Consider the following 72,089-nt stretch of genomic DNA (forward strand, 5'->3'; position numbering starts at 1 on the left):
ACCCAAAATTTTCCACAAATTTTACCCAAAAATCATCATTACACCCTAAAATTTACCCATATTTGCTATATTATTATTAATTTAATCAATTTAATTAATTTAAATTGATTATTTTAATACTCTCATTTTGGCTATAAATAGGGAATTTTCATGACCATTTGGGTGTGATTATTTTTAGGAGAGGTTACACAACAATTTCTACACTTTCAAGACCCTCAATTCTCTTCATCTTTTTCTTCTTTTTAGTTATTTTTTCTATGAGTTTCTAGAGGAAAATTTTGGTGGTTTTCCTCCAAATTTTATTAGTTATGTTTGTAATTTTTTTGTTTGTATTTTCTATGCTAGTTATGAGTTTCTAATCTTTTTAAGATTATTGAGGTGATGATGAAACAATATGTAACTAGATATTGTTTATTTTGTATGTTGATTTCTCATTTTGTGCAATAAAGTTTATCGATTTTCTTCTTCAAATATTTTCTTTCATTTTAAATATCTTGTATTTTTTATTGTTAGAACATATTTACACTGTGTTTTTCATTAGTGCAAAATCATAATATTCTTTGATTATGGTGTGCCATTAAATTATGGACATCAAATGCTTAGAACAAAAATATTATGTTTTGCCTTATAAATAATATTCATTGATTTATTTGTTATTTCATTAGATTGATTTACATCAAATACTTTGAAATTATAATTTTAAAAGAGAAGATAAATCCTATATTTTTATAAAAACTTGTGCTTAAATAGAATATCTAATTTAAATAAGTGATGGTGCTAAAACTTGTAAATCAATGTACTTATAAATATTATTGAACTTATATTTTGTGGATTCTATTATCTTAATAATATTTCTTCTACCATTTTGTTTACAATTATTAATTTAAGTATATATTGTCTTTAATATCTTTATTATTATCTTTTATTTTATTTTCTTGAAACAAAAATCTCATCAATTTTTGGAGCTAGGTTAGAATTTATTAATTTTGGTTTAAAATAGTTTCTTTTTTATTTTAGAATACTCCTTTGGGTTCGATCTCGTGCTTACACGAACACTATATTTCATATACGATTCGTGCACCTGTGAGTTATAAATTTTTAAAACATACCCGTTTTGGGTCCATCAAGTTTTTGGCGTCGTTGCCGGGGAGTTGCAAGAAAGGAAATGAAATTTATCTCAAGGTTAGTGAATTCTTCTACTAGTTATTTAATTTTTGTGCCTTAAAAAAACTATATATACAAAAATATAAGCAATATATATTCATATAAAACTAAAAAAAAAGATAAAAAGAAAATTTGGGACGGTTTTACCACCCATAAAAAAATTTACTTATATTTTTATATTTATTGTTTTTTATTTAGTTGACGGCACTTGTACCTCTTATCTATCATTTTAATTTTTATAGTTGATGACACTTATGCCTCCTAACTTTGTTATAATTTTATTTCATTTATATCTTTGTTAGTTGACGGCACTTGTGCCTCCTAGCTTTTGTGTTATTATTATTTTTATTATTATTATTGTTATTTTGTAATAATTGATGTCATTTGTGCCTCCTAACCTTTTATTTTATTATATTGTTATTAGGTGATGGCACTTATGCCTCCTAAATTTTGTTTAATATCTTAACATTGTTTTTGTTCTCTTAATTTTATTTTATTTTTCTTTTTACCCTAATTATCATTTTTAAAAAATTGCCTATCATTTAGTTTTTACCATATGAATCATTTTAATTATAGTTGGAATTATGAGTACAACTATTATGCACAATCAAATTTAAATTATGGAGAAACTAATGATATGCATGAATCCTTTGATATCCCATTTGCCCCTGCCCATCATCCAAATTTTTCATGGAGTCATACCCAGTCTCCAATAGGGCATGAATTCAACATGCATAATCAAAGTCATGCCCAATCTGACCTATTATATCCCATTCAACGAGAAACGAGCTCATCTTTAGAGGATACCCTACAACAGTTCGTGCAATCAACCTATCAAATCTTACAAGCCCAGTCTAAGTCAATCTCAAAAATTGAGACAATAGTAGGACATCTTGCAACTGTTATAGAGTCGGAAAAACAAGTTTATCCCAACCAACCCATTCCCAATCCAAATAGTCAAATTGAAAATGAAAAGGAGAATGAAGTTATTAAAGAACTTGTAATATGCATCCAACCCCCTAAAGAAACAAAAGAGTTGAATGAAATAATTCTCGAGACTCATGAGGAAAATGAAAAATATATATTTATATCTCAAGAGCCCATAAATGAACAAATTTGTGTATTCACTCAAAATGAAAATGAGTCTAATATAGATATGCAATTTTCTTATTTTATTGATATTCCATTAAAATTGCATATTTCTAGTTTTCTTGTAGGTGTGATGTTATCTATCATTATTTATGGCATTTGCATCAAAGTCATAGCTCACCCTACTAATTAAATTTTACACCATCGATTGGGTGTAGGTTGAAAGAAAAAAAAGAATTATAGTCGAGCTAAAGACTATAAACTAAAGCGCTTTGTGGGAGGCAACCCATACTTTCATGTTTCATTTTATATTTCACTTTTGTTGTGTGTTATGTTTCATGTTTTTCAAATTTCAAAAGCTTGAAGGAAACTTCTTTCCCAAAAAGAAAAGAAGAGAAGAAAACAAATGAGCCAAATCAAGGAAGCATACATCCAAGGGAGTAGTTCTTAACTTTTTCTATTTTATTACTCATTGAGGACAATGTTTCATTTAAGTTTGGGGGTAGTGTGTATGTATTTTTCTTGGTGTTGATGTGTGTTTTCTTTGTGTTTTTGCATGTTTTTCATTTGTTGTAAAATTAAAAAAATATATATATTTTCTTTGTTTTGTTTGAAAAAAAAAAATTGGTGATTTTCATTTTCTGATGATAAAAATTATGATTGAAATTTTCCTTAGTTCTTAGAAAAGTATAAATAAATCTTAAACTTTGTTTTTAATTTTTGAGTTAGTTTTGTTTAATTATAGATTTTTATTATTATTATTATTTTTCTTTATTTCATTATATGACACTGTTCTTTCTAAAAAAAAAGTCACGTTGAAAAAATGGAGGGAGATAAGAAAAGTAAGCTTATGCGATTTATATATAAAAGAAAAACGTGTTTCTTGAGATTTAATCTATTTTTGTTTGCATAAGCTTGTCTAATGTTCACATGAAGATTTGATGTTTGTGTGTTTGCATGTTGAATATTTATTTTGAAAACAATTTTAACTTTTTAATTAATTACATAATCTTTACTTTTATTTGTGATTTTCTTTGAACTATTTCCATTATGTAATTTTTGACGAAAACATTTGACATCACCAATTAAAAAAAATGTGTGTGTTTTTTATTTTTATTTTGCTCGAGGACTAGCAAAATATTAAGTTTGGGGGTGTGATAACTCTACAATATAGAGTTATTTTACCATATTTTATATGCTAATTATTGCTTAGTTCTTGAGTTTTTAAGTAACTTATTAAGTTTTTAAGTCTTATTATAATTTTTAGATTTTTATATATTTTTATAGATATTTTATTGTTTTATGTTGTAATTTAAATATTTAAAATTAGTGTTGTTAGTTTGAATGCTAAAAATCTAGTTTTATTGAACTTAAATGCTAAATTAAATTAAGTTATAATTAATATTTTTAAAGAATTAATATAATTTATTTTATACTTAAAAATATTTGATTATGACTTAATTTATGTTTATTTTGTAGGAAATTGTTGTATTGTTGGTGCTTGAAAAGCAAAGAAAAATGAAGGAGAAATTGACATTTTCAAAGAAAAAAATGAAGAAATTGACATTGTTAAAAAGCTTTGGAAAAGCCTCCACACCAAAGCCAGCCCGTATGCCACTCCCACCTCCAGCCGAAGCTGCCCAGCACTCCTTTGGACCCAGCTCCTTCAACCAAATGCCTGGCCCAGCCCGTTTCTTCTTTAGCCTCCCAGCAGCAAGCCTCCATGCCACCAGCCGTCAGCTCTAGCCCACGGTCCCACCTGGCCCAACCCGCCTCTGCCCAAGCCCGAAGCCCCTACTGCTTCCCTTCCTCCAGCAAGCCCACTCGCCTCGGCCTTCCTCAACGCCTCAGCCTCCCACATGGCCCATCCGAGCCCAACAGCAGCCACAGGCCCACGCCTGGGCCTGCCTCCACCCCAACTGCCTGTCCCAGCCACCACTAGCCCCCTTTGTAATTTTTGTTGAGCCCAACAAAAGCATCATTTTGCCCTTGTCCCCAATGCCCAAAAATGCCAACTTTTTACCCAAACTTTTCTACAAATTTTACCCCAAAATCATCATTACACCCTAAAATTTACCCATATTTTCCATATTATTATTAATTTAATTAATTTAAATTGATTATTTTAATACTCTCATTTTGGCTATAAATAGGGAATTTTCAAGACCATTTGGGTGTGATTATTTTTAGGAGAGGTTACACTACAGTTTCTACACTTTCAAGACCCTCAATTCTCTTCATCTTTTTCTTCTTTTTGGTCATTTTTTCTATGAGTTTTTAGAGGAAAAATTTGGTGGTTTTCCTCCAAATTTTCCTAGTTATGTTTGTAATTTTTTTGTTTGTATTTTCTATGCTAGTTATGAGTTTCTAATATTTTTAAGATTATTAAGGTGATGATGAAACAATATGTAGCTAGATAGTGTTTATTTTGTATGTTGATTTCTTATTTTGTGCAATAAAGTTTATGGATTTTCTTCTTCAAATATTTTCTTTCATATTAAATATCTTGTATTTTTTATTGTTAGAACATATTTATACTTTGTTCTTCATTAGTGCAAAATCATAATATTCTTTTATTAAGGTGTGCCATTAAATTGTGCACATCAAATGCTTAGAACAAAAATATTATGTTTTGCCTTATAAATAATATTCATTAATTTATTTGTTATTTCATTAGATTGATTTACATTAAATACTTTGAAATTATAATTTTAAAAGTGAAGATAAATTCTATATTTTTATAAAAACTTGTGCTTAAATAGAATATCTAATTTGAATAAGTGATGGTTTGATTAATTTCTACTATTACTAAAACTTGGAAATCAATGTACTTATAAATATTATTGAACTTATATTTTGTAGATTCTATTATCTTAATAATCTTTCTTCTACCATCTTGTTTACAATTATTAATTTAAGTATATATTGTCTTTAATATCTTTATTATTATCTTTTATTTTATTTTATTTTCTTGATACAAAAATCTCATCAATCTTTGGAGCTAGGTTAGAATTTATTAATTTTGGTTTAAAATAGTTTTCTTTTTTATTTTAGACAACTCCTTTGGGTTCGATCTCGTGCTTACACGAACACTATATTTCATATACGATTCGTGCGCTTGCGAGTTATAAATTTTTAAAACATACCCATTTTGGGTCCATCAAGTGCCAAAAATAGGGTCCAAATAATCTATTACATGCACGCCTATATGTAACACCCTACTACTCAGGGACCGTTACACTATGTATTTTAAATAATGTTAAACTCGCTAAATGAGTCATTTGGCCATAACCGTGCAACTAAATGTAATTAACGATTTAGGGTTAAAGAATTTGGTCAAATGTACCTTGTTTCATCAAAATGTTTACCTCACACATGAGATCCCAAAATACATTTAAAAGGTTAATTACAATGGAAAAGTTACAACCAGCTAACCTAAGTGGCAAAATAGGGTTTGACTCTAGTTCCTCTTTAAACCCTCGGCCGTGGTGGTTGAGCAGCCACATATGTACACATTGTCACCTAAGCCCTCCAACTCAAGAATGGTCCAACTTTCTTTTCCCTTTACCTGCACCATATAGCACCCATGAGCCAAGGTTCAGCAAGAAAACTCAAACATGCTCATAAGTTGTTAATAACATATTACCAAATCATAATAAGCATGCCTAGCAATAACCCTACTCATACATACATACCATCCTTATAAATGACTACAGCGTCATATGGGCCAACAGCCCAAGATAACCATCAATGAATCATACCGGGGTCCAATGCCCAAAATACATGCTTATGGAATCATATTGGGGCTCAGCACCCAAACACATGATTAATAAATCACACTGGCTCAACGCCCAAGGATATAGGACTAACAAGTCACCCCGAGGCCCTTTTCCCTATCCTCTGTATAACCAGCCTTGGAGCTAGCCCAACATGCTTAGCGCTGAGTTGTCCCTGACCAATAGATCAGTCAAGCGTATGATGCACTCCTGGTTAGACATAACCATATCGATCAGCGTTTAGCGCGCTGTTGACGTCTTTGACTCATAAGTCAATGCTTTTCGACCAGCACTCAACGTGCTAAGGTCGTCCTTGACTAATAAGTCAATGCCTTACGACCAACACTCAACTTGCTAAGGTCATCCTTGACTAATAAGTCAATGCTTTACAACCAGCACTCAATGTGCTAAGGTCATCCTTGACTAATAAGTCAATGTTGGGGTCCAGTCCTAGGATATGGGACTAATAAGTCACCCCAGGGCCCATAGCTCTATCCTCTATATAACCAGCCTTGGAGCTGGCCCAGCGTACCTGGCGCTGGGTTTTCCATGACCAATAGGTCGGTTAAGCGTATAATGCCCTCCTGGTTCTACATAACCATAATGACCAATGCTCAACGCGCTATTGTCGTCCTTGACTCATAAGTCAATGTTTTTTTACCAGCGCTCGGTGCTATTGTCAACCTTAACTAATAAGTCAATGCTTTTCGACCAGCGCTCGGTGCTATTTTCAACCTTGACTAATAAGTCGATGCTTTTCTCAATTATATAATTCTTACAGGCATTCATCGTATATCAAATACCCAGATACAAAGCATTCAACATGCTTAATCAACAATCACAATCACAAGCATAATCATAATCATAATCATAATCATAATCATAATCATAATCATAATCATAATCATAATCATGCACAAACTCAGGCGTTCATGCCCTATTCATGTTCTTGTTCAACAATTCGAGTGAAGCCATAATCACATCTATCACATATTGGGTGCAGTTTTCTTACCTTTGGTCCAAGTACATGTTACCAATGAACAACCCTTGAGCACGATCCTGGTTTTGAGCCCCTAGCGATAACCTAGTCGCAACCATAATATAAAATCCCATCAATAACGAGTAAACACAAGCTTTTGGACTGAGTCCTAGCCTCCGGGACGTCGAATCCTACCAAACCGGGTAGTAGGATCGATCCCGAACCCTCAAGTTTAAGTTCCCATCACTAAAAACCCATTTTGGCCAAAAAATCCCCTTAAGCGCCGCGACCCCAAGCCCCTGAGCCACGACCCCCCCAAGACAGAGGCCCAACCTTTTCTATGTTCGCGCCTAGCAACGCACCTACCAGGCGCTGCGACCCTAATTTCCCAACAACCAATTCTCCTCCTTCGTCAAGCCTGGGTCGCGGCGCCCAAGAACAAGGTTGCGACCCGACCTGGAACCCAGCCATTTCCTCCATTTTCCTCATTTCAAAACCCTCCATAAACCTATTCAAACATATCCAAATCCCAAAAACAAAGTTCCCAATCAACTTCATGGCCCAAAACCATCAAAACCCAACCTCCAAACAATCCAAAAACTCATCAAAACATAAAATCCAATTAAAGCTTAAAAACTCAAAAGCTTAAAACTTAAAGCTTAGATTACCTTCAATTAAGTCGTTTCTCGGCTAAATCTTCCGGCTATCAAGCTTCTAATCTTCCCTAGAATCGTTATGACTCCAACCTTGCTTGAATCCGAGTCCTAAAACTCGAGTTTCCTTCGAAAACGCTAACGGGTGTTAAATGAACGAACGAGAGAGAGAGAGAGAGAGGGATCGAATGCTGAACGTATTTTTATTTCTGACAGGTTACTTCGAGCTTAAGTAACCTCAAGTAAAATTGAAGACTTGGAGTTAGGGTTGGGCATGGGTTGGGTTGGCCGGGTTGAGGCTGTTTGAATGAGCCAACCCAATTACATCGACCTAGAAAATTCTAACCCATTTAAAATAGTTTTAATATGTAACCCAACCCTACTAATTACATTAAGGGTCGGGTTGGGTTATAACCCATTTAAAAAATCTACCAAGTTTATCAAGATCAATAATGAGATATCAAACTAAAACCTAAAATGAAAAAAATCATGTCTTAGTAGTTATCCAAATTCCAAACACAAGTCTTAAAATTATTACACCCATCCATTATCGCAACTAGATAGTTAATTGAAATTTAAACAAAATAAAAAGCTTGAATCCATCAATCAACAATGGCAATGGGTGTCGTGATGTTCTCTTTTGTTGTTGCATTCTCCTTAAGTTTATTGTCTACAATTCAAAAACTAAATTTACACAACTTATTGAAAATTAAAATCATCAAAGAAAGAACAATATTAACAAGTCATTTTATTTACCTTCTTCAAGAAACTCATATTTTTGTATATCATCCAAATATTCCTTTGTTTGAATCATTCATGACTCCCTTTAAAATAATATGTTCATGATACGCCAAATATACACAAAATATTTAATTATCTCAGCACTAATTTATTTTAACAAACAAATTAAGCAAGTAATATTTCTATCTTTTATTTGACAGTGCCAAATTGCCTGTAAAAAAACATAAGATAAATTAGCAAATACCCATAATATAAAACTATACATATATAAATGACACGCAACCAATAATATGCGTATTCATATATATATATATATACATACAGTAAGCAAAGCAGTAACAATACCACCTGCCAACCTATGTGCTATTCGACCCACCCAGCTACAACTAAAATGAAAATAAATAAATAAATATAAATCTTATAAAATACAAACAAACAAGAATCTTTACTTACCAAATAGTACCAGCTAAAAATTTAAACGTAATACATATACAATATATTATATGAATAAAATAAAAAGAGAGAGCCTACCTCCATCGGCTGCCTGTTCTGTATCCCATGCCCTCCACCCTTGGTCGACCGCCTTGAGCAAAGACTGCGTGGAGCTTCGCCTGGAGTCGCCGAGTAGAGATCGCGTGGAGCTTCGCTTGGAGCTGAGACTCGACTGGAGCCGAGACTGCTGCAGCTTCGCCGCCTGGTCAAGACTCAAGAGTACAGAGTCAGAGAATAAGATAGCAGAGAGAGGCAGGCGCTAGGCAGCGGCACACATTTAGATTTAGGTTAGGTTAGAATTTAGAAATATATTATTATCACTTATTAGTAATGTTAAAATTTAAAAATATATTATATATGTATTTTTTTTAATATAACATTAGGGTTGATCGGGCCGGGTTGGGTAAAATGGGTTGGGATTTGTTTGGGTCGTGACCGGCCCATTCAAGTGCGGGTTGTGGCTAAAATGGCTCAATCAAATTCGGGCTGCTCAAATTTGGCCTCTTCGACCCATTTTTTGGGTTGGTTGGCCGGTTTGGTCGACCCAATAACATTAATGCCCAGCCCTACTTGGAGTCCTAAAAACACCCCCGAGGGTAAAATAGTCAAAATCTCCATAATTCCCTCCTGATCTCACTAACTCCCAATATATCATCAAATAATCATTCCCATTACCCAATAACCCAGTAATGTACTAAATACCCAATATACCCCTTGACTCACCCCGAGTCAAGTATTGGTCCTGTTGTGACTTTCCCACTAGCTTTCTCCCTAGGATCGTCTCGTGTCGAGTAACCAAAATATAACCACATAATGATGTGGTCCTGTTGATCCCAAAAGAGGGTGTTTTAATATTTAAACTCGCAAGTGCACGAATCGTTTCGGAATATAATGTTCATGTAAGTACGAGGTCGAACCCATGGGAGTTGACTAACATCAAAAGAAACTATTTCAAACAAAGCAAGAATATTCTAACCTAGTTCCAAATATTTGATGAGATTTTGTTTTAGAAAAATAAAAGACAAGTAATAAAAAGATTTAAGATTAAATAGAAAAATGGTTTTCCAATGAGATATGTAAAATAAGATTATTAAGATATTAGAATCCACAAAATGCAAGTTCAATAGTATTTATAAGTATATTGATTCCCAAATTTAGATATAGTTGAAATAAATCACACTATATTTTTTCAAAATACATTTTCTATTCAAGCACAAGTTACTTTTTCAAAAAGGTAGGATTTTTCTTCACTTATAAAAGATATAATTTCTAAGCATTAGTTGTGTTACAACCTAATGAAACTACAAAAAATCAAAGAGATTATGTTTAGGCAAAATATGATACTTATGCTCTAAGAATTAGATGTGAATAATTTAATGAAAAACATTTAATCAAAGAATATCATATTTTTGTATAATGAAGAACTAAGTGTAATATGCTTTAACAATCAACTCTAGATGAAAAATGCATATCTTTGATAGAAAAATCCATAAACAATGTTGTCCAAATGAGAAATCAACATACAACAAAAAATACTATCTAGTTACATTTTGCTTCATCATCATCTTAATAACCTTTGAAAAAGATTAGAAGCTCATAACTAGATTGAAGTAACAAAATAACATAGTTGACATGCTCTTCAAAAGATGAAAATGGTAGAGAGAAACTAGTGAAAAGAAAAGAGAAAAATATGAGTAGAAGATGTTGAAAAGATGAAGAAGAGCTCCCCAAATGGTCTTACAAGACTCTATTTATAGGCAAAATATGGAGATTAAATTAATCAAATTAAAATAAATAAATTGATTAATTTAATTGTGTTGGGAAGTGGTAGGATAAATAGAGTAAGTGTAAGAGTATTGGAAAGATGAAATGTTTGGTTGGGTAAAAGATTAGTGAAAAGCTAGGGTAAAAAAAATGAATTAGGAATGTTTACTTAGGTAAGAAAAATAGGGAAGAGTGAATTGATATTTGAGTGAAAGTAAAAAATATTGGGAAGAAAAATGTGACTTTTTGGTCTTTTTGGTGGCTGTTTGGTGCTGAAGGAGTGCTGGGCCGTGGAGCTGAATTGGGAGCATGCATGTTGGGCCTGTGTTGGGCCTTGGCTTCATGCAGCTGATGGAGCAACGCTGGGAGAAGCTTTGGACAGGGGTTGATTGCTTCACGTGAGGTGCCAGCTGGATGGAGTTGGGAGGCAGCTGATTGATGAGTTTGTTGCTGCTGGGCGTTGGGGTGAGAACTTGGGCCGTGGAAGCTTGCTGATGCTGATGGAGAGACACGGCTGGCTGGGAACTTTGGAGGCTGGCTTTGGAGACATGTGGCGGCAGGAGAGGCAACATGTGAAGGCTGGGGCAAGAGGCAAACGGGCCTTGGGCCTATTTCTGGCGAGCCCACTGTGGCTGAAATGCCATATTTTAGCTATCTCTTTCAAAATTACACATTTCTCTTCTTTGCTTTTATTAATTTTCAAGCACAAATAGACCAATTTCCTACAAAATAAATATAAAATAAATCATAATATAATATTTTCAACTATAAAATAAATCAATTTAATTATTTGAAAATATTAATTATAACTTAATTTATATTTTACATTTAAGTTCAATAATACAACATTTTTTTACCACTAACTTAACAATAATAATTCAAATAATTAACTACAACATTTTACAACAAAATACTTATAAAAACACACAAAAGTATATAAAATCATGATAAGACTACTAAATTCAAAATTACTTAAAAACTTAATAAATCAATTAAAAACTTAAGAATTAAGCAACAATTAGCACATAAGAAGTGGTAAAATAACTCTATTTTGTAGAGTTATCAGGTCCCACACATATATCATATATATGCCAAATATACTCACAATAGGCCAAATTATGAAATGGGCCCACATGCATATTTAATACACCTAAACATGCATATCAAGTCATATTATAATATAACTCACATAATCATATAATGATACACGTATATATCACATAATCATATAATATCCAAGTCCCCAAGTCTTATTAGGTAATTTGGGATGTTACACTAGTGTGTGAAACAAAAGTTTGTTTTGAACCCTATGCTCAGTACCATAAATTATTCAGAATTTCTCAAAAATTTCCAGGATATTCTAAACAACTATAATATACACAGACATTAAAAGAGATTGAAATTCTAACTATACACATGTGAAAAATGATTGTAAGCATTGTCTATAATTTTAATAAAAATTGGTTCACTATTTAAAAAAAAATATACATATAATAGAATGAATTATAGTTCTATAGTATTTATAAATATTTATATCAATAATCTTTACATATATGACATCTAACCACAACGTTGACATAGATATATATTTACATGAGTACATGACATATATATAAAATACAATAATATTTAAACAAAAATTAATAATAAAAATAAAATAAGAATAGAAAAAGTCATAGTTTAGACAATACTATATATGCATCAACTATTTTTAGTTTCTAATGTATCTCATAATGTCCTTTGGTGAATTTGATGAAGAAAAATAACTTCAATTACTTGATAAAAAATAAATTACCACACAAATTTATAAGATAAAAAAAATAATATGTACGCTTTTATTATTTTTAAATAAATATGATTTAATTATTTAAATTATCATAAAATATCTTAAAAATATTCTATTTTAATTAATTAATTAATTAATTTTTGTTTAAGTTTATATTTATGTTTGTTCTAGTTTTTGAATTTGGCAATGACAACAAAAGATTATATATTATATGTTTAATATAATATTAAGTTTAAGTTTAATTAAATTTTATTTAATTTATTAAATATATGGTTGTACGCCCTGATTTTCCCACGGGCTGATTAGTAAGCCGAGCTCCGGCCTAACCATGATTACCTCATGATCATCCCCAGGGCCGGAGCTTCTGTCGTAATGTCGTGCCTCCTTAGCTCGAGGAAGTCCCAAGAGCTCGCCATCACCGTCCAAGACCGGGGGCAGGGATTCCGAAGGCCGAAGACCGAGCTAAGTATGAAGCTCGTGGTACGAGCTGGATATGGAGGCTATGACCCTTTGTGGGGCTAACACACGCAAGTTAAACGTGCATATATCAGGCATCACGTGTCTGATATCCCCCTGACTTCTCGGACACGCAGCAGGAACATGCGTGTTCAGACACCCACGACTGGGTTGGGCCGTGCGGCCCATTACCTCCTTACCTATTGATTTGACCACACTTATGTGTCAGGTTTAGGAATTAATCATGAATGTCACAGAATTGATACGACAGCTAAGAAGGTCACGGGATGACCTTCTTACCAACTTCCAGGTGTCTTCTCCTATAAATATGGAGACCCTGGGAGTTGATAGGGGTTGGAAAAATAATCTCTTGTAAGAAATACTCTGTAATCAAATACTCGATATAGATCAATAATATTGACTAGTGGAGTAGAAGGATTTTAACCTTCGAACCACTTAAAAAACGCGTCTTGAGTCACCTCTTTGATCATCTAAGATCATATATTTATTTCGGTTCACCTTTAGCACTAATCCCTTTCTCTTCTTCTCTTAATTACCTGTTGGCGAATAACCGCGTCAACAATGGTCTTATAATTTTTAAATAATTATCATTATAAAATAGATATTTTAAATTATTTAATTATTTATTTATTTAATTTTATTTAAGTTTAAGTCTTGTATTCAATCTAGCGTTAAATATAATAATATTCTGTTAAATATAAGAATATTCCGTTAAAGTTAACGACAAAAAATAAAAAAACAATTAAAACGAAGAATTTTTGTTATCTACACACTTTTTATATAGAAGAGATATACTAGATACAAGTAACGTGCAATGTACGTTTGCTTAGTTTTATTTACAGAATTTATTAATTATTTTTATTAAATTTGTATCATTGTCAAATAAATAAACAATATTATATATAAAAGAATGACATAAACATATTAAAAGAAAAATTAAACCAAAAAATTATTTATGATTTAAAAATATATATAATATGATGACTTTTTTAGACATAAATGATATATTTTATAAAAATTAAGAGTATGTATTATATATTATTGTTGTAATGCTATTTTATAATATTTAAATTTATATTAAAATAAAAATAAAAAATCTAATTTTGTATTAAATATTATTATAATAATATTTTACAATATTTGAATTCTTATTAATATAATTTGTTAAAAATTAGGATTATATATTATATATTATTACCATAACAATTTTCCAACAATATTTTATAATATTTGAATTTGAATATATATTAATATAATTATTAAATATGTTTTGAATTCTTATGAATATAATTTGTTAAAAATTAGGATTATATATTATTATCATAATAATTATCTAATAATATTTGAATTTGAATGTATATTAATATAATTATTAAATATTTAGTCTCATATTAAATATTATTATAATGATATTTTATAATATTAAATTTATATTAATATAATTAATAAATATTTATTTTTAAGTAGTTTTAAAGATATATTTCGTTAAAGTTAAAAAAATTCTTAAAAGTCTACACATTTTATATAGAAGAGATATATATGTGAATAACATAATCATATGAAAACAATCTTCTTCTTCTTCAATTTTTATCACTTAATTATACTAACGAAATCTATGTAGTGATATTATTGTACTTGATTTTCATATAAGTGATCTAATTTATTTTATTTTTTGGACGGAAAGTTCCTATCATGTTTTTTTATGAGTTAAAATGCTGTTAAATTCCTATCATGTTTTGATATTTATTTTTTGCTTCTAGTTTTCTAAATTAGCAACTAAATACTATCATATTACTAAAATATTGGTATTTGCTTATTTTTTAAAATTACTAATATATTATGTAGTTGTTATCATAATTTTGTTTTTATTGTTTTTTTAATTTAGTAACTAATTATAATTTTTTTAGTTTGTAAGTAGTTATGAATTTCGAGTTAAAATATAGTTACTAGATTAGTTAATGTGGCTTGTTTGTTAGATTTAAAAAAAAAAAAATTATATTCAAAATTTAAGTTAGTGTTATTTGTAAGCCTCATCGTTTTACTGGAACTTTTGTTATTGGTAACCTATATTTTTTTCAATTTTGTTACAGACAAATAATTAGTTACATAGTAACTAGTAACTAAGAAAATTGTTATACCGTGTTTTCTATATTTCAAAAATTAAATTTTAAATTCAAAATTTAACTTAATATCATTTGTAAGTCTTTTATTTTTTTAATATAATCGAGATTAGTTTATTTTGTTTATTATATACTACAAAATTTATGAAATCAAGTACGATTTTAAATTATTAGTAACCTATTTTTCTTTTTAGTTTTGTTGCAACAAATAACTGATTACTTAGTAAGAAGTTACTATGTCATGTTTTCCATATTTCAAGAAAGTTCATTTTTAAATTCAATGGATTTCCCAAATTTAAGAAGACAAATAAGGTTTAAAATTTAACTTTAGATTGAAGAAAAAGAAGTCAATTCACTGTAATTATAGTCATCTTGCCCAAATCCATACAGTCACCAAAATTACGATAATAATTGTTCTGCTTGGAGTTGAAGAAGGTTTAAAGTGAAATGTTTTGTTTCTGGAAGGAAAATTTTACACTATATGCATCATAATATAGTTAAATTTTTTAACATGCCATTATAAAAATTCTCTCACTAATGTGCCCCTACTCTATTTTGGACAAAAATACCCTCATCAGTTAAAAATAAGGAAAATTTAACACTTCACACATTTCTCTCTCTATCTCTCTCTCATCTATCATTTACAGCCATTTTCACAGTAACCTAAATAGCATTGTCGAATATACTGAAATCGGTGAAGAAATTGGTCTGCTCGGATCTGGAAGTTTCATTTCAAGTGAAGAAATTGCCATTCTTGGCGTTTTTGAAGAGAAAAAATCATGGGTAAGTATCCTTTCATTCTATCTACTTGTGAATATGAAATGTCATGGTTAGATATTAGATTCAAACTGTTCCGATGTTGAGTGTGGTATTTTTTTCTGGATTTTTTGATTTATTCTTCGGATCTGGAAATATGTGGGTGCCATTCGAAATCGATGGTAAATTGATGTTGAATCGATGGCATTTTGATGGTACATCAATGGAATGTCGATGCTGGGGCGAACATCTAATTTAGATGTTTGTTGACCCTCGTTTTGGTCAACGACACGGAGTCAAGAAAACGACAAAGAAAAATAATACAAAGCTTGAGAAAACAATTTAATGGAAAATAAAGAACACAGAGAATTATAGTGGTTCGGCCTCGGTGATTGGTAATAACCTACGTCCACTTGATACTATTATTGGTATTGAACTCCGAAGGTGTGATCAAAGAACTAGGGTTCCTGAGTTTCACAGACCTTAGAAGAAGAAAACAATACAAACGATGGATAATAGTAATATAATTCGAAAAAAGAGAAAGATCCTCTTCCTTGAGCTATTTCTTGTGTATTTATAGGCTCAAGAAGGGTTACATGAGTCAAGTAATAATATCTTCCCTTAATAAACGGATTTCAGGTCATAATGAAGAGATATTCTCGGATATCATTACAACTGTACAAATCTTTACATGAATGAACGGAGTTTACGACTAGTCTGGTCGTATATAAAACTTGATCTCCGCATGTAGAAATATTTCTAGTCGATAGGCGAGCAATATCTTTGCCACGTGTCGAAAATTCTTGCCACGTCATCAACAACTGTTTTTTGGATAAACATTTGCCCCCCAAGTTTATTTATTGCGACCAGCAATAAGTAAACTTAGAAACTAACATTTCGTATGCCCCACGAAATCTGTCAGAGCCTCTCGTACGTTCTCGAAAATTGTGACCCAATCACGTCCAATCATGCCTTTTCGGTTTCCAAGTAACCTTTCCGACGGCTATTACACTCCCCCATGCCTTGAAAAAGGTAACTCATGATTACTGATAACTCTACAAAATAGAGTTATTTTACCATGTTTTACATGCTAATTGTTGCTTAGTTCATGAGTTTTTAATTAACTTATTAAGTTTTTATGTAATTTTTAATTTATTAGTCTTATTGTAGTTTTCTAGATTTTTATATGTTTTTATAGATATGTTATTATAATATGTTGTAGTTTAATTATTTAAAATTAGTATTGTTAGTTTGAATGCTAAAAATATGATTTTATTGAAATTAAATGTTATGTAAATTAAATTTTAATTAATGTTTTCATGGGAGTTATATGATATATTTTATTAATGAAAATATTTAATTTTAATTTAGTTTATAATTTATTGTGTAGGAAAATTATTGCCATTGAAAAGCAAGAAAATCAAAGGAAAGATGGTAATTTTGAAAGAAAGTAACAAGAAAAATGGTGTTTCTCCAAAAGCCCAACCACGTGAGGCCCACTCTAGGCCCAACCCGTGGCCCCCCCTCCAACACCCAACCACCACATTGCTGCCATTTCCCTTATTGAGCCCAACAAAAATGCATTTTGTCCCTTTGTCCCCTATGACAAAAATGCCAACTTTTTACCCTTTTTCCTACACATTTTCACCACAACATCATCATTACACCCTATAATTTACCTCTACATACCATATTTATTTTATTTAATTAATCTAATCAATTTAATTAATTTAAATTGATTATTTTAATAAACTCACTTTGGCTATAAATATGGACTTTCAAGACCATTTTTGGGGTGCTTAATTTTTTGGTTACCATCTTTTTCTCTCATTTTCTCTCTACCATTCTCTCTTCCATTTGGGTTTTTCAAGAGCATTTTGCAAGTATGTATGTCATTTATTTTGTAATTTCTATTCTAGTTATGTGCTTCTAATCTTTTTCATAAGATTATTAAGATCATGATGAAGCAACTTGTAACTAGGTAATATTTATGTTGTATGTTGATTTCCCTTGTAATGCAACAAAGTCTATGGATTTTTCTTCTTCATATATTTCTTTCATCTTAAATATCTTGTATTTTAGATTGTTAGAACATTTTTACACTTTGTTCTTCATTAGTGCATAAACATAATATTCTTTGTGTAAGATGTGTCATTAAATTGTACACATCCATGCTTAGAACAAAAATATTATGTTTTGCCTTATAAATAATGTTCATTGATTTATTTGCTATTTCATTAGATTGATTTACACTAAATGCTTTGAAATTATAATTTTGAAAAGTGAAGAAAAATCCTATCTTTTTATAAGAAAATTGTGCTTAAAATTATAAATATTTTTGGAAAATGATAGTTTAAATTATTTTAACTATCATTAAAACTTGGGAATCAATATACTAATAAATATTATTAAACTTACATTTTGTGGATTCTAGTATCTTAATAATCTTTTCTTTTAATACTTATTTTCAACTCATTATTGGTTTATTTTCATTATCTTAAAAAGCTTTATTTTTCAATATTTCATTTTATGTTCATACTATTAAAACTCATCAATCTTTGGAACTAGGTTAGAATTTATTACTTTTGATTTAAAATAGTTTCATTTTCGATTTTAGACAACTCCTTTGGGTTCGACATCCTTGCTTACGATCACTATTCTATATGGACGATTCGTGCGCTTGCGATATATAAATTTTTAAACATACCCGTTTTGGGTCCATCAAGTTTTTGGCGCCGTTGCCGGGGAGTTGCAAGAGAAAAGAAACGAATTTATCTCAAGGTTAGTGAATTCTTCTACTAGTTATTTTAATTTTTTTTACACTTAAAAAAAAAAAACAAAAAAATATATATCTATAAAATCTAAAAAAAAAAAAAAAGATAAAAAGAAATTTGGGACGGTTCAACCACCCATAAAAAAAAATATATACTTATATTTATATTTATTGTTTTTTTTTTAGTTGACGGCACTTGTGCCTCCTATCTATCCTTTTAATTTTTATAGTCGATGGCACTTGTGCCTCCTAATTTTGTTATAATTTTGTTGTAATTTTATTTCTTTTATATCTTTGTTAATTGATGGCACTTGTGCCTCTTGACATTTGTTGTAATTTTCTTTATTTATATTGTTGTAATTTTTATTTTATTTAATTTCCGCAAATTACTAGTTGATGGCAATTTTGCCTCCTAGCTAGTTGATGGCAATTTTTGCCTCCTAGTCCTCTATCTTATGTTTAAGTTGATGGCACTTGTGCCTCCTAGTTTTTACCTTAATTTTGTTATGGTTGATGGCATGCTATGCCTCCCTACTCTTGCTTAAATTTTAGTCTTATTTAATTTTTGCCTTATTTTTCTTTGTCTTCTTTAATATTTTAGCGTAATATTGTGAAAAATACTTGAAAAAAAAAAAAAAAAAAAAACCTAAATCTTGTCCTTTCACCATAAGCAATTCTTGCTTAAAGGAAATTTGACCAAAATTCCCATCCGCCTCTACTAATTAACCTCGGGGAGTTGTTAGTAGTGCGCGAGTAAGTGGAATCAAATAGGCCTGGGGACAAGTAAACCATAAGAATTATATTGTTGTGAAATCTCTAAAAATTCTAAGTATGCTCTGTGGTTGCGGTTTTAACTGATCTTCCACATCAGAAAATTGTTTGTTTGAGATTATCCTTGTTGCCTTGTTTGTGAAAAATTGTATGCATCATTGGGAACGTAACTCTAAAAAACGATTAGTAAAAAGACGTTTATCTTTGTTTGAAATTGAAAGTGTTAGTAAAAATTTGAGCATCATGGAACCTATTGCTAATATTGTTGATGAAAATGTTGTGCCTGAAAAAACTTTGCTTAAATATTTTGCACCTATTTCATCTAATGCTCCTTCATGCATTGTTTTACCTACTACTTCTGCTACTCATTTTGAGCTTAAACCCGCAATCATTCAATTATTGCCATCTTTTTATGGGTTAGATAGAGAGGATCCTTACATGCATGTCAAAGATTTCTTAGAAATTTGCTCAACATTTAAATTTCAAAATTTTTCTGATGAGTCGGTCAAACTAAGATTGTTCCCTTTTTCATTAAAAGACAAATCAAAAGCCTGGTTAAATTCCCTTCCCACGGGGTCTATAACTACATGGGATCAACTTTATAATAAATTCTTACTGAAATTTTTTCCTATGTCTAAAACTGATAGTCTAAGGAGAGAAATCTCCGAGTTTTTTCAAAAAGATAATGAAGAGTTTTATGAATGTTGGGAAAGATTTAAAGATTTATTATTAAAATGTCCTCATCATGGTTTTGAAAAATGGAGACTTGTAAAATATTTTTATGATGGTTTGACTCCCTCTAATCGTCAAATGATTCAATCTATGCATACTGGAAAATTTTTAAAATTTCAAGGACAAGAGGCGTGGGACGCCCTTGAAGATTTATCTGTCAATTCACAACAATGGAATTATTTTGATCCTAGGTCTAGGTCAACTAATTCACCAAAAAGAGGAGGAAGGTATGAAGTAAAAGAAGAATTAGACTTAAGAACATCCTTAGATAAATTAGCGAGAAAAGTAGAAGCTTTAACCATAAGCCAAACTATAAACTCTCCAATTCAACCTAGAAAAGATGTTTGTTCTATATGTTCTAGTCCTTGCCATAATGCCCAATCATGCCCTTCCTACCAAGAAGCCTTTTCTGAGGAGGCCAATGCACTTCATACTTATGGGAAACCAAATGATAGCCCATTTTCGTCCACCTACAATCCAAATTGGAGAAACCATCCGAACTTTTCATGGAGACAAAACCAACCCCAAATGAATCAAGGGCACCAATACAACACACAAAACCAAGCTCATGCCCCACAAAATCAACCATATCCGCAACAAAGAAAACCTTCCTTAGAAGATACTTTACAACAATTTATGCAATCTACCCAACAAATCCTACAAAATCAATCTCAATCTATTACCAAACTCGAGACACAAGTAGGACAACTCGCCACTGCTTTAGCTGATAGAGAAAAAGGAACATTCCCTAGTCAACCTATCCCTAATCCAAAAGGTCAATATGAGATAGGAAAGTCTAGTCATAATGGAGAAGTCAAATCAATTTCAACTCTTAGGTCTGGAAAGAAAATTGTCAAACCCGATTACATACCCGAGGTTGAAAATGAAAAAGAAAAAGAAAAGAGTCAGCCTCCTAGTTCTAATCTCAATGACTCATCAAACAAAGAAACTCCAATCCATCCTTTCATTCCAAAAGCCCCATTCCCACAAAGATTACTTCCAATTAAAAAAGGCAGCCAATATGATGACATCTTAGAAGTTTTTAAACAAGTTAGTATCAATATCCCTTTCTTAGATGCCATTAAACAAATTCCTGCCTACTCTAAATTTTTAAAGGATCTTTGTACTGTTAAAAGAAACACTAATGTTCCTAAAAATGCGTTTTTAACTGAACAAGCTAGTTCCATTATTCAATATAAGAGTCTTGTTAAATATAAAGATCCTGGGTGTCCCACAATTTCATGCATTATTGGTGATCATTTTATTAACAAAGCTTTACTTGATTTGGGTGCTAGTGTAAATTTATTGCCTTATTCTGTTTATAAGCAACTTGGTCTTGGTGAGCTAAAACCTACCTCTATAACTCTTCAATTAGCCGATCGTTCTGTAAAAATTCCTAGAGGCATTATAGAGGATGTTTTGATAAAAGTTGATAAATTTTATTTTCCTGTTGACTTCATTGTTCTTGATACTCAACCTGTGGAAAATATGCATGCTCAAATTCCTATCATTTTAGGTAGACCATTCTTAGCTACATCTAATGCAATCATAAATTGTCGTAATGGTGTTTTGAAATTATCTTTTGGAAATATGACTGTTGAATTGAATGTTTTTAATGTGGTTAAATCTGTTGAGTGTGAAGAAGTGCATGAAGTTAACATGATAGATAGTATTTGTGAAAATGATGGAAATGACTTATTTGATTTTTGTGAAAAATACTTTGGTATGAACTTGCATGTTGATGACTCTAATGATGATGTGAATTCTTTGGTAGAGCCTATACCCTTAAATGAAACCAAAGTTGAACCTTTTTCACCCTTAGGTCATGTTCAATCAATTTCTGAGTCTCCAAAGTTAGACCTTAAACCTTTGCCAGAAAATTTAAAATATGCTTTTCTAGGAGAGTCTGAAACCTTACCTGTTATCATAGCATCCGCTTTAGATAAAGAACAAGAAGGTAAATTGTTAGATGTCCTTAGAAAACATAAAGAAGCCATAGGTTGGACCATTGGAGACATTAAAGGAATTAGCCCATCCATATGTATGCATAGAATCCATCTAGAAGAGAATGCTAAAACCTCTCGGGAATGTCAAAGAAGATTAAATCCAAATATGAAAGAAGTAGTTAGAGAAGAGGTCATAAAATTGTTAGACGTAGGTATCATTTACCCTATTTCTGATAGTCAATGGGTTAGTCCAGTTCAAGTTGTGCCTAAGAAGTCTGGGATCACAGTTGTTGAAAATGAGAAAAATGAATTAATCCCTACTAGAGTACAAACAGGGTGGAGAGTGTGCATAGATTATAGAAAGTTGAATAATGTTACTAGAAAAGACCATTTTCCATTGCCTTTTATTGATCAAATGCTTGAACGATTAGCTGGCCATGCATATTATTGTTTTCTTGATGGGTATTCGGGGTATAACCAAATCCCCATCGCCCCAGAAGATCAAGAAAAGACTACTTTTACATGCCCTTTTGGAACTTTTGCATATCGTCGCATGCCCTTTGGATTATGTAATGCACCTGCGACTTTTCAAAGATGTATGATTTCGATTTTTTCTGACATGGTTGAAAGATTTCTTGAAGTATTTATGGATGATTTTTCTATGTTTGGTTCCTCTTTTGATGAATGTTTGCACCATCTTTCACTTGTTTTAATTCGTTGCAAAGAGAAAAACCTTGTGCTTAACTGGGAAAAATGTCATTTTATGGTTAAAAAAGGAATTGTTTTAGGTCATGTAATCTCATCTAATGGAATAGAAGTTGATAAAGCTAAAGTTGACCTTATTTCAAAACTTCCCCCACCTAAAACTGTGAAAGAAATTAGATCATTCTTAGGCCATGCCGGTTTTTATAGAAGATTTATAAAAGACTTTAGCAAAATTTCTCGGCCTTTATGCCATTTACTTGGAAAAGAAAATGCTTTTGTCTTTGATAGTAATTGCCATGTTGCCTTTGAAAAATTAAAAAATTTGTTGACTACTGCACCCATTATTCGACCTCCTGATTGGAAAATACCTTTTGAAATAATGTGTGATGCTTCTGATTATGCTATAGGTGCTGTCTTAGGACAAAGACTTGAAAAAATACCTCATGTAATTTACTATGCTAGCAAAACTTTAAATGATGCTCAATTAAATTACTCCACAACCGAAAAAGAATTGCTTGCTGTTGTTTTTGCATTGGAGAAATTTAGATCTTATTTGTTAGGATCTAAAATTATTGTCTATTCTGATCATGCTGCATTAAAATATCTCTTATCGAAAAAAGATGCTAAGTCTCGTTTGATCCGTTGGATCCTGCTTTTACAAGAATTCGACTTAGAAATACGTGATAAAAAAGGATCTGAAAATGTTGTTGCTGATCATTTATCTAGACTAGTTGTTGAAACTATACATGATTCCACTCCTATCACTGAAACTTTTCCTGATGAACAATTAATGCATATTTCTTCATTACCTTGGTATGCTGATATTGTTAATTATTTGGTCACTAAAGAAATACCATCTCATTGGTCTAAGCATGATAAATCTAAATTTTATTCTGAGGTGAAAAACTTTATTTGGGATGATCCTTACTTGTTTAAATACTGCCCTGATCAAATAATTAGAAGATGCATTCCAAACTGTGATCAGTCTAAAATCATATCTTTTTGTCATGATCATGCATGTGGAGGACATTTTAGTGGTAAGAAAACAGCTGCTAAAGTTTTACAATGTGGTTTTTATTGGCCTACTATCTTTCATGATACATATGTTTATTGTAAAGCTTGTGAACGTTGCCAAAAGTTAGGAAGTTTAACTAAAAGAAACATGATGCCTTTAAATCCTATTCTTATTATTGACATATTTGATGTTTGGGGCATTGATTTTATGGGACCATTTCCTAACTCTTTTGGTAATCTTTATATTCTTGTTGGAGTCGATTATGTATCTAAATGGGTTGAAGCTATTGCATGCCACACTAATGACCACAAAGTTGTGCTTCGTTTTTTGAAAGAAAATATATTTTCCCGTTTTGGTTCACCACGTGCTATAATTAGTGATAACGGTACTCACTTTTGTAATAAGCCATTTGAACATTTAATGAAACAATATGGCATTACACATAAAGTCTCAACACCATATCACCCACAAACTAATGGTCAAGTTGAAGTGTCTAATAGGGAAGTTAAGCACATTTTAGAAAAAACTGTGAATCCAACTAGGAAAGATTGGTCCTTAAGACTCATTGATGCATTATGGGCGTATCGTACCGCGTACAAAACGCCCATTGGCATGTCACCCTACAGACTTGTGTATGGGAAGGCGTGCCATTTACCTGTTGAGTTAGAACATAGAGCCTTCTGGGCAATTAAGCAGTTAAATTTTTCTTTAGACAAAGCAGGTGAGAAACGAAAGCTTCAACTCAATGAACTAGACGAAATTAGGAATGATGCATATGACTATTCAAAAAAGTATAAGGATCGCATGAAATTTTACCATGATAAAAATATTTTGAGAAAAGATTTTTATCCAGGTCAGAAAGTCCTTTTATACAACTCTCGTTTGCATTTATTCCCGGGAAAGTTACGCTCTAGGTGGTCTGGTCCTTACATTGTTCGTATTGTTTTTTCACATGGAGCTATTGAAATTGAAAATCCTAAAAATGGTAATATATTTAAAGTTAATGGACAAAAATTAAAACCATTTTTGGAATTAAAAACTGATGAAGTGGATGAGATACTCCTTGAGGACCCTGTTTACCATGCTCTTTGATTCCTGTGTGATCTTGATAACTTGTGTTTTATTTGTATTGTTGTTTTATGTGCGATTTAATTTTTGTTAGTTGTATCCTGTTCTATCTTGTTCTATCTTCGCAATGCACAATATCGAGGTACGACCATTCTAAACTTTACACTCTTGTCAATTTTAATTTATATTTATATTTTGACACATTGAGGACAATGCTTAAATTAAGTTTGGGGGTATCGAGTTTTATTGTGTTTGTTTTGTGTTTTATTTATGTTTGCTTTGCATTGTTTTTAATGTTTTGTGTTTTATTTTATGTATGCTTGTTTGAAAAGAAAAAAAATGTTTGTTTGAATTTTTTTTTATTTATTTATATGTTGTGGTTTTGTTAATTTTTTTTTTTTTATTTGTTCATTTTCATAAAAATTCAAAAAAAAAATAAAAAATAAAAAAATTATTTACAAAAAAAAAAAAAAAAATTTGGTGATATTTTTCATTTTCAATGATAAAAATTCTGATTGAGTTTGAAATTAATTCTCTTAAAAATATGAATAATTTTTAAGCTTTGTTTTTAATTATAGGGTCAATTTTGCTTGTAACAAAAATTACATTTTTCATAAAAACTCTTATTTCCTATAAGTTTAAGTGAAAAATAATTTTAATAAAAACATATTTTCTAAAAGCAAAATTGACAATTTAATTAATTATATAAGCTTAACTTTTATTCATAATAATTTCTGAGAGTTATTTTCATTGTGCAATTTTTGAGAAAATCATTTTTATATCACCAATAAAAAAATATATATATATGTGTATTTTAATTTTTCTTTTGCTTGAGGACTAGCAAAACTTTAAGTTTGGGGGTGTGATAACTCTACAAAATAGAGTTATTTTACCATGTTTTACATGCTAATTGTTGCTTAGTTCATGAGTTTTTAATTAACTTATTAAGTTTTTATGTAATTTTTAATTTATTAGTCTTATTGTAGTTTTCTAGATTTTTATATGTTTTTATAGATATGTTATTATAATATGTTGTAGTTTAATTATTTAAAATTAGTATTGTTAGTTTGAATGCTAAAAATATGATTTTATTGAAATTAAATGTTATGTAAATTAAATTTTAATTAATGTTTTCATGGGAGTTATATGATATATTTTATTAATGAAAATATTTAATTTTAATTTAGTTTATAATTTATTGTGTAGGAAAATTATTGCCATTGAAAAGCAAGAAAATCAAAGGAAAGATGGTAATTTTGAAAGAAAGTAACAAGAAAAATGGTGTTTCTCCAAAAGCCCAACCACGTGAGGCCCACTCTAGGCCCAACCCGTGGCCCCCCCTCCAACACCCAACCACCACATTGCTGCCATTTCCCTTATTGAGCCCAACAAAAATGCATTTTGTCCCTTTGTCCCCTATGACAAAAATGCCAACTTTTTACCCTTTTTCCTACACATTTTCACCACAACATCATCATTACACCCTATAATTTACCTCTACATACCATATTTATTTTATTTAATTAATCTAATCAATTTAATTAATTTAAATTGATTATTTTAATAAACTCACTTTGGCTATAAATATGGACTTTCAAGACCATTTTTGGGGTGCTTAATTTTTTGGTTACCATCTTTTTCTCTCATTTTCTCTCTACCATTCTCTCTTCCATTTGGGTTTTTCAAGAGCATTTTGCAAGTATGTATGTCATTTATTTTGTAATTTCTATTCTAGTTATGTGCTTCTAATCTTTTTCATAAGATTATTAAGATCATGATGAAGCAACTTGTAACTAGGTAATATTTATGTTGTATGTTGATTTCCCTTGTAATGCAACAAAGTCTATGGATTTTTCTTCTTCATATATTTCTTTCATCTTAAATATCTTGTATTTTAGATTGTTAGAACATTTTTACACTTTGTTCTTCATTAGTGCATAAACATAATATTCTTTGTGTAAGATGTGTCATTAAATTGTACACATCCATGCTTAGAACAAAAATATTATGTTTTGCCTTATAAATAATGTTCATTGATTTATTTGCTATTTCATTAGATTGATTTACACTAAATGCTTTGAAATTATAATTTTGAAAAGTGAAGAAAAATCCTATCTTTTTATAAGAAAATTGTGCTTAAAATTATAAATATTTTTGGAAAATGATAGTTTAAATTATTTTAACTATCATTAAAACTTGGGAATCAATATACTAATAAATATTATTAAACTTACATTTTGTGGATTCTAGTATCTTAATAATCTTTTCTTTTAATACTTATTTTCAACTCATTATTGGTTTATTTTCATTATCTTAAAAAGCTTTATTTTTCAATATTTCATTTTATGTTCATACTATTAAAACTCATCAATCTTTGGAACTAGGTTAGAATTTATTACTTTTGATTTAAAATAGTTTCATTTTCGATTTTAGACAACTCCTTTGGGTTCGACATCCTTGCTTACGATCACTATTCTATATGGACGATTCGTGCGCTTGCGATATATAAATTTTTAAACATACCCGTTTTGGGTCCATCAATTACCCCTTTCAACACATCTCAGCTTCTATAAATAATCCTCACATTTACCTTTTAACTTTTTACTCGCCATTTTCTTGCCAAGAACTCTCAAGAACTCCATCTCAGAGCTCAAAACTTCGAAGGTCTTCCGTCGCTTTTCTAAGGATCCTTTGTCTGCACGCCTAAATTCGTTCTATTTCAGAACCTCCAACCTTCATCCAGGTAAATTTCTTCAACTTTTAAACCCTTTGAGATGCCATGCATATTGCTTTTGAGTTCTGAAACTTTTTGTGTTCTTGGGTAAAAATTCGTGAGGATTTTATGTATACCGTTTGATGCTTGATAGGGTAGTGTAGTTTCGCTCTATAGGAGATAGGAACCAGTTTGATAGTCAGGATCATAGTTTTAGGGCGTAAAATCGAAGTAAAAATTCGATTTTTAGGCTTGCTAAAAAACTGGGTTTTTCCCGCCCCTTTGGAGTTGAAAAAGCTTTTTTCAGAAAAACTTTTTACTTTCACTTTTTGATCCGTTTTTCAAACTGTTCGCATAAAACTTAGTGTTTCGGTTAGAATGCTGCTGGTCATAGATGCGAGCAATGTTATTCCAACTTTCAACATAAGCTCCCAGGTTGTGCGTCTTATCTCCTCCTTTCTCTATTTGTAGTTTACATGCAAGACCCGTGGGGAAGTACGGTCTCACAGGGGTGACCCTAGTCAAACCCAACCAAGACCAAAGGGCGAATCTTCCTGAAGGTGCCTCCAGCGCCTGGTCGAGGTTTCATATCGAGGCAGGGGCTACCTTGCCTCTTCACTCATTTTTTCAAGGGGTGGCCAACTATTTTGGAGTTGCCCCCTTTCAAATAACCCCAAACAGATATAGGATACTCGCTGCACTCTATATCCTGTACAGCCACAAGAAATGGCCCGTGCCAACACCTCATGAGGTCAACTACCTGTTCGACCTCAAATCCAACCCCAACCAAGAAGGCATGGGGTTTTTTCACTTCTGTCATCAGGAAACCGGGCGCACCTTCCTGACTGACACCACCCACATCTCAAATGTGGGGAGGTACTACCAGGAGTACTTCCTCACAACTGATATGATCGCAGACAATCTGGCCTTCACACAAGGAGGTAAAACATTCGTATCACTGGCTGTTACTTCTTCACTTAGTGTTCCCCTCCACATTTTCTTAAACTGTTAATGTCTTCCAGGCCCATGGCTGCGACCAGACCCAACTCCGGACATTGAGTTGAGATCGGTGCTCCTAGCCAGCATGACTGACGCAGAAAAGAGTGTCAATCATCTGGTTACGGAGGCTAACCTTAGGTTGGTTGGCCTCTTGGCCCCTCAACCGGACACGAGGGCGCCTTCAGCAGGGAGTGCCTTTGCCGAGGAGGAACCCGAGCAACAACCTCCAGTGTCACCTCCACGAAGGAGACCGACTGGGGTCACGATCAGGGAACCTGCTAGCACTCCTCTAGCAAAGAGGCCCTCAGCCCCCTTGGGGAAAGGAAAAAAGAAGGCCACCAAGCCTGTCGAACTCTCTGACGATTTGTCGGATGATAATGGTACAGTTATTTCGCTTTTATACAATTTGCTAATTCCCTGTCATCTATTCGACGGGGACGGCAATTTTAAATATGCTCCACATTTAGGTTTAGACTTCTTCATGTCAAAGAGTGAGTATAAGACTAGTAGAGTCTATAGGGTAGCGACCAGTAATAATAGCTCGGGTATTCGACTTTGCAATCCTTTTTTGCTTCTTTTTCTGATGTAATGTACTTGGTCATTCATGCTATCTCACTGTTCAACTTTGTTCTTCTTTTTCAGATGTGGAATCCGTCAATGTGTTCGACATCTACAACACTCCTGAGGCTGCTGCGGCTCCCCCGAGCAAGAAGAAAACCAACAAGAGACACCACGGGGAGAGCAGCAAAGCGCCTCAGGCGAAGAAGGCTCAAAATACAGGCCCTTCGGAGGATAGGCCCTCCACCACCACAACTCCATCTTCTCCTCGCGAGCACCGGACTCCTTCTGCTACAGCTGGATTGACTCCTCCTCCCGCGGCCCTGACCGACCAACCTCAGCAGGTTGATCCTACTTCAACCGGGGGCGAGATGGTTGGTCGCGCCTTTAAACTGATCAAGGAGAGGATCACCAAGATTGCGAAGCACGACCGCTGCCGAGAGGCAATGGCTGCTACGGAGACGATGGGAGCTGACCCGATTCTGAACCGTGCCCTGAACGAGTTCACCAGTGTAAGTCATCTCTTTCTGCAGAAACAAGACTTCTTTAGTTTATTGTTTGTCTAACTTCTATTTTGACTGCAGGCCATGCTGACCTTTACTGCCGGTCGAATTCGCTTGGGTACCGTCACCGAGAAGGCCAGAACTTTGGAGCAACGACATGAGGATGAACTTAAAGCTACTAAGGCCAAACATGCTGAACAGCTGGCAGTGGTGGTTGAGGAAAATTCCCAACTGGCTAAGGAGTTGGAGGAAAAGCAGAGGTCTCTGGAGAAAGTTCGCGAGCAGAGGGACCAATTTAAGGAGTCCAACCGCTTTAACTTCTGGACGACCCAAGAGCTCGAGGTGGACTTGATCGCGAGCAGGCAGGAGACCACTACTCTGGAGGGCCGGATTGAGGAGTTGGAGAATGCCAACAACGGCACTTGGAAAGGTACAAGAATGCCACTCTTCGATGCTTCTATGATTTCTGGAAGCACAATCAGGGTGCCAACTTCAACTACCTTCCTAAGAATGCGAGGGATGCCGAGCTTGCTCGCTGCGCTGCACAGTTGGCTAAGGAAGAAAGATCAAGGGCTCCTGCTTCCCCTGAAATCTCGCTGGCCGCTGGGATGGACGGGGCAGAGAACGAGGTTGCGGGCGTCGTCGACCAGAACCTTCCCCAAGATCCTCCGGCTCCTCAAAATCCTTGAGCTCCTTAGTATTTTCTGTTTATGTTTCTTCTTTTTTAACTACACGACCTATGGGTCGTGATGTAAAAACAATATAATTTTTTGTTTGCTACATGGGCAGCTTTTACTTTTATTGGAACAATTACATCCAAGCAGTTACTGCTCGCGGTGTAAAAGGATTCGTTTTGATATTATAATATATTTGCATATTATTATAATATCTGTTTGTATGATCGAACTTAGCATACCACTTTGGTTTGATTTAACAAAATAACAAAATTTTGAAAAATACTCTAAGTGCCCTAGCATGCTTTCACTTATTTTGCTCATGTGTTTACATACCTTTTAACGATATGCTTTGCTTACTTGTACCTTGTATGCCCCCCAAGTGATCGGGGAGCTTTAGGTCCTTGGTCACCTGCCTTGACTAGAACCTGCTCGAACATTACTGCTCGTAGCAATATGATTAGCATTATAATACAGCAAAACAACACACGTAATGAGCAAATACTTGTAATAAATACAATAGTTGGCAAGAAATGACTGGCTGAGCACAGTCCCTTTTATTTCTCGTAATAAATGGACTAAACATGTCTTTACAAGTGATCAATAAGATCTTACACTTTTCAGAAACTTGCAAAAAGTAAAATTTGTACAAGCCAATTCTTTAAGAAGAATTGTTCATTGGTAATACTTGCGCAGGTGTTCTCCATTCCAATAGCGAGGAACGAGATCTCTGTTTAAGCGGGCAAGTTTATAAGTGCCTGGGTGAAAGACTTCATCAATCTGGTAAGGCCCTTCCCAATTTGTCCCGAGTACTCCAGCAGCTTGGTCGTGGGTGTTAAGGAAAACTCTTCAGAGCACAAGGTCTCCAACATTGAATTTTCTTTCTCGCACTTTAGAGTTGAAATACCGGGCGACCTTCTGCTGGTATGCAGCTACTCGGAGATGGGCTTGTTCACACCTTTCATTAATCGAGTCCAAGGATTCCATCAGTAGCTGGCTGTTAGAATCTTGGTCATATGTTATTTTGCGGTGCGAGGGTGGATCCAACTCGATAGGCAACATGGCTTTGTACCCGTATGCTAAGGAAAACGGGGTATGACCTATTGCTGTTTAGAGTTCTATACGACCAAAGGACTTCAGGCAACTGTTCTGGCCATGCTCCCTTAGCTTCTTCAAGTCTTTTCTTTAGGGTATCCTTCAGCGTTTTGTTAAATGCTTCAACTTGCCCATTCGCCTGGGGATAAGCGACTGAAGAAAAGCTTTTGATAATATCATGACGTTTGTAGAAGTCCGTGAATAGATCACTGTCAAAATGGGTGCCGTTATCTGAGACTATCTTCTTTGGTAATCCATAGCGACAGATGATGTTTTTGACTACGAAGTCAAGCACTTTCTTGGTCGTTATGGTCGCGAGTGGCTCAGCTTTGACCCATTTGGTGAAGTAGTCGACGACAACCACTGCATACTTTACACCACCTTTTCCTGTAGGCAAAGATCCGATTAGATCTATTCCCCAAACTGCAAAGGGCCATGGACTCTGCATCTGCTTTAACACATTGGGAGCTGCTCGTGGGATTTTAGAAAATCTTTGACACTTGTCACATCTTCTCATGAACTCTATTGAGTCTTCATTCATGGTTGCCCAGAAATATCCCTGCCTTAGGATCTTTTTTGACAGGCTTTGCCCCCCAGCATGGTCCCCGCAAAAACCTTCGTGCACCTCTTTCATTAACCCTTTGGCTTTCTCCTTTGTAACACATCTGAGAAGTGGCAGTGAGTATCCCCTTCGGTACAGGATTCCATAGATCAGGATATACCTAGCAGCTTGCCGCTGAAGGATCTTAGCTTTGTTTCTGTCCGCTGGTAGCACGCCGCTTGACAAATACTTTACATATGCTGCCATCCATGTATCTGCCATCTGGATGACCAGAGTGGTTTCTGCTGCTTGGATGCTTGGTACTGATAGTCGCTTGACTGGCACTATGTTCAGAGTATCAACATCTTTTGCACTTGCCAACTTGGCCAAAGCGTTCGCGTTGGAATTCTGATCGCAAGGTACTTGCTAGAGACTGTATCTGTCGAACTGGGCTAACAGATCCTTTGCTTTGTTCAGATAGGCGACCATCTTCAAACCTCGCGCCTGATACTCTCCCAAGACTTGGTTCACCACCAGCTGAGAATCACTATAGATGTCAAGCGCTTTTATGTTCATATCCTTGGCTAATCGCAGTCCAGCGAGTAATGCTTCATATTCAGCCTCATTGTTAGAAGCAGTGAAGTCAAATCTAATTGCACAGTGAAATTGATGCCCTTCCGGCGTTATCAATATCACTCCTGCTCCTGCATGGGATTCGTTAGATGAACTGTCTGTGAACAATTTCCACGAGGGTGCTTGGATTTGACATTCAGGCTCGCTGGGCTCCTCAATCTGCTTGCCACCCGCGGGCTCTGTGAATTCGGCGATGAAGTCAGCTAAGGCTTGTCCTTTTATCGTTTCTCACGACAGGTAAGATATGTCGAACTGCCCGAGTTTGACTGCCCACTTTAGTAATCTTCCAGCAGCCTCTGGCTTTTGCAAGACTTGCCAAAGAGGGTGGTCGGTCAATACTGTAATCGGATGAGCTTGGAAGTAAGGTTGCAGCTTTCTAGAGGCCAAAAATAAGCAATTGGCTAACCTTTCGATGGGGGGATACCTCAATTCTGCTCCGATCAGCCTTTTGCTTACGTAATAGACAACCTTCTGCACACCTTCTTCTTCTCTTACAAGAATAGCACTAGCAGCGTAATCCGTGATTGCCAGGTAGATGAACAAAGTCTCTTTATCGACTGGCTTTGACAGGATGGGTGGCTGCGCCATATGCGTTTTTAGTGCTTGAAAGGCATGTTCGCACTCATCTGTCCATTCAAATTTCTTATTGCCTCTGAGTAGATTGAAAAATGGGATGCACTTGTCTGTTGATTTTGAAATAAATCTACTTAGAGCAGCAATTCTCCCGATCAGGCTTTGGACATCCTTAATCTTCACTGGCGACTTCATCTCGATCAGGGCTTTTATTTTCTCGGGATTAGCTTCAATTCCTCTTGAGTTAACTATATATCCCAAGAACTTCCCTGATCCTACTCCAAAGGAGCATTTAAGGGGATTTAGCTTCATCCTATATTTATTCAGGACGCTGAAGCATTCCTGCAAATCCCTTACATGCCCTTTTGCTTTCTTTGACTTAACCAGCATGTCGTTGACGTAAACCTCCATGTTTGTATCGATCAGCTCCTTAAAAATGTGGTTGACGAGTCTCCGGTAAGTTGCACCAGCGTTTTTCAAACTGAAGGGCATCACCTTGTAACAGTAAAGCCCTATATCAGTTCGAAAGCTAGTGTGATCCTCATTAGGGGGATGCATACTGATTTGATTATACCCAGAGTATGCATCCATGAATGAGAGGATCTCGTGTTCTGCAGTGGCATTGACCAGCTGGTCGATCCTCGGGAGTGGGAAACAGTCTTTAGGGCAAGCTTTATTTAGGTCTGTAAAATCCACGCATGTACGCCATTTGCCATTCGGCTTGGACACGAGTACGGGATTAGAGACCCACGATGGATAAAACGCCACCCTGATGAATCCATTCTCCTTCAGCTTCTCGACTTCCTCTTTCAAGGCCTTTGATCTGTCTTTGTCGAGCAGCCTTCTTTTTTGTTGCACTGGTGGAAAGCTTTTGTCAATGTTCAGGACATGGCTGATGATTGCAGGATCTATCCTGACCATGTTTTTATGCAACCAGGCAAAGACATCCTGGTTCCTCCTTAAGAACTCCACCAGTGCTTGTTTCGTTGTTGTCTCTAAGTTCTTACCGACTTTCACAACTCTGGTTGGATTTTCCTCATCGAGTTGGAACTCTTCAAGGTCCTCGATGGGGCCCACTTCTTCTTCAAAATCCCCAAAGCGAGGATCCAAGTCTCTATCCTCACTTTGGGCAACGCCCTATTTGGTGAGATTATCACCTGAGCAGGATTGAACATCAATTGCCATTTACAACTCCTTCCCGATGACATCTCTCGATACACCCTTCTTTGCCTTGGTGATCGAGGCATTGTAGCACTCCCTCGCTTCCCTTTGGTTTCCCAACACGCATCCTACCCCTGCGTCCGTTGGGAATTTCATGGTGAGGTGCCATATAGAAGTGACGGCTCGCAGGTCGACCAGAATTGGTCTCCCTATCACAGCATTGTACGCCGAAGGAAAATCAACTACTATAAAAGTAGTGAGTAATGTCCTGTTAGCAGGTGCAGTGCTTGCTGTGACTGGGAGTTTAATTGACCCTACTGGGGCGAGCCCTTCTCTGGAAAAACCATAAATGGTTTGGTTGCACAACTTTAGGTCCTTTACGGACAATTTCATCCTTTCCAGCGAGGACTTATATAGGATGTTCACCGAACTTCTTGTATCGACCAACACCCTTTTCACCATCATATTTGCGATTTGTACATCCACGACCAGCGGATCGGAGTGTGGGAATCGCACATTCTGGGCATCTTCGTCAGAGAAGGTGATCAGTTCCTCCTCTGTTCGAGCCTTTTTTGGTGCACGATCCTCGACACTCATCATCTCGATGTCCTGGTCGTGGCGTAGGGTTCGAGCATATCGCTCCCACTATCTCCTGCAAGATGTAGGCCTCCGCAGATGGTGAGTAGGGTACCTGCCACGGGAGCTGGCTATAAAGGTGGCGAGCGTTGGCGTGTAGGCGCCGACTCGTTGCCACCTTGAGCCTCTCACTGAGAACCTCCCGCGGCTCGTACATATCTTCTTAAATGTCCATGTCTTATCAGGAACTCAATTTTGTCCTTCAGCTGGTTACACTCATTGGTGTCGTGCTCGTAGTCGTTATGATATCGACAAAACTTTTTTGAATCTCTCTTGGAGATATCTTTCCTTATTGGTGCGGGTCGTTTGTAGGGCACCTCGGCTCGGCTTTCAACAAGGGCAGTGTAATTGGTGAATTTCAGTTCATACCGATTACCTTTGGGGCACTTACTCTCGGAGGTCGAGGGTTCACTGTTCGCCCGCTTTCCACCATTCTTACCATTGCCATTCCCATTGCCTTTGCCATTGCCACTGGGCTTAGACCCGTTGGCGGATTTGGCGGGTTCTTCCTTGGGTCCCTTGTCTTTTGCTGGCGATTTCCCTTCATTGGCAATCGCGTCCTCGAGCTTGATGTACTGATTAGCTCTATCTAAAAACTCCAGGGTACTTTTAACCCCATGCTTTCTAAGGCTACTCCAGAGGGGAGAATGACGCCTAACCCCAGCGGTTAGGGCCATCATCTTGCCTCCATCGCCAACAGTCTTGGCTCCTCCTGCGGCTCGCATGAAGCGCTGAACGTATTCCTTCAAGGGCTCCCCCTCTTTCTGGCGTATCTCGACCAGTTGGTTCGCCTCGGTGGGATGCACACGACCCGCATAGAACTGTCCATAAAACTCCTTCACGAACATCTCCCAGGATACTATACTTGCAGGAGGGAACTTAAAGAACCACTCCTGGGCGGCATCAGAAAGTGTCGCTGGGAAGATCCTACAGCGAGCATCTTCAGAGACTTTATGAATGTCCATTTGTATCTCAAACTTGTTAACATTGAGATACCGGGTCTCCATACCAGTCAAAATTTGGCAGGGTCGGCATCTTGAACTTGCTGGGGGTTTCTGCCACAGTAATCCTTTGTACGAAAGGGGTGCCTCTCCTCCGATCGTACTTAATGTGCGATGTCTGCCCCCCGACCAGTTGCTGCACAGCCTGGTTCAGGGCATCGATTTGAGCCTGAACGGCTTCCGGAATTGCTGGGGCCTTTGGTGCCGGGGGAATGTACTCATCGTGCCTTTCTCGGCGGTCGTTGAGTACATCCCTCAAGTCATCGTCTCTTCCCCGCTGCTCGCTAGCTCCGAGCCGGCTAAAGACATTATTTTGTTTGGGCTGCCCCCCAGTGTTATGACCTGCTTGTTGGTCTTCTCTAGGTGGGGGGCTCCTGCCTCCACCTTTCTCTTTGTTCCTCCGATCAGCATTTCCTCTACTTGAGTCAGCCTCATTGTAGTCGTGGCCATCTCTAAACTGTGACTGGCTATGGTGCGATCGACTATTTCCATTGTTACCTCCTTGGGCTGGCATTTCTCGAGCGTGAGGGGGAGGCCTGGGTTGGTCGGTGGGTCCCCGTGCATTGTCATGCCGTGGGGGGCCCTTGACTACATAGCCTGTCTCTGAGTTCCTTCTGTTGGCCGAAGGACGTTGCCCCCTGCTTGGTGGATTCGGCTCTTCACCCTCTGGGCATCTAGGGCTGCGGGGCTGTTGCCCGTCCCTATTCTACCTCAGACGCGGGGGATTGCCTAGACCAGCCTGAGATGGAGGTTGCGTCTCAAGTTCCCTAGGTGGGATATCATCCTGAGGCATAGGTGGTTGCTCCGGCCTCTGAGGGCTTATTGGCTGGAGCGGAGGGCTAGGATTGGGACCCCTTTGAGGTGGCCCGCTTGGGGGTTGACCAGGCTGGAAGGCTGGCGCAGCCTGATTCCTAGCCAGCTAGATGGCTGCTTCAAGGGCTGCCATGACATCCCTCTGCCGACGGTCCATCTCCGCCTGCCGCTCGCTCAGCTCCTGGCGCTGGCGCTCTATCTCCCTTTGCTGCGACGCCATTATCTCGGCAACATTCTCTTGATTGGCCCTCAGATTGGTCAACTCATCTTGCAACACCCCCAGTGTTGTCTTCAGGGTCTCAGAGTCCAACTCCTCCTCATCAAACTCCAAATGAGGTTCATCTTCAGCCACATTTGGGGGAGGAGGCTGGGATGGTGCAGCGGTAACCTGTCCAGTCTTCTTTGTAGTTTTTGCCATTAGATCTTCTTGAATTCAACTCTCAATGAAAGCACCAAAATGTTGACCCTCGTTTTGGTCAACGACATAGAGTCAAGAAAACGACAAAGAAAAATAATACAAAGCTTGAGAAAACAATTTAATGGAAAATAAAGAACACAGAGAATTATAGTGATTCGGCCCCAGTGATTGGTAATAACCTATGTCCACTTGATACTATTATTGGTATTGAACTCCAAAGGTGTGATCAAAGAACTAGGGTTCTTGAGTTTCACAGACCTTAGAAGAATAAAACAATACAAACGATGGACAATAGTAATATAATTCGGAAAAAGAGAAAGATCCCCTTCCTTGAGCAATTTCTTATGTACTAGGCTCAAGAAGGGTTACATGAGTCAAGTAATAATATCTTCCCTTAATAAACGGATTTTCAGGTCATAATGAAGTGAAATTCTTGGATATCATTACAACTGTACAGATCTTTACATAAATGAACGGAGTATACGACCAGTCTGGTCGTATATAAAACTTGATCTCTGCATGTAGAAATATTTCTAGTCGATAGGCGAGCAGTATCTCTGCCACGTGTCGACCACATGTCGAAAATTCTTGCCACATCATCAACAGCTATTTTTTGGATAAACAATGTTATTTTCGATATAATATCGATGGTATATCGATGTTGAATCGATGCCATATATGTTGATTTGGTTTAGCATCGATATAATCGCGTACAGATGGCAACCATCAGCATCGATTATGCATCGATGACATTTCAATGGTACTTTGATGCCATATCGGTGGTACATCGATGGAATTTTGATGCTGGGGCGAACATATAATTTAGATGTTATTTTCGATATAATATCGATGGTATATCGATGCTAAATCAATGCCATATATGTTGATTTGGTTCAGCATCGATATGGCATCGAAATGGAATCACGTACAAATGGCGACCGTCAGCATCAATTATGCATCAAAATGTCAACGATGTGGCATCGATGTTGAACCGCAACACATATTTATATAGACATCGATTCATCTTCAATTTACCATCGATTCATCATCAATTACACTTTATTTTTATAATTTTCTTATGCTTTTTTTTGTTGTAAATTTACAGGTTTCGGAGTTAATATAATTGTTTCTTACAATGGTGTTTGGGAACGAAAAGGAGAGAAATGGAATTTCAAAGCTGGTTTGAACACTATAATACACGTACCATTTAGTGTTGGTTACATAGAATCATTGGAGAAGTTGTATTTAAAGCTGAAAGTGGATAGGTCATTGTTTGACTTAAAGTTGGAAGTGTCGTTTACATGCAATGATTTTAGCATATATCCCATTGAAATCACGGATGATGAAGGAGTTAGTGCTCTTATTCTTGACAATTTGAAGTCCTTAAGACATCGGGTTCCTTTATGCGTTAGTTCGATTGCAAAGAACATTGCTCTTCTTGATCTATCTCCTAGAGTGAGTGTTAATATGGAAAATCATAATCAATCATGCACGACTGTTCCACAAACAACTCCTGGGCCAAGTATATGCATGGGAGGTCCTAGTCAAAACAAAACTTTTTTTCCCCCAACAAATTTCCCACATGATGATGGGTATGAGTATGAGCCTTATGTCAATGACGATCTAGTTGCCCATTTTGGTGATGATGATGAAAGAGTTTAGGGGTGCAACAGTTCTGATGATAACTCCAAGGATCGGTTGTTGATGCTACCTGTGGTGCAAGTAGATAATTTAAATGTACGACCCTTGCCAAGACGTCAAGAAAGTTAAGGACGGAGAGCTCTTGGCTTAGAAAGTAGTCGTCCAACTACATAAGACGATAGAAATAGATGGAGTTCTCTGGCATATACTGCTGAAGATATCCCATGCCCCTCTTATGCTATCCCCATATTATCTGGAGTGAGTTGTGGAGTAATAGAAGTTGGGAAGGTTTTTGAGAACAAGTTAGAGTGGAAGACGAAGGCACACTTGTATGCAATGAATTTAAGTTTGTGGTGAAGAAGTCAAGTACTGAAGTTTGGTATATCACTTGCAAGGATCGTGATTATGGGTGGAGATTGAGGGGGAAGAGAATGCTTAAATTTGATATGTTCGAGATAACTCGTTTCACCAATAAACACACTTGCTCACTTGACCTCCGACATAAAGGCCATCACCAAGCTGCACCTTGGGTTATTGGTCATTGCATAAAGAAAAAAATATCAGACTGGATCGAATGCATACATGGAAAACAACATAAGAGAAGACATTAAGAATGATTATGACATTGAGTTGTCTTATGAAAAATCTTGGACATGCCGAGAGAAGGCTCTTTCTTATGTCAGAGGAACATTGGAAGCATCCTACCAGAAGTTACCATCGTACCTGTTCATGCTTCAACAAAAAAATCCCAAGACGTTGACAGATTTTGTCACTGAGGAGGATCGGTTCAAATAATGTTTTTTCTCACTCGGAGTTAGTAGAAGAGGGTTTCGTACATGTTGTCCAGTGTTATGTGTGGACGACAGTTTTTTAAAGACAAAATACGGTGGGCAGATGTTATGCGCAGTCGCGCTGGATGCAAATAACCATCTATATCCAGTTGCATTTGGTATTGTGGATAGAGAGAATCATGATTCTTGGAAGTATTTCATGTCAAAGCTAAAGGAAGCGGTTGGGAAGTTGAGGACTTGGCGTTTGTATCTGACAAGCATGCAATTATTACACATGCCTTGGAAACTATTTTCCCTGATGCCTATCACGGTGCTTGCTACCATCACATTAGTATGAATGTGGTTGCTAAATTCAAGATTGATCATTGTCATGTGTTGATGTATAATATGACATATGATTTTAGGAAATCCGAGTTCCACGCTCACTTCGGAAAAATCAAATCAAAAGACTCAGCTATTGCTAAATACCTAGAAGGCATGTGTTTTGATAAGTGGTCATGTGCTTACTTTCCTGGAAATAGGTATGTCATTGTGAATTGTGTTTTAATTTATGAAATCTTGTAAATGTACATTACTATTAAGTGTTAGTTTTCCTGGATACTAGGTATAATATAATGACAAACAATTACGATGAAAGTTTCAACAATAAGACCCGGGAGACTAGGAGCTTTCCAATAACTACATTCGTCGAATTTATTCGCTTTACACTGCAGTCCTGGTTCTGTGATAGGAGAGAAACTAGTGAGAAGACAGCTATAACTCTTGCACCAACCTATGAGAAATATTTGGTGGATATGGCTGTAACGACCCAAAATCACTAATATGGCTTAAGGGCCTTGATTAGTTCGCTGGGAAGGCATAATTGGCTTAGGTGTGAATTTATTGACTTAATGCGTGATTATATGAATGTAAATGTGGTTAAATGTTATATCTGTGAGAACCACATTATTATGTGGGTAGATTTGCAGTGTGCAACTTGAGGCGATCCTAGGGAGCTAAATAGTGGGAAAAGTCACAACGGGGCTTAATATTTGACTTTGGATAAGTCAGGGGTATTTTAGGTATCGGGTAGTTATTTAGACTATTGGGTTATGGAAATAAATATATGGAGATATATTTGAGGATATGAAGCTTAGGCGGGAATATTGGGAAAATTTTACCGTTTTGCCCTTGGGGACGTTTCCGGTACCTCGAGCCTCGGGATAGACTTAACTGGCTAAGATTAGATTAGGTTGTTGGAAAGCAGTAGAACAAAAACACAAACCGACCTATTCAGCTCTTCTTTCCCTTCTCTTTTCTCTTTCAAGGAAAACACTGGAATTTCAAGGAAAATCAGTTGGGAATTTGGTGATTTGGGCTGGAAACTTGTAGGTTGAATCTAGTGCTCAGCTAAGGGAACTCAACCAAGATTAAGGTAAGGGCTGAATCATACCTCTAAGCATTTGGATTTTTAGTTTTGGCTGGGTAATAAGGGTGTTTATGGTTTTGATGTTTAAGGGTTGAATTAAAGCTGAGAAGCTTGGATTTTAACTCAGGAATTTGCCAAGAAAGTGGTTCTGCAAAGAAGGTAAGCTTCAACTCGTAATTTAGAGGTTTAAATTTGAGTATTGCATGACTGGTTTTGGTGTTTTGAGTTGCTGGGTTTCATAAATCAAAAATGGAATTTTAGTAGGTTTTTAAGTTGGATTTCTGTTGGATTATGTTGTTAGAATCATGTTAAAAGTTTTGTGATTAATGGGTTTTGAATTAGGGTGCTTTGGGATGGTTTTGGATGCTAGAAATGGTGGATTTTCTGGGCACGAAGGGGAGGGTTGCGACTCTATTCTAGAGCGCTGCGACCCTATGAAGCAAGAGAGTCAGGGAGGCTCGGCCAAGGGAGAGCGTCGCGCCATTGGGCAGGGCCTCTACGCGTGTCTGCTTGCTGGGGGCCTTGGGCTCTGTTTTAGGGGCGAACCGCGACTAGGTTTCAAGGGCCGCAGCCCTTAGGTGCATTCTTGATCGTTTAGGGATTTTAAGCGCGGGAATCTAGCCTAGAGTGCTCGGGATATATTTCACCATCATGCTTGGTGGAATTCAATGTCCCGGAAGCTAGTATTGTACCCGTAAAACTTTATTTGGATATTAATGCAATCCATTACCTTGGTTGTGACTAGATGTTAAAGCTAGGGCTCGGGAAACGGATCGTGCTCGAGGAACGTCGCTCGTAATCAGTGAACATAGAAATTAAAGGTAAGAAAACTACACCCGGTTGTATATTTGTAATGGGACTAAGGGCTCCCTAATATGTATGCTTGAAAGGATGGTATTACGCCATGTAAATAGTAAACCAACGACCTAAGAGTGCCAAGGGTCACACTAGCGCACATGGTGCGGCTTGGCCACTGGTAGCCGAAGACAGCTTATTATGCACTGAGCTTGGTCTAAGCGGGCCGGAGTCAGTGAGGTAAACAGAGGGTGCGACCTAAGTTGTCGGCCCTGACTGTTATATGATTGTTATGTGACCTGAATGTTAATTGTGATTAGTTGCGTCATTGGTTCTGAATAGGTGCTGAGTGGTTAATGTGGAATATTAAGTGTTTGATCATGCTTAAAATATTGATTATCTGTTATTGTTGTTTGTGTTGCATATTATGTTTTCTTGCTGGGTCTTGGCTCATGGGTGCTACGTGGTGCAGGTAAAGGCAAGGGCAAACTTGACCAGCCCTGACTTGGAGAGCTCTGTGAACTGAATGTACATGACCAGCTGCTCAGCCGCCACGGTTGGGGGAAAGGCAGGTACATGAGAACCATAAATGTCTGTTTTGCCTTAGATTGGCTGATGGTTGTCTGTATTTAGAAGATTCTGTAAACTAACTTTTAAACACTGTTTTTTTTTGGGATCCCATGTGTAAAACTGTTTTATTATATATAGTGTAACTTTTGAGACGAAAACCTTTTTAACCCTAGCACATTCATGGTTAGTGACACGTTTTCAACTAAAAGACTTGATTAGCAAGTCCTTCACCTTTAAAAGTACACAGTGTAGTGGTCTTGGCTATCCAGAGCGTTACAATGGCTAAGAAAGCTCGATTCTTCATCCCTTATGCAATAGGGAGGCATGAGTTCCATGTGTTAGATGGTGAGTTGAATGGTGAAGTCGACCTCCTAAATAAGACATGCACATGTGGCGTGTTTCAGCTTATTGGTATCCCATGTGTTCATGCACTATCTGGATCCCTTAAGCGAAGGGTGAACTTTTATTCGCTGTGTTCAGATTACTATAAAATTGAGACATGGAGGTCCTCTACACATAATTTATATATCCTACTGGTAACGAGGAAGAATGGATTGTTCCACATGACATTATGACAATAAAAGTGAGAACACCCGCGCAAAAAAACCAGGTTGGTCGTCCAAAGAAGAAACAAGGTAGGCCTAAGAAGAAACACCATCCTTCCAATGGAGAGAAAGTGGTTGTAGAACGCAAGTGCAGCATATGTGGAGGTCTAGGCCATAATAGGGAAACTTGTAAAGTTTGAGTTTGAAGTTTATGGCATCAATGTTAAAAAATTTATTTGGGTACTAATGGTCTTTGTTAATCTTTTTATTTGTGTATTAATGGACTTTGTTAATCTTTTTATTTGTGTATTAATGGACTTTGTTAATCGAAATGACATTGTTTATATACAAAACTAATGAGAAATATACTATTGTGTACCATCGAATAGCCATCAAAATGACATTGTTTATATACAAAACTAAGGAGAAATCAAAATAAATGTTCTAACATATAGAAAAAGTCAAGGGTATACATTCTCGTAAAAAATGTCGATGCATAATTTATCCCTAAAGTACTGAATGTGGTCCTCGATGGCATATGATAAGGGAATGTCTCAAAGAATAAACTCCAAGAGCTTGATGGAAAATACGTCGCAATCTCCGCTGAAACCAAGAAATCACATTTGTGAGTGTATTGAAAATTAAAGGAGAACAGTGTTGTGAAAAAATGAAGTTAGTACGTCTAAATACCTGGTTCTAGACTGTGGGACAATATTAGTGGACATGCGCCACCAATCAAAGTTTGGAATGGTGATCTTCAGTCTAGCTATTTTCAACTTGGGTGTCCTAAAATACCAGAAGCGTTGAGTAAAGATGGAAGCATCCTAGTCCAAGGCTCGATCAACTCAGACAACTTATTATGGATAAAGTTGGAATGATTTGAGTCATATACAGTGATCATTCAATCAGTGAAATTTATTTCGCAAAGGACCTAATGAAGATTTTCCAAGCATCAGTGGAAGTAGACCTCGTTGCAATCACCCCAAGGATTCTTGTATTTTTTAGCATCTCCTTTCATGAAATTACGAATGTCCTCATCCCATTGGTAAGTCCTACTCTTGTTCTTGAAGTCCTCATATCTAGCAGGAATATACTGTGCAAATGATGAATCAAGTACGGTGGCTTTCACAGGGTACGTCTTCGGCAATTCAAAAAGATGCCTCCGTATAAGATAATTTGTAGCGTCGAGATGCTGCAAATAAATAGAGTATTGTTAAGATGCTTACAGGGGTGCCATCACAAAATTCCAACTTCCTCGGTTTGCTGTTTTCAATCTCACCAAGTACCCATCACTTAAATTTGTCAACATATCTTGATCCAACACCTTTAAAGGATGGATCGTAACTGGGTCCTTGAACTTTGGTTTCTTGGATGTTGGAGTATAGTCCTCGTACTTTATTGGTCTCTATCTAATGCGCTTACCTGTAATGGAAGCAATTAGTATCTAATCTCTTTAAAACATGTAAAAACTCATGGAATAGACCGTCTGCGCTAGCTGAGGAGGTGTGGCTTCTCCAACAGGAGGCTCATAACATGTGGGGAGAATGTCGTACTCTACATCCTCTGTTGGAGTAGGTGCAAGAGTAGGTATACCACCAAGTGTTGCCAGCTTCTCCAATATGAATTCTTGATTCTTAAGGATGATACCTAGAGTGGCCTTAACCTCGTCCACTGCACCTGATAGTCTGGCCATCTCACCCAACACAACCTCATAAGCCTCAGGAGTAGGAGCAAAAGTAGGTTCTGCACTAGTATCTGGAGCAGTCTTCGTCGGGGCACCCTCCACAAATATGCCAGCCTCCATGGCTATCTCAGCCACCACAACAACCTCTGCCTCAAGATCATAAGGTCTTCCATCCTCTGGTGCAGGCTGGATCTTATCATGTTGCATCCCCCTCTATCATCTGATAAATGGTGCCGAAGAAGTCTCGCTCGTCTGGTCGAGGCCTTAGGTTAGAAATGCATGACAACTGTAATGGAAACAAAACAAGCAAATTTGAAACGACATAAGTTGATTAGGATAATTCAAAAGTTCTTGAATTATTTAAATTTAAAATAACTTACACGTCTCCTCGCAAGTACATCCTTCACATGCAAATGCTTCGACTGGCCTATGCTCTCCCACTGTAGCATCCTAGGGAACTTGAATCCACAGGGCTTGGCGTATTACTTCTACAAATCAAGAATCATCTCGTATGCCTAATATTGCAAGGCTGGTTGATACCCCTTGCACCTCCACCAGAATTCCCTCAGAAGACTCCACCTCAGTGGTCTTCTTCGCCTTCTTACCAGGTATTGTAGCACCAATCGCTTTCATATCTCTACTGAATTGTTTCACAGTTGTATCAAATGAAAGAGATCCCTATGGACACTTCTCAAAATAATCTAAATCCTCGACCATCAACAATGAATCTCGCCAAATAGCATTGTCGTTCTCAACAACCAATAGTATCCCCTCCACAAAGTAAACCAAACTGAGCTTGTACAAATCATCAAGTACATTGCACATACTAAAAGCTTGTTCCAACATATTGAACCTAATGTATTTCTCAGGTTTCACATTGAAATATGTCTCAAGTAGGTAGGAGGACTTAAGGTGAGGTTGAATGTCAGCGACAAGTGGTGGACAAGAGCAGCTCAGGCCAGTCATAATGGCAAACTCGTGCACCCCAAACTTACATAAGTTTGGGTCCATCAAGAAGTGCACCTCATCGCCACGCGGAGACTTCACCTTCTGCAAAAGCAGTGTGTGCACCAATGCCCCAGAGAACAAAAAGGTAGGGGCTGTGAAGAATGTTCCAAAAGCAGACTCATTCACCCTCCCCAACAATCCATTCTCCTCAAACATTTTCTTCAATTTCGTTAACCTTCTGGAATCCCTAGAGGTCATACGACCGACATAATGATCCTCTATGGGTATCTCAAGCGGTGGGATACGTTTGGGTGGCATCTGCAAAATATCCAAAAAAAGAGAGAGAGATTTAGTTGAATTTAAAAAAAAACGCGCAGTCTGCTATTGTCATCGAATTTCCATTGGTTTGGCATCGAAGCAAAAAGCAAAAATCAACATATACAAGCATGCATCGAAACAACATCGAAATACTATCGAAACTGATTTTACAAATAAACAAACAAACTATCGATATGCCATCGAAATACATTTAACAAATAACAACTGACTAAGCCACCCTCGAATCAACATCGAAATACTATCGATATACCATCGAAACTAATTTTAGAAATAAACAAACAAACTATCGATGTTCCATCGAAATGGCATCGAAATACATCTAACAAATAACAACTGACTAAGCCACCCTGAATCAGCATTGAAATACTATTGATATACCATCGAAACTGATTTTACAAATAAACAAACAAACTATTGATGTGCCATCGAAATGGCATCGAACAAATAACAACTGACTAAGCTACCCCGAATCAGCATCGAAATACTATCGATATACCATCGAAACTGATTTTACAAATAAACAAACAAACTATCGATGTCCATCGAAATGGCATCAAAATACATTTAACAAATAACAACTGACTAAGCCACCCTCGAATCAGCATTAAAATAGCCTCGAAATTGTATCGATTATATACAAAATAAAATCAACAAACAATGTATCGATATGCCATCGAAATAGCATCAATTATGCATTGGATATCTTTCAAGTAGATAACATATAAAAGCCATCGACATAGCTTCGAATTAACATCGATGCATCACCATCAAATTAATGTGCTCGAACAACCATCGAAATGGCATTGAAGTAGCATTGACATAACATCAAAATTAATAGATTTATCAAAATATAGCTAAAACCAAGAAAGCATCGAAATACCATCGAATTAGAATCAAAATTGCATCGAAGTCAGCATCGACATATCATCGATTTATACAAAAAAACTGAAAATCATGCACGCATCGAATGGCATTGATAAACCATCGATTGACTATTGCCTTCATTTAATGGTCCATTGAAATACTATCGATGGAGCATCAATTGTGCATTGATGAACAACATTTAAATTATTTAAAAATATACACATGCACTGAATGTCATTGAATTACCATCGATTAAGCATCGAAATGACATCGATGTGGGATCGAATGAACATTGACCCACAAAATGTTTGCAGAACTTAACACAATCTTCCAAAATGATGCAGATAGAATCAAACCCATTTAAAGCTACATTTGTACAAAATAAACATTAAAATCAAACCCATTTCATCGATTTTATACATTACGATTCAATTTAAAAAAAAAACCATAAAAACTGACTTACCGTTGCCGACGATGGAGAAGAAGGTGGCAGTGGTGGCTGTGATGAGAGAGAGAGCTTCGCCTGAGAGATATAGTGAGAATGTGAGGGGTCTGAGAGGTTGAGAGAAAATTCCACTGAGAGAGAAATGAGAGAGTTCGGCTGGGATGGGAGTGTTTAATGTTAGGGGTGTTTTTGTCCAAAAAATTAGAAATGGCATATGTTTGGGAGAGTAAGTTATGTTGGCATTTTAAAAAAATTAAGTATGTTATAGAACATATAGTATAAAATGTCCCTTCTCGAATGGGGTTATTGTTACCTTTTTTTGAAAGATTTATTGATTAGAGAATAGGTATGAAAATATATGTTTATATATATAGTTGAAAGATTCCTATAAAAATGAGTTCTCATATTTTGTTTAGAATTCCAAATTCCCATTTATATTAACACATCTAGTTTTGTACTTGTGAACATTTTCCTTTACAATTTATAAGGAATTTTATTTCTTTAAAATAAAAAATATGGCAATTTTCTTAGATATATAATAGATATTGGGTTATATAAACTTGTAAATCTTGTGTTTTGAAAAATATGAAAGTATAAAGATTGAGCTATTCATCCATATTGATAAATGAAAGCATAAAATTGATCCATGTTTATGGCAATTTTCTTAAATAATAGATATTGGGTGGTTGTATAGTTTTGTAACTCTTGTGTTTTGAAAAATATTGGAATATAAAAATAGCACTATTCATCTATATCGATAAATCAAAGCACAAAATTGATCTATGTTCTGACTCTATGGGTTACATGGATATGTAGCTCTATATTAAAAGGAAATAATATTGGGAATATAGAAGTAAAGCTCTCAATCTATATCTATGTTGATCAATCAAAGTAAAAGTAGGCGATGGATTCACATATTCAAAGTCAATTACTTACAAATTACATCTAGAACAAATTTATGGCAGATATAACTCTCCAACATTCTTACTTATCGCCTCCAACCATCTATTCTTCAACAAAGGTAGAGGAGAATCCTTCGCAATTAAATCAACAAATATTGTATCATTGAACTACTATAAAATCTAGACGTTAAACATTATAATTCATCATAATATATGGTCAGATGTCACATGTAGAGAATCGAAGTACGTTAGGTGACGGTGTATGTCAAAGACAATAAGCATGGGACGTTGGTTTATAAAGAACTAGATACTTTAAGCTCCCTTCATTCTCCATTCTTTTTGATGAATTTAGAAGTTGCTACATGCTTCTAGCAATGTAGTTTGAGTTTTTACTTGTTACATGCAGTCCTCGATGAGTAGTGAACGTATGTGAAAAGTTCCTTGGGCTTGTAAATAAGGAGATGCCAATGACTTTCTTTTTATCCTAATATTTTTGTACTATTATTGTAAAGTTTGTTTTCATTTAAGTTGTTGTGTGAGCCTCCCCTCAAGTATATATGCATGCTAACATCTATTAATGATAATAGTTGATTTACCAAATAAACAACTGCAAACTATCTTCAATCTTGATTAGGTGATTATGTTTACATTAGTAGTAGTAATTTGCTTATTACTTTGTGCTTTCAGATTGAACTTTATAACAACATGGTGGAGGAGCAGGGAATGAATGGAGAAAATGATGTTATAAAGGCCTACATAGCTACTCGAGAAGAAAATGTGCTAATACGATATAATAAACAAGCATGAAATTCACAAATCAACCTTCCGATTAGTGATGCATACAAATCAGAGAATTGATGAGGAGTGTTTTCCCTAGGGGTGTTCATATAAACCGCAAACTGCGGTTTGGAACCAAACCGCACCGCACCAAACCGCCAAAAACCGTAACTGGTGAAATTGTTTTTCGATGGTTCGGTTTAACCGGACCGCTCAACTTTAATGGTTTGGTCACAGTTCCTAATATTTTAAAACCAATTAAATCGGACCGGACCGTGATTTTTTCTAAAAAAATAATTTTTAGAAATGATGGTTCAAAGGTTTGAGCTCCTACACTTAAGTTAATATAAAGTCTACCAAACCATCCAAGCCAAACAACTTAATTGTTTAGGATATGTTTTTATTAGTATTTAATACATGCACAAGTTTCTAAAAATAAAAATAAAAAAAATGTAAAGTCCCACATTGTTTAGAAAGTAAACATTTCTTTTTCTCACTTCTATAAAATGATTCAAAATACTTAAACTTACAACAACAAAGACAATAAGCTTCTTTTAGACTTTTATGGTCTTAAAAGTAAAGCTAAAACTATTATTATTTAAATACGATTATTTAGTTAATTATTTTTTAATAAAAAATGTTTTAAATTTTAATAATTTGGTTATATGGTTAAAACCAAACCAAATCGTGCCAATTCGCTTATTTATGGTTTGGTTTGATTTTTTAATTTTAATGGTTTGATTTTTTATTTTGAAAAAACTGCACGAGCGGTTTGGTTTCAAAATTCTTCTAAACTGCACCAAACCAAATCGTGTACATCCCTAGTTTTCCCTGTCTCCATCCCCATTAACAATTTTAATCATCGTTCCCGCCTATTTTCTGTTGAGGGTAGGGTGGGGAATCCCCACAGGCTCCATTTATTTTTAAAAAATGAAATTTAAATTTTAAGAGAAAAATGGTGCATTAAATAAAAATTAAAATATTACGCAATATTTATAATTTAAAATATTAAATACTATCCCAAATAAAATTTAAAATCTTTGAAAAATTATTAATTGTATGAATTGCAATATTATAGTCTAGATGCATGCTACTTCCTATAATACTTAAAAACACAAAATAGGAAAACTGCGAATATGAATATCGTGAATTACTTACAAGATCTGCAGCAGAACAATGAACTCCATACTTTCTCTTCTCTAACCTTTTGTCCTATAAAGCTAGGTATTGAGAAGAACAGAAACTGCTTTCTTCACTTAGTCTTCCGCGCCTATCTTTGATCAATCCTAATTTAGTGTGGGCTTGCTCTCAATACATGAGATAGGATACAAGGGGAAAAGAGAAAGATGATGGGCGGCTAGCAGGGGATAAAGTGTCTAGGGTTTTCTTTTAATTCACGTACCAAAATAAACCAATTGATTTCTTAATTCTAACCCTAGCTTAAATACTTTATAGGCAAACCCTAGGGCACTAACTGCATCACTCAACCATCAGTAATATTAATTAAAATAATAATTAAATAAAGCCCACTCCTAGCTGCCCCGCCTAAAGTGGAGGCTAGGTTAGTGCTTTATAAAAATTTGTCTCCTGAATATTGGATAGTTGTCGTTAAACTGAGTAGAATCCCTTATGAAATGAGTGATTTTTAAATATTCAAATATTTAAATTCAAGTTTTTAATTAATTGTTAATAATTAATTATTTAATTAATTAATAAAATCTGTAAGTTGAACATTGATTTAATATTATTTATTAATATTAACACCAATTTTTCAGTATTACTAAATCTGCCCTAAAGATTAGAAAATCTTTCTTTAACACCAAATTCTTAATTCATGTAAATATCAATAAATTTACTATTAGGTTTATGCCATTATAAAACCATATTTCTTATGTAACTCATTTGATTATCAATAAGGAAGTTGTGGATGCCAAAAATCCACCAAGGAAAAAATCTCTGATCCTTGGTTGAAATACATGGCTAAGAGTCACTTAGTCATGCTATCGGGCTCAGGCCTATAGGTCTCACGAGACCACGTTCTAGCCAACACTCCCAAGTGCCCTGCAGGTCTATGCCTTGCTGAAGATTCGAAGGCTCACGACACCCTTGTGTGTCTCGTGCCCCTGGGCCTTACGAGGCCCCCGCCTCGCGCCCATGTGTCGGGCGTCCATGTGTCTCGCAAGACCCTTGCCTAGTTAAAGACCCGAGTGCCAAGCTCTTAGGAGTCATGCTCCTATGCAGCTCATGAGGCCTTTGCCTTGCTGAAGACCAAATCGCCTTGCACCCAGGTGCCACGCACCCTTGCGCCTCGCTGAAGACTAGAACCCTTCGCGCCTAGGTGCCACGTGTCACGGGCCGGCTATTTGGGTGCTCCAAGTAAAAGGAACGTGCAACACTTGCGGACACTCCAAGCTAGCAAGTCAGCCTACAACACACACCTGCGGGCAAACAAACTCAGTGGTTAGCCACAAACACATCTCGGACATGAAATGGGCAATAACGGAGTATGAGCAAGCACACAGCAAGTCATTCCTTGGAACGTCCACACAACACAAAGCACACAACAAGGCAAGTGGCGCGCGATGGCCCAACAAAGACGACAAACAAGTAACACATAGGAAATAAGGAAGCATACAAGGGAAAGTATGGATAAACATCGTTTTATTAATATATAGCCTTCATAGGGCAAGGGAGTACACAACTTTGGCCCCTATCTGCTGGTAGCCATGGTGCTTCCCTAAGTCACCGGTCACCTCCCCCTAAGGAGCCTTCTAGGGATACAAGGTCTTCCCAGTAACATATATGATTTTTGTCTGGGAGACATATGCATAATTACAAAATTGCCACTACCCTACCCCATGAGGTTTCTTGGTGCAAGACTTGACTAATGATCAAGCACCAAGGCATGCTCACTTACAAAATGGCCTCATGTGGGTGTGCCAAAGGGGTAGCACGCCACACTCTCCCCTAGTCAATTCTTCGACGTCCTCGACGAAGTAGCTTGTAGATCTTCAATCTTTTGTGTGGGCTTCTTTAAGTCTTCCGCTCTCTCCCAGCTTATCTCGTCATCTGCAAGCCCCTTCCATTTTACCAGATATTCCTTATGCTTTTTACGATCAGTGGTGACTGTCTTCTCCGCCAGGATTTCTTCAAGTTGATGCTTACTCCTTGGCTGAATGATAACTCCTCCTCTGGTTGACTGGTTGTGCTCTGGATTTGCTGGATCTTCATGATACGACTTCAAGTTGTTGATCCCTCTACTCGCTATCCTCCTACTCGTCGGAAGAGGAAGGCGCAGCGGATGGTTTAGGTGCACGTCAACGCTCCATGATGGCCTCAGGAAACGGTGGAAAAAGCTCAGGGGGCCGGAAAGATTGATGCAAAACATCGTCATGCTGGCGTACATAGTCCCAATAGGCGTGCTGCTGGGCCTCCATATGATGCATCATGCTCAGCATACTCTGCTGAGTGGCGTAAAGCTCCGCGATAGTGGGGTTCGAAGGCTCAACAGAGCCATGGCTAGACGATGGCGGTGGGGCAGAGGGCGGCACTTGCTCTCTCGGACCAGAAACAACTTTGGTCACCTTCCGAATGGTATGGGCATCGATGTAATCGGGAGAGTGACGGTGCTCATCATCCGGAGCGAGGGGCACACCCGCATTGCGACATAAAGCAGTGATCAACGTGGGAAAAAACAACAGGCCCTTGGTCTTGATAACACCCAAGGCAACGAGCTCCTCGGAAATGAGCTCCCCCACATCAATTGAGAGGCTAGTCAAAATGTTGTAAAGGAGGATGACACGATCCTTGCTGACCGAGGTGTCGTGAGTGGTGGGTAACATATTGGTCTTGATAAAATGATTCCATACACGAGCAAGAGTCGTCAAGGAAGTGCGGGGTATAGTGTGAGCCCCAAAATTTGGAGAAACATTCCATTAGCTGCCCGGTAAAGTAACTTCGACCAACATATTGGCAAGGTCTGCCTCACTCTGTTGAGGGGCAACGTCCCCATACTCAGCTGCCTCGATATTGGGCAGCCCAAAAATAGCATTGATGGCCTGAGGGGCATAACTAACCTGCTTGCCCCGAATTGTGACTTGTCGCAATTTTTGTGAGACAAAGTTGGCGTAGAATTCTTTGATCCAAGGAACAATCGCCTCGCGAGGGGCTGTACAAAAATTAAGCCACCCTCGATTACTAAGCACATTGGTCACATAATCAGGATTTCCATCAGTGGGGAATGCTCTTTCAAACCAAATATCGCACCCAATAAGTTTCCTGAATTTTTCGGCGGCCCTCGGGATATAAATTTGGCAACAACAGGTGGTTCGTCTGCCACGATTTTTTTTCTTTCTATTGGCGACTTGTTTGCTTCGAGGCATAATGTGCAATAACCAAAAGTGCAACAGCCACAATTAGGTGGGACGCCCAAAGTGCAGAGACAAGATTAATACAGTAACTTATAGGAGCAGGACACCCTTGTGAATGCACTGGGTGGTTGCGAAATTTTCGTGAGACCCCAAGGAAGAGAATACAAGGAGCTGCCCAAATCGTGATGTTGTGAATAGGTGCTTAAGGGTAGGTCAGAGTGAGAGAGCTATGGGAGGGTCTCGTTGGTGTGCAAGAGGGGGTCGTGGGTCGGGTGGGGTTGTGGTGTCGGGGGTCGTGGGGGTCGTGGGTTCGCTGGGTGGGTCGGGGCGTCGCAGCTGCGGGTTTGGGGGTGGTGAGGCTGTGGGTTCGCTGGGCGGGTCGGGGCATCGCGGCTGTGGGGTCGGGGGTGGCGGGGTCAGGGGCCGTGGGTTCGCTGGGTGGTGAGGCCGTGGGTTCGCTGGGCATCGTGGCTGTGGGGTCGGGGGTGGTGGGCATCGCGGCTATGGGGTCGGGGTCGTTGGTTTGCTGGGTGGTGAGGCCAGAAATGGTCGGGGCGGAGGGGATTTTGGCGAGGGTGGTAGAGGTGGCTGGGTCGTGGTGGCTAGGGGCGGCTGACGGGGTGCGTAATCGGAGGTGGAAGGGGGGGAAATGTGGGCTAGGGGTGGCTGAGGGGGTTGGGAGGTGTGGGTGGCAGCTGGGTTTTTACAGAGAAATAGTGATGATGAAGATGATGGGCTTAGGGTTTCATAAATGGATTGGGGCAGATTTTTACTCTTTGTGTCTTTTAACAACTTTGTTGCAACATCATAGAACTTTGCTGCAGCAAAGTTAAGTCAGAGAGCAATACCAAAAATTTGTTTTGTTTTAATGCTGATGTTGCAACATCATGGAACTTTGCTGCAGCAACAACAAGTCAGAGAGCAACCTAAATTTTGATGTTGTAACATCATGGAACTTTGCTGCAGCAACAACAAGTCAGAGAGCATGCTAAATGCTGGTGTTGCAACATCATGGAACTTTGCTACAGCAACAGTCAAGTCAGAGAGCAAGCCCAATATGATGCTACATCAATCAAACTTTTCAACCCATTTTTAATTCCATTTTTCTGCAACCATAAACACATTAAACCATCAAAATTCGATGTCCCAAAGAAATATATTATATACATATATATATATTTTCTTCTTTTCATATATATATATATTTTTATATATATATAATATACATCTATATAAAACTTGGGTTGCTCTACAATTAAATCTCAAAGTTCCACAGCAACCCGAGTTTTTACATATTCTTCAAGGATCCTCCAAAGAGATTGAGCACTTGTTTTGCTGAACCTCACCTCCCCAATAATGCTTAATCCTTTGGCCATTAACCTTGAATTCCCTTCCGGAGCCTTCTTCACGCAATTCCACTGCTCCATAAGGATACACCTTAACCACCAAGAATGGCCCGACCATCTTGACTTGAGCTTGCCTGGGAATAGTTTCAATCGTGAGTTAAACAACAAAACTCGTTGGCCTTCTTCGAACACCCTTGGCTGAATATGCTTATCGTGCCACCGTTTTGTTTTCTCCTTGTAAAGTTTGGCATTTTCATAAGAGAATAATCGCATCTCTTCTAATTCATTTAACTGCAACATTCTCTTTTCTCCTGCAAGTTGCAAGTCCACGTTGAGTGTTTGAATAGCCCAATAAGCGCGGTGCTCAAGTTCCACTGACAGGTGACATGCTTTTCCAAATACCAACCGATATGGTGACATCCCCAATGGTGTCTTGAAAGCTGTTCTATAGGCTCACAATGCATCATCTAATCTCTTGGACCAATCCTTGCGGTTGGGACTCACCACTTTCTCAAGGACACCTTTTATCTATCTATTAGACAACTCAGCTTGCCCATTAGTTTGGGGATGGTAAGTAGTAGCTATTTTGTGCCTCACATCATATTTAGCCAATAAGCTAGTCAACATTTTGTTCACAAAATGGGTCCCCTCATCGCTAATGATTTCCCTTGGAGTGCCAAAACAAGTGAAAACATTCTTCTATAAGAACCTGATGACAAATTTAGCATCATTAGTGGGAGAGGAAATTGCTTCCACCCATTTTGAAACGTAATCCACAGCTACCAAGATGTACAAGTTGCCATAAGATGGAGGGAAAGGGCCCATAAAATCAATACCCCACACATCGAACAATTCAACTTCAAGAACATTAGTTAAGGGCATCTCATTCCTTCTAGAAATATTACCAACCCTTTGGCATCGATCACACCTTAGCACAAAAGCATGAGCATCTTTGAATAAGGAAGGCCAAAAGAACCCACATTGAAGTACCTTAGATGCAGTGCGCGATCCCCCAAAATGACCACCACAAGGTGAAGAGTGACAATGATGCAGGATATCCTCCATCTCTTGCTCGAAAACATACCTCCTAATCATTTGGTTGGCACATTGTTTGAACAAGAATGGCTCCTCCCAAAAATAATGCCTCACGTCATGCAAAAACTTCTTCTTTTGTTGGCTTGTCAGATCCGGAGGCAACAATCCACTAACCAAGTAATTAGCAAAATCCGCAAACCAAGGAACAACATGAGAGTGGTTGACCTCAAACAATTGCTCATCTGGAAATGTCTCTTTGATGGGCACTAGAACATTGGATCCTTTTTCACCTTCCACTCTCGACAAATGATCCGCCACTTGATTCTCAACTCCCTTCCTATCTTGAATTTCCACATCAAACCCTTGAAGTAAAAGCACCCATCTAATTAAACGAGGCTTGGCATCCTTTTTCTCAATCAAGTACTTTATAACGGAGTGATCTGTGTATACTATCACCTTGGTGCCCACCAAATAAGCCCAAAACTTGTCAAAGGCAAAGACAATAGCCAAGAGTTCCTTTTCCGTCACTGTTTAATTAAGTTGAGCACCTGTCAAAGTGCGACTAGTATAATAAATGGAGTGAAATATCTTGCTTCTTCGTTGCTCCATAAAAACTCCCACTGCATAGTCTCTAGCGTCACACATTAATTCAAAAGGCAAGTCCTAATCCGAAGCTACAATTATTGGTGTTGAAATCAACCTCTCTTTCAACTCTTCAAAGGCTTTCAAACATGCTTCATCAAAGTAGAATGGCGCCTCTTTCTCCAATAGGTTGCAGAGAGGCTTAGAGACCTTGGAGAAATCTTTTATGAATCGCCTATAGAACCCGGCATGCCCAAGAAAGCTTCTAATATGCTTCACCGAAGTAGGAGGAGGGAGTTTCTCAATAACTTCAATCTTAGCTCGGTCAACTTCAATTCCTTGCCTTGATATCTTGTGACCCAAAACAATACCTTCCTTAACCATAAAATGGCATTTTTCCCAATTAAGAACAAGGTTTGTTTCTTCACATCTTTGCAAAACCTTGGCCAAGTTGCTCAAGCAATCGTCATATGAATCACCGAAAACAGAGAAGTCATCCATGAATACCTCTAGGAACTGCTCCACCATGTCAGTGAAAATAGCCATCATACATCTCTGAAATGTGGCAGGTGCGTTACATAGACCAAAAGGAATCCTTCGAAATGCGAAAGTACCATAGGGACAAGTGAAATTGGTCTTGTGCTGATCCTCTGGAGCGATTGCAATCTGATTGTAACCAGAGTATCCATCTAGAAAACAATAGTACTCTCTCCCTACAAGTCTGTCTAACATCTGATCAATGAAGGGAAGAGGGAAGTGATCTTTTCGAGTAGCCTTGTTCAGTTTTCTATAGTCCATGAAAATTCGCCACCCTGTCACGGTTCTAGTAGGAATCAGCTCATTGTCTTCATTTTCCACTACTGTAATCCCACCTTTCTTTGGTACACACTGGACAGGATTGACCCATGAGCTGTCAGAGATGGGATAAATAATACCTGCATCGAGCCACTTGATAATCTCCTTTTTCATCACTTCTTTCATGATAGGATTTAGCCTTCTGTGCCCTTCAATAGACCATTTTTCATTGTTTTCTAACAGAATCTTATGCATGCATAGAGAAGGACTAATGCCCTTTATGTTTGCAATGGTCCACCCAATGGCCTTCTTGAACTTCCTCAATACATCCAGCACCTTTTCTTCTTGCTCCATACTTAACTCAGCTGAAACAATCACAGGTAAGGTGGAAGACTTACCCAAATAGGCATATCTTAAGTGTGAGGGTAAAGCTTTTAATTCCAACTCTGGAGGCTCTTCCACTGATGGTTTAGGGGCTGCGAAAGACCTTGAAGAGAGCTCCAAAGATTCAAAATGCTTTCTTGTATGCAATCCTTGTGAACTAGCTTCTAGCCAAGCCAAGTATTCATCCTCATCCTCTGCATGTGAATCAAACATCAAGAGTCTCTCTAGAGGATCATCAAAATTGTTTTCTAATTCCTTTTAAGCCAAAGAATCTACCACTGAAACCACAGAACACTCTTTGACCTCATCTGGAAATCTCATAGCCTTGAAAACATTGAAAGTCACCTGCTCATTTTGAACCCTCATAGTAAGTTCACCCTTTTGCACATCAATCAAAGTTCTACCAGTAGCTAGAAAAGGCCTCCCTAGAATGATTGGTACCTCCCTGTCTGCCTCATAATCCAACACAATGAAATCAAATGGGAAAATGAACTTATCAACTTTTACCAAGACATCCTCAATCTTCCCATCTGGATAAGCAAGAGATCTATCTGCAAGTTGTAGAGTCACTGTGGTAGGTCAGACTTCACCAATCCCCAATTGTCTATACACAGACATAGGCATCAGATTTATACTGGCACCCAAGTCACATAATGCCATGCCACAATAAGAATTACCAATGGTACATGGAATGGTGAAACTCTCGGGATCTTTCGTTATCGGTGGCAGCTTGTTTTGCAAGAATGAGCTACACTCCTTGGTAAGAGCCACTGTCTCAAATTCTCATAACCTTCTCTTCCTTGTAAGAATATCTTTCATGAATTTTACATCGTTAGGCATTTTCTCAAGTGCCTCTACCAGTGGGATGTTGATATGAAACTGCTTCAACATATCTAGAAACTTCTCGAATTGAGAATCCAACTTTTGCTTCTGAAAACGTTGAGGAAATGGAGGTGGCTTCTTTGAAATTGAGCTTGCTGATTGACAATGCTGTGGCATCCCTGCAGCATTCTGGGCAGAGGCAGATTTTTGTGCACTAGGAAGTTCAGCATCTTTTTGGAATTCCTCATTTATTTGGATTGAAGAGGGCTCACCCTCATGCCCAGACTCAGTCTTGTCCTTCTCCAACTCTTTTCCACTCCTCAAAGTGACAGCTTTACAATGTTCCTTCCCCATACTCCTTGGATTCTCGGTATCACTTGGCAGTATACCGTGGGGTCTATTTCTAAGCTCATTAGCTAGTTGCCCAACTTGGTTTTCTAAGTTCCTCAATGAAGCCGCTTGGCTCTGAATCATGGCTTCATTCTTCACTATATATTCCTTCAACATGTTCTCAAGAGAGCTAGATTGCATTGTTTGTTGTTGTGGTCTTTGTTGTGGTGCTTGAGGGGGGTAACCCGGTGGAAAATTTGGTCTTGGAGGCATCGAAGGATTACTAGGACTAGCTCCTTGATTACTCCATGAAAAATTGGGGTGTTTCCTCCATGATGGGTTGTAGTAATTAGAATAAGGACCATTCCTATTTTGGTTCCTCATATAACATACAGCTGCCGGATTAGAAGGACAGTTATCAAAAGTATGACCCTCACCACAATACACACAAGAAATGCTCTCCATTTGCCCCATTTTTGTCCCCATAGGCTGCCCCATTGATTGATTCATCCCCATATTCATTGTCTTGAGCATATTAGAAATAGAAGGCACTTGGGGATGCTTTGATTGCTCAGGGTACTCAGGGTAGCCGCCAGGGAGGCAGTGATTCATGGAGGAGCTATCCTGAGTGCAAAAGGTGCAGAAGATGCCATCCGGGCGAATGTCGGGCTAAGGCCTGTTATGTGTGCGGGGTGGTGGGACACCTCAAGAAAGAGTGCCTAACAATGAAGAAGGGAGATGCAGGGAAGGTGGACAGCTTGACTCCAGCTCGAGTGTTCACCCTAACGCAGGCAGAGGTCGAGGCTAGTCCCTCGGTAGTGACAGGTCAGCTTTCTAGCGTTGGCTCTCCTTTTACTGTATTGATTGCCTCTGGTGCTACACATTCGTTTGTTTTTAGTAAGGTAATTGATAGACTGTGTAGACCTAGTGAGTATTATACTTCAGGGTTTGGGACTATTTTGCCTACAGGAGAACTGGTGGTTTCTAGGAAGTGGATTAGAGCACTGCCAGTGATGGTTGATGGTAGGGAGTTGTCAGTAGACTTGATTGAGTTGAGTATGGAGGACTTTGATATGATTTTAGGTATGGATTGGCTGGTTAGATATGGAGCTACTATTTACTGCAGGAAAAAGATGGTGACTTTTGAGCCAGAGGGCGAGGATCCCTTTATTTTTGTGGGAGCGGTGCATGGACCCCGCATACCCATGATATCAGCGCTGAGAGCCAGAGATCTGTTACAAGGAGGATGTATAGGTTTTCTGGCTAGTGTGGTGGATACCACTAGGGTTTCGCCAACAAGACCAGAGGAGACCAGATTGGTTTGCGAGTTCTTGGATGTGTTTCTTGAGGACTTGCCTGGGTTGCCACTGCGTAGGGAGATCCAGTTTGTTATTGAGTTGGCGCCAGGGACAGAGCCAGTGTCGAGGGCACCATATAGAATGGCACTGACAGAACTGAAGGAATTGAAGATACAGCTACATGAGCTTCTGGATTTGGGGTTCATCAGGCCTAGTTACTCGCCATGAGGTGCTCCAGTTTTGTTTGTGAAGAAGAAGGACGGGACATTGAGGATGTGTATAGACTATCGGGAATTGAACAAGTTGACTACCAAGAATAAGTATCCCCTACTAAGGATTGACGACTTGTTCGATCAATTGCAGGGTAAGACGGTGTTCTCAAAGATTGATCTTCGATCTGGTTATCACCAGCTGAGGATCAAGGATGAGGACATACCGAAGACGGCCTTTTGAATGAGGTATGGACACTATGAGTTTCTGGTCATGTCGTTTGGTTTGACCAATGCCCCAGCAGCCTTTATGAATCTAATGAATAGGGTGTTGAAGGACTTTCTGGATCAGTTCGTTATTGTCTTCATCGATGACATCTTAGTGTACTCCAGTTCAGAGGCAGAGCACAAGTTTCATCTTCGACAGGTTCTACAGAGGTTGAGGGAGCACCAGTTGTACGCTAAGTTTAAGAAATGTGAATTTTGGCTACCAGAAGTGACATTCCTTATACATATTGTTGGTGCAGATGGGATTAAGGTGGAGGCAGTTCAGGATTGGCCAAGGCCAAGGAATGCCTTAGAGGTGCGGAGTTTTCTTGGTCTAGCGGGTTACTACAGACAGTTTGTGGAGGGCTTCTTGAAGATAGCGGCACCGATGACAGAATTTATACGGAAGAATTTGAAGTTTATCTGGTCGAACAAATGTGAGAACAATTTCCAAGAGTTGAAGCGATGACTTATTACCGCGCTTGTGTTGAGTCTTCCTTCGGGGGAAGGAAAGTTTGTTGTCTACTGCGATGCGTCGAGGTTGGGTTTAGGATGTGTGTTGATGCAGAATGAGAAATTCATTGCTTATGCGTCACGGTAGTTGAAGGAGTATGAGCAGCGGTATCCTACCCATGATTTGGAGTTAGTAACGATGGTATTCGCACTGAAGGTTTGGCGGCATTACCCATATGGGGAGAAGTGTGAGATATACACCAATCACAAGAATCTGAAGTATTTCTTCACCCAGAAGGACCTGAACATGAGGCAGAGACATTGGCTAGAGTTGGTGAAAGACTATGATTGTGATATTCTTTACCATCCGGAGAATGCCAATGTAGTGGCGGATGCATTGAGCCGGAGAGGCCCAGGTCAGTTATATATTTCCACCCAGATCTCAAGAGAGTTAGCTAATGAGATGATCCGAGGGGGGATAGAATTGGTGGTGGGCCGGTTAGCCAATATTACTCTGCAGTCGACCCTGCTAGAGCAGATTAAAGAAGTTCAATTGGTAGACGCTCAGTTACAAGAGGTTAGAGAGAATGTCTTAATGGGAGTAGCTAAGGGCTATTCTATTTCTGAGGTTGGTTTGCTTCGATATCAGGGACGGATTTGTGTTCCAGCTAATGAGGGGATCAGACGAGAGACATTGGATGAGTCACATACGACGCCATACTCACTCCATCCGGGTACCACGAAGATGTACCAGGATCTATGGACGTTATATTGGTGGCTCAGGATGAAGAAGGGTGTGGTGGAGTAAGTAGCCAGATGTTTAACCTATCAATAGGTGAAAGCTGAGCATCAGCGACCGGCAGAGTTGCTTCAGCCTTTGGGTATCCCTGAATGGAAATAGGAGGATATTATGATGGATTTTGTGGGAGGTTTACCCAGAACAATAGGGCTTCATGACTCGATGTGGGTGATAGTGGACAGATACACCAAGTCAGCCCATTTTCTTCCAGTGAGGTTGACACATACTATGGATAAGTATGCAGAGTTGTATGTGAGGGAGATCGTACGTCTCCATGGGGTTCCTAAGTCTATAGTGTCAGACCGAGATCCTATCTTTACCTCCAAGTTTTTGGGGTAGTTTGCAGAAGGCTATGGGAACTCAGTTGAAGTTCAGCACAGCCTTTCATCCTCAGACTGATGGACAGTCCGAGAGGACGATTCAGGTATTGGAGGATATGCTCAGAGCAAGTGTGATTGAATTTGAGGGATCGTGGAGTAAGTATCTCCCGTTGATTGAATTTTCATATAACAATAGTTACCAATCGATGATTGGAGTAGCTCCATATGAGATGTTGTATGGAAGGAGATGTAGATCACCCATTCATTGGGATGAGATGGGTGAGAGGAAGTATTTGGGGCCGGATATGGTTCAGAGGACAAATGAAGCTACTGAGAAGATTCGAGCTAGGATGCTCGCCTCACAGAGCACACAGAAGAGCTATGTTGATCCCAAGCGTAGGGAGGTGGAGTTCCAGGTTGGGGACCACGTATTTCTCCAAGTTTCACCATTGCGAGGGGTGAGGAGGATTGGAAAGAAGGGAAAGATAAACCCTAGGTTCATCGGACCTTTTGAGATCCTGGAAAGGATCGGTCAGGTGGCTTACAGGTTAGCCTTGCCACCATTGTTGTCAGGAGTCCATGACGTATTCCATGTTTCTATGCTCTGGAAGTACGTCTCAAATGCAACACATGTGTTGAGGTATGAAGACTTGGAATTGCAGACAGACTTAGCTTATGAGGAGCAACCGGTTCAGATTTTGGATCGGAAGGATAAAGTACTACGGAATAAGACGATTCCTCTTGTTAAGGTGTTGTGGAGGAATAGTAGAGTCGAGGAGCTTGAGATAGCGATGCGGGATCAGTATCCCGAATTATTTAGGTAAATTTCGAGGACGAAATTCTCATTAGGAGGGGATAGTTGTAACGACCCAAATTTGCTAATAGGGCTTAAGGGCCTTGATTAGTGTGCCGGAAGGGCATAACTGGATTATATGTGATTTAAATGATTAAAACCATGTTATATGATTACTTGGATATCTGTGATGCATGACTATGTGTATTAGTATGCATGTAGGCCCTAATTAGGTTAGAAGGGCATATTCATAATTTTGGCCCGTTGAGGGCATAAATGTAAATAACTGTGATAAATTGTTGAGACCACATTATTATGTGGATATATTTGTAGCTTGTGACTCGAGGCGATCCTAGTGAGCGGTTTAGCGAAAAATTCACGGTGGGGATTTATACCTGGCTCGGGGCGAGCCTGGGGGTATTTATGGGAATTTAGGAAATATATTGGAGTCTATTTTGATATTGAGGAATAAAATTGGTGATTAGTTAGGTGTCGGGAAGTAAGCGGTAAATATTAGAGACATTCGAGGAATTAGCGGGAATTGGGTGTAATGACCAAAATGCCCTTAGAATGATTTAATGGTTTAGGATTTATGGGAGGGAAAATTGGTCATTTGAGTTAAAAGCAGAGATAAGTATTATTTTGCTTTATTTCCTTAGTGGAGTGTGTAGAAGGCAGTAGAGGTATGAAAAAGGATTGAGACAAGAAAAGAAGGACAAAAGAAAGAAGGGAAAACATGGCACTATTCTCTTATGCGGTTTAGGCTTTTCTTCACCAATTTTTCTGGAATTTGGAACTAAAATTCAGAGAAGGCTTAGGCTAAGACTCAACACTAGGGTTCTTGATTTGGCTTGAGGAATTGGCAGAGGTTATTCATCCATTTGAGGTAAGGTTTTGAGGTTGTTATTCAGTTCTTGGTTTTGGTGTTGAATTGGTTTTCTAAGTTGAGTTTCTGTGGGAATTCTACGGAATTAAGCCTAAGGATTTGAGGAGGTGAAGGCTAAGGAAGTGTGGAAGATAACCTAGTTTGAATTCATCCATCAACGGTAAGAAGTTCTGGCTTTAAGTTCTGAGATTTCGGTTGCACTGCTGAGTTTTGAGCTTTGAGCTCAACTATGGTGATTTCTGTATTTTGGGGTGCATGTGATTGAGTTTTGCATGGTTGGGTCATATGGGGTGAGATATAGATGTTGGTAGGCTTTTTTTGGAGTTTGGTTGAGGTTTGGAAGGATTTTGGAGGGTTTTGGCTCGAGGAAGTTCGAAGAGGAGAAATCTGGGTATTGTCTAGCTGTGAGGGCACTACAGTGCTAGGCTTGGGTGTCTGGGAGCTTGTTGGCTCTGTTTGTAGCACTATAGCACTCTTTTTATGGCATTGTAGCGCTACCCTATTCCCAGAAGGGGATTTTTGGGTTATTTCCTAGGGTTTCTGCCCGGGGGCTCGGGGTTTGATTCCACCATCCCGTTTTGTGGAATTAGAGCTTCCCAAGGGCTCGGGATTGGTCCCGAGGCTAGGTTTTGGAGTTTAAGTTTGGTATGGTTCTAACTTGTGACCGTGACTAGGTGTACGCTAGGGCTCAGATGGGATCGTGCTTGAGGGTTGAGCTGAACAAAGCTATCAGAATCTAAAGGTAAGAAACTGCACCTGGTTATGTGTTAATGATGGGACTAAGAGCTCCCTATACATGAATTGTGCCATAGATGGTATTATGCCATGGGACATGTGATAAACGGCCTAAGAGTGCCAGAGTCAATGTTTGCGAACAAGGCGCGGCTCGGCCACTGGTAGCTGAGGACAGCTTGATATTCACTGAGCTCGGTTTAAGCGGGTCGGAGTCAGTGGGGTAAATAGGGGGTGCGGCCTAAGGCGTCAACCCTGTTTATTATGCGAATTGGTTATAAATGTTTAACGATGAGTTTGGTATGCTTAATATCTATTTATATGAACACTATGGATCGTTGAGTATATGGCTATGCATTATGAGTTGCTTGATTGCTGATTTGCAAATTGATTGCTTAATGATTATGCTCTGTTATTTGGTTTCTTGCTGGGCCTTGGCTCACGGGTGCTACGTGGTGCAGGTAAAGGCAAGGGAAGAGTGGACCAGTCCTGAGATGGAGAGCTTTGGGGCTGAATGTACATAGTCAGCTGATCAGCCGCCACGACTAAGGAGTGGTACAGGACGAGAGAAGCCTAATTGTCTGTTTTGCCCTTAGAGTGGCTAGTAACGGTACTTTTATCCTGAAATTTTGTAAAGTGTCTTTTAACGCTACTACTTTTGGGATCTCATGCAGAAATGTTTGATTATAAGAAATGAAACTTTTGAGACCAAAATCTTTTAACCCTAGTTCAACTATAGTTTTTGTAACACATTTCTAACTAAATAACTTGATTAGCAAGTCTTGCACATTTGTAAACACACAGTGTAACGGTCTTGGCTATCCAGGGCGTTACATTCACAAAATTAACTAAAAATTCTGAAAAATACTCTAAGTGTCGTAGGATGCTTTCCCTTATTCTGCTCGTGTGTTTACATATGTTTATGATATGCTTTGCTTGCTTAGTATCTTATATGCCCCACAAGTGATCGAGGAGTCTAAGGTTCTCGGTCACTTTCCATTGACCAATACATGTTCGAACATTACTGCTCGCGTACTCATAAACAATCAACGATAATTTAGCAAAACAACACATGTAATGAGCAAATACTTGTAATAAATACAATAGTTGGCAAGAATAATTGGCTGCGCACAGTTCCTTTTATTTCTCGTAAAAAATGGACAAAAATTCATGTATGTATGAGTGATCAAAAATTGATCTTACACTTATAAGCGACCAGCCATCTAACTGGCCAGCCCTTGTTCAAAAACTTGTAAAAAGTCAAATCAATACAAGACAAATTTTTAAAAAGAAATGTTCATTGATAATACTTGCACAGGTGTTCTCCATTCCAATAGTAAGGAACGAGAGTGGGCAAGTTTGTATGTGCCTGGTTGAAGAATTTCTTCAATTTGATATGGACCCTCCTAGTTTGGTCCAAGTACTCCAGCAACCTAATCGTGAGTGTTGAGAAAAACTCTTCTAAGTACCAAGTCTCCTACATCAAAGTTTTTTTCGCATACTTTAGAATTAAAATATTAAGTGACCTTTTGCTGGTAAGCTGCAACTCGTAATTGAGCCTGCTCACGACTTTCATTAACCAAGTCCAAAGACTCCATGGCTTCATACCCATATGCTAAGGAAAATGGCGTATGGCCTGTTGCTGTTTGGTGTGATGTTCTATACAACCAGAGTACTTTAGACAATTGTTTTGGCCACGCTCCCTTTGCTTCTTTGAGCCTTTTCTTCAGTGTGTCCTTCAGGGTTTTGTTTAAAGCCTCTAACTGTCTGTTGGCTTGTGGATGGGCGACTGATGAAAAGCTCTTCGTTATGCCATGTCGCTCGCAGAAATTGGTGAATAGGTCTCTGTCAAATTGTGTGCCATTATCTGATACAATCTTTTTTGGCAACCCATATCGACATACAATGTTATTGACAACGAAATCCAACAACTTCTTGGCCATGATTGTCGCAAGCGGTTCAGCTTCAGCCCACTTAGTAAAGTAGTCGACAGCAACTACTGCGTACTTGACATTCCCTTTTTCTGTGAGCAAAGATCCGATCAGATCTACCCCCCAAACTATGAATGGACATGGGATTTGCATCTATTTAAGCTCATTTAGGGCTGCTCGAGGTATCTTGGAGAATCTTTGTCATTTATCACACTTCTTAATGAATTCCGTAGAATCCTCGATCATCGTAGGCCAGAAATACCCTTGTTAGAGAATCTTCTTTGACAAACTTTGCCCCCCAACATGATCTCCACAGTATCCTTCATGTACTTCTTACATCAATTCCTTAGCTTTTCCCTAGAAATACATCTTAATAAAGGCATTGAATATCCTCACTGATATAGAATTCCATTAAGCATAATAAATCGAGCTGATTGCCTTTGTAGTGTCCCTGCCTTATTCCTATATGTAGGTAGCAATCCCTGTTCGAGATATTGAATGATGGGAGTCATCCATGTGTAAGATACTTGTATTACTAGGGAGGATTCTTCCACTTGAATGCTAGGAGATGTTAAATGTTCGACTTGTACTATGCTCAAAGTCTCGGCATCTTTGGCGCTCGCTAATTTGGCTAAGGCATTGGCGTTTGAGTTTTGGTCGCGAGGTACTTGATGGAGAGTATACTTCTCGAATTGTGCTAGCAAGTCTTTTGCGTTGTTTAGATACAAAATGTGACGCCCCACGTAACTATGGTTGCAACCTGGAATGACGACTGACCCTACAAATCAACACGAATCTTTCACGTGTGCTTTGTCCTCACTCGCAATCTTCCTGGGAAAACTTCCCAGGAGGTCTTCCATCATAAGATTGCTCCAGGTCAAGCACGCTTAACTTTGGAGTTCTCAAGTGATGGGCTACCGAAAAGAAGATGCATCTTGTTGGCATAGGTAGTACCCATCAATCCATTTAATCCCTCTTCAACTGTGTAGTCCCATACCTACACAGTCTTAGAATCATCACACTGTACCTTCCCCAAGTGGTGTGGGATTGCACAACTTTACCCAGTCTTTCCCCTTACAGATCACGGGATTCTGACTGTCACACACAACCATCTTAAGACCCCTAGCCTGATATTCTCCAATAATTTGATTAACAACTAGTTGGGAATCACTGTATATTTCTAATGACTTCATGTTCATATCCTTGGCTAGTCTCAAACCTGCAAGCAGTGCCTCGTACTCGGCTTCATTGTTGGAGGCTGTAAATTTGAATCTAATTACACAGTGAAACCGATGTCCCTCGGGGGTAATTAAAATCAACCCTGCCTCTGAGTTGTGCTCATTAGATGACCCGTCTACGAACAGTCTCCAGGCGGGAGTTTGGTTTTGATCTTCTGGCTCTATAATTGGCTCGCTGGCGGGGATTCCGGTGAATTCAGCCATGAAATCTACTAAGGCTTGTCCCTTTATGGCTGTTTGAGGTGCATAGAAAATTTCGAACTGCCCTAGCTTAACTTCCCATTTTAGTAGTCGACTAACGGCTTCTGGTTTTTGCAAGACTTACCGCAGTGGCTGATCGGTGAAAATAACTATGGGATGAGCCTGAAAGTAGGGTTGCATCTTTCTTGATGCTAGTATTAAGCAGTAAGCCAATTTCTCAATAGCCGGATATCGTAATTCTGCTCCCACTAGCCTTTTACTTATGTAGTATACTGCCTTTTGAATGTTGTCTTCCTCCCTGATTAACATAGCACTGGCATCATACTCTGTTATGGCTAAGTAGATGTACAAAGTTTATCCTTCAACCGGCTTGGGCAGAATGGGCGGTCGTGACATATGGGCTTTAAGTGCCTGAAAAGCCTGCTTGCACTCTTCTGTCCACTCGAACTTTTTGTTTCCTCTGGGTAGATTAAAAAACAGGACACACTTGTCCGTAGACTTAGATATGAATCTACTCAGAGCTACGATTCTCCCTGCCAAGCCTTGTACATCTTTAACTTTGGCTGGTGATTGCATCTTGATTAGTGCTTGAATCTTTTCGGGAATGGCTTCGATTCCTCGCGAGTTCACTATGAATCCCAAAACATTTCGTGATCCAACTCGTAAAGAACACTTAAGAGGATTAAGCTTCATCTGATATTTGTTCAAGATGTTGAAGCATTCCTATAGGTCATCGATGTGTTCACCAGTTTTTCTACCTGACCAGCATATCATCGATGTAAACCTCCATGTTATTGCCGATCTGATCTTTGAACATGTGGTTGACTAGTCATTGGTAAGTCGCACCAGCGTTTTTCAAACCAAAGGGCATTACTTTGTAGCAGTAAAGCCATGTATCTGTTTGAAAGATAGTGTGCTCTTCATTAGTTGGATGCATACTAATTTGATTATAATTAGAGTATGCATCCGTGAGTGACAAAACTTCATGTCCTGATGTAGCATCCACCAGCTGGTCGATTCTTGGAAGTGGGAAACAATCCTTTGGGTAGGCTTTATTAGGGTCTATGAAATCCACACACGTCCTCCACTTACCATTTGGTTTAGGAACTATTACGGGATTAGAGACCCAAGATGGATAAAACACTACCCTAATGAATCCATTTTCCTTCAGCTTCTCGACTTCTTCCTTTAAGGCTTTAGATCTTTCTTTATCGAGCAGCCTTCTCTTTTGTTGCACTGGTGGGTGGTTTTTCTCTATATTCAAGACATGACTGATAACTGTTGGGTCTATCCCAACCATGTCTTTATGCGACCAAGCAAAGATCTCATGGTTCCTCCTCAAAAACTCCACCAGCTCTTTTTTCATTGTTGTCCCTTAGTTTTTACCAACTTTCACAACTCTGGAATGATCTTTTTCTTCTAGTTGGACCTCCTCGAGGTCCTCCACAGGTCCAATGTTCTCTTTAAAATCCCCAAAGTGAGGATCTAAGTCTCTATCCTCACTTTGGGCAATGCCCTATTTGGTGACTTTTTCACTTGATTGGGCTTGTGATTCGTTTACCATCAGCAACCTTTTTCCTACTGTGCTCCCCGATCCACCTCTTCTTGCTTTTGTGATCGAGGAGTTGTAACATTCTCTGGCCTTTCCCTGATTTCCCAATACACATCCAACTCTTATGCCGGTTGGAAACTATGCCAGACTGAAGTTACTGCTTGCAAATCGACGAGAATGGGTCTTCCAATCACAGCGTTGTATGCAGACGAACAATTAATTACTATAAAAGTAGCGAGTAATGTCCTGTTCGCAAGTGTCTTTCTTGCAGTGACCGGGATTTTGATTGACCCTGTTGGTGCTAGCCCCTCGCCAGAAAATTTTTAGACAGACTGGTTGCACGATTCTAAATCTTGCACTGATAGTTTCATTCTTTCCAGCGAAGATTTGTATAGAATGTTGACCGAACTTCCCGTATCCACCAATACCCGTTTCACCATCATGTTGGCAATTTATACATCCATGACCAAAGGATCAGAGTGGGGGAATCGAACATGTTGTGCGTCCAGCTCGGAGAAAGTTATTAACTCTTCCTCTGTTTGAGCTTTTTTGGGAGTTCGCTCCTCGACGTTTAGCATTTCTATGTCCTGATCGTGATGTAGGGTTCTGACATATCTCTATCTTGCCTTACCACTGTCACTAGATATATGCGGTCCCCCACAGATGGTTAGCAATGTACCAGCGACCGGAACTGGCTGCAGAGGAGACAAGCGTTGGCGTACAGGGGCCTGCTCGTTGCCTCCATCAACCCCTTGCTAGGAATTTCCCCCTGCTCTTACATATCTTCTCAGATGTCCTTGTCGAATAAGGAACTCGATCTCTTCCTTAAGCTAGTTACACTCGTTGGTATCATGGCCATAGTCGTTGTGGATACAACAAAACTTAGTTGTGTCTTTTTTGGATATGTCTTTCCTGATATGGGCTGGTCGCCTAAAAGGAACTGTGGTATGGATGGCTTGATACACTTCGGCTCGGCTATCGACCAAGGTTGTGTAGTTGGTGAACCTTGGTTCGTATCTTTTCTGTTTAGGGCGCTTATTATCAGATGTCGTTGGTTCAGTATTTGCCCTTTTTCCTCCATTCTTATTATTACCTTTGCAATTGTCGTTGGGTTTGCCAAACCCATTGGCGGCTTTAGTCGAGTCTTCTTTCTTGCCTTGGTCGGCTTTTGGGGACTTTCCTTCATTGGCAATAGACTCCTCCAGCTTGATATACTTATCTGCTCGATCCAGACATTCTTGAGTGCTTTTGACTCCATTTTTCCGTAGACTACTCCAGGGGGAGATTGGTGTTGCACTCCAGCTTTGATGGCCATCATCTTTCCCTCATCTCCAACGGTCTTGGCTCGAGTTGCTGCTCATATAAACCTCTGTATATACACTTTAAGTGGCTCTCCTTCCTTCTATCGGATATCGACCAGCTGATTGGCCTCTGTCAAATGTATCCGGCCAGCATAAAATTGTTCATAGAATTCTTTTACGAACATCTCCCATGAAAATATACTGGCTGATGGAAACTTGACGTACCATTCCTGGGCAGAATTAGATAAAGTTGCAGGAAAGATTCTGCATCGAGCATCTGCGAAAACCTTCTAGATGTCCATTTGTATCTCAAACTTGTTCACGTGAGATACCGGGTCTTTTCTCCCAGTGAAGTTTGGTAGTACTGGCATTTTGAAATTGCTTGGGATTTCTGACATAGCAATTCTGTGAATGAATAGGGTGATTTTTCTCCATTCATATTCTATTTGGGACATTTTATTCCCGACCATCTATTGCACAACTTGATTAAGGGCATCAATTTGAGCCTGAATAGCGTCTAGTATGGTAAGAGAGGCCAAAGCTGGGGGGAAGTACACATCGTGCCTTTCCCTTCGGTCATTAAGTACGTCCCTTAAATCCTCATCCCTACGTCTATGCTCGTTGGCACCTAGTCCGTCAAAGACGTTGGGTTGTTTGGGTTGCCCCCAGCATTCTGTCTTGTTGGTCGATTGTCCATCGTCGCTGCCCGTTCCTTTCCTCCTGCTTCCGTCCATTATTCCTCTTATCATAACCAGAGTCTGCTTCATTGTAATCATGGTCATATCTGAATTGTGACCTATGAGTGTGTGACCTACTGTACGCATTGTTCCCCTATCTTCTCTCTGGTATGTCCTGGTAAACAGGTGGAGGCTTACGCTGGTTGTTGGGTCCCCTGACATTGCTCTGTCGTGGGGGGTCTCGGACCGCGGAGCCTGAGTCCATTTGCCTCCTGCTTCCTGAGGGACGTTGTCCCCTGCTAGGAGGGTTTTGTTCACCAGCTGTTTAATGTCTAGGGCTTTTGGGACGCTGCTCGTCCCTATTATGTCTGTGCTATTGATTATTATCTTGACCAGCACGAGAGGCTGGCTGTTGCTCATTATTTTTGTTAGGATTTTGGGTATGCCTTTCCTGGTGAGCATCTGGAGGTTGTTCTGGTCTCTGTGGACTCCTTGGGTGTGGTGGATTTTGAGGTCACTAGGGGTGATCTGATTGTGGATTTTCAAGAGGGTGAGAGTTTGGTGGTAAATCTGGCTGAGAGGTTGGTGCAGGTGGAACAGGTTGTCCTCAAGCCAACTGTGTAGCGTCCCAAATTTGCTAATAAGGCTTAGGGCCTTGATTAGCGTGCCTGGAGGGCAATAATTGATTTAATTACGTTAATATGTGAATTTGATAATTATGTGATTATAAATGCATGTTTAGGTGGATTAAATATGCATGTGGGCCCCATTTGGCTATTAGGGACATATTTATAATTTTAGCCCATTGAGGGCATAAATGCAATATTTGTGTGTATTGTGATTGATACCATGTGTGAGTGGTGATATATATGTGATGCATGATCCGAGACGGTCCTAGGGAGCAGCTTAGCTAGAAAGTCACAACGGGGTCAAA

General features: G+C 38.1%; 1 protein-coding gene and 1 non-coding gene across 2 annotated transcripts; one reads left to right on the top strand and one right to left on the bottom strand.

Moving 5' to 3' along the window:
• Positions 1–19,986: 19,986 nt before the first annotated feature.
• LOC133780901 (small nucleolar RNA R71) lies at positions 19,987–20,093 on the bottom strand. The gene has a single exon (XR_009869708.1). It is a non-coding gene; the product is annotated as a small nucleolar RNA R71 (small nucleolar RNA).
• Positions 20,094–39,348: 19,255 nt separating this feature from the next.
• LOC133778986 (uncharacterized) lies at positions 39,349–40,378 on the top strand. The gene is made up of 4 exons (XM_062218994.1): positions 39,349–39,551; positions 39,633–39,803; positions 39,962–40,078; positions 40,162–40,378. Exons 1-4 carry the CDS (start codon positions 39,349–39,351, stop codon positions 40,376–40,378), a joined length of 708 nt encoding a protein of 235 aa, XP_062074978.1.
• The last annotated feature ends 31,711 nt before the right edge of the window (positions 40,379–72,089 follow it).

This window comes from Humulus lupulus, chromosome 5, assembly GCF_963169125.1.
Source record: "Humulus lupulus chromosome 5, drHumLupu1.1, whole genome shotgun sequence".
Lineage (NCBI taxonomy): Eukaryota > Viridiplantae > Streptophyta > Magnoliopsida > Rosales > Cannabaceae > Humulus > Humulus lupulus.

What these genes read in the sequence shown, in the direction of transcription:
- LOC133778986 (XM_062218994.1), top strand. Translation starts at nt 39,349, where the DNA reads ATGGAAAACAACATAAGAGAAGACATTAAGAATGATTATGACATTGAG. An exon ending in AAGTTGAGGACTTGGCGTTT is followed by an intron (nt 39,804 to 39,961) that starts GTATCTGACAAG and finishes ATATGATTTTAG; the next exon opens with GAAATCCGAGTTCCACGCTC. An exon ending in GCTTACTTTCCTGGAAATAG is followed by an intron (nt 40,079 to 40,161) that starts GTATGTCATTGT and finishes CCTGGATACTAG; the next exon opens with GTATAATATAATGACAAACA.